This window comes from Ahaetulla prasina, chromosome 6, assembly GCF_028640845.1.
Source record: "Ahaetulla prasina isolate Xishuangbanna chromosome 6, ASM2864084v1, whole genome shotgun sequence".
Lineage (NCBI taxonomy): Eukaryota > Metazoa > Chordata > Lepidosauria > Squamata > Colubridae > Ahaetulla > Ahaetulla prasina.
Genome location: NC_080544.1, coordinates 114,400,276 through 114,471,469, shown reverse-complemented (window position 1 = coordinate 114,471,469; position 71,194 = coordinate 114,400,276). Strand labels below are relative to the sequence as shown.

The 71,194-nt window shown below is 47.7% G+C and overlaps 1 protein-coding gene across 2 annotated transcripts; it reads left to right on the top strand.

The window, feature by feature from the left end:
* The first annotated feature begins 26,964 nt into the window (after nucleotides 1-26,964).
* On the top strand, nucleotides 26,965-50,688 carry MB21D2 (Mab-21 domain containing 2). Of its 2 annotated transcripts, none has more exons than XM_058189003.1 (2): nucleotides 26,965-27,423; nucleotides 48,758-50,688. In XM_058189003.1, exons 1-2 carry the CDS (start codon nucleotides 27,150-27,152, stop codon nucleotides 50,020-50,022), a joined length of 1,539 nt encoding a protein of 512 aa, XP_058044986.1. In that variant the 5' UTR covers nucleotides 26,965-27,149; the 3' UTR covers nucleotides 50,023-50,688. The 2 variants fall into 2 exon arrangements, with proteins under 2 accessions (XP_058044986.1, XP_058044987.1); XM_058189004.1 differs by lacking the exon at nucleotides 26,965-27,423 and adding an exon at nucleotides 34,288-34,387.
* The last annotated feature ends 20,506 nt before the right edge of the window (nucleotides 50,689-71,194 follow it).

Below are 71,194 nucleotides of genomic sequence, written 5' to 3'. Positions count from 1 at the left end.
CTTTGGTGAAGTCCAGTGTTTGCATCTCGCTTCTCTGCTTTGGTGCTCCGGGAGACATCAGTGGCCCTCTGAAAATATCTGCCCTTATTTAGTCTTTGTGATTTGTTACCTGAAAGGGCTGATGTGCTATTTGTGGTCACCACCAAATGTTGAAATGCTTCAGTTGAACTTGCCATAAGCGGCGTTTGAAGGTTTGGGCATTTGGCAAAGTCTCTTCCCCTTAAACTTTGCAATTTTACATGGTGAACTTTCCTTTTCCAGCTCTGATTTACCTTAAACCAAGATACGGTGACATGAAAGTCTAACGGAGTGGAGGTTTTATTTACTTTGTTTTAAAAAGGTGTGTTTTGTTATTCAAGGCAGATGTTTATAAATGATTGATGCGATTCACAGAAAAGGGCTAGTATTTCCTTATAACTTTACTCTGTAAACTGCAGATGCTGGTTTCCAGTGTGCAATCTTGCTTCATTCTTTTTATTATTAATTTTTATTAAGGAATTTTATACAATAGTAAAAATGATACAAATTTAAGGGAAAAAAGAATAAAGACAAATGGTGAATTCAAAAAAGAAGAAAGAGGAATAGGAAAAAGAAAAAGAAAAAAAGAGAAAAAAAATCACTTCTCAACAATCTGGGTCCTTTATGAACGAAGAGGGCATCTATGGGCACACTGTACATCCAGATTATTCTAATATATCTTTTTATAGCATGAAGAGTAAAGTTCAGTTACAGCATAAAATGTTTTAGTCTATAATTGAGCCTATAAAACCAGCAGGTATTATAAAACTGAAAAGCATAGTTATTTGGGTTTTTTAATATATATATAAAAACGCCAAGGGGTTACCTCCCCCCCCCCCAAAAGACCTATTGCAGCCTTTATAAACAAGAGGCTGCCATAGGGCTTTTTTTGGGAAGAGGGAAGAGGTAACCCCTTGGCCATCCAGCAAATATAAAAAATAAGATTAAAATGTTAAAGCTGTATTGGATAAGTACAGGTAGTCCTTGACCAAAACTCACATTTGAGCCAAGCATGGGCTTGGCTTGTCAGACAGTCACAAAAGGGGATCATGTGACCCCCAGGACACTGCAAACGTCATAAATAGGAGTCAGTTGCCAATTGCCTGAACTTTGATCATGTGACATGAGGATACTGCAACGGTTGTAAGTGTGAAAATGGTCATAAATCACTTTTTCCGGTACCATTGTAACTTTGGTCACTAAATGAATTGTTGTAAGTCAAGGACTACTTATGCTCATTTTACCAAAGGAAAATTTAGTGAATCATCAAGAATTTGTAATCTCGTAAAACTATCATCCTTTCTGCCAGCATTTCCATTGGACTTCAGTCCCCATCAGCCCCAGCCATCATGGCTGTTGGAGGAAAATTAAATTAAGCTATTTGCCTATATCCAGAGTTGAATATTGTTGCATTTCCCTCTTAAACAAAAAGCCAAGCCATTAAAAAAAATGAGAGAATGAGAAAAATCCAGAAATTAACTCCACTCTACTTAGCAGAAACATGGGTTATCAACAGTTTTATTACAGGTAATCCTCAGCTTACCACTGTTTGCTCAGAGTTATGACGACACTGAAAAAAGCTACTGTGGGAAATTTCATATCAAAATCTATTTTCATCCTTCTACTGTCTTCCCTTAAGACCTTAACAGAATCCACCATGGACTGATGAGAACCAGCTAGATCATTGACAGTCCAGCTGAAACTAAGTTAAATAAAAACAGCAAACGAGGGGAAAAAATCTCAAACTTCCTTGAACGCCCAAATAAATTACCAAGACTTAATCCGCACATCAAAGGAGAAGGTCTGAAAACACAGATAGAGTGAATTAAAACTGTCTCCCAGCGGAACTGCGTGTTCCCGAGAATAAACATCATAGATGACACATATGGTGCTCTCGCCCTTCAAGGGACTCACACCCTAAAATCAGCACACCCCTCAAGCCCACTCCAAGGACCACTCCCTTTATAAAACCACCTCTCTGTACCCCGTTTCCTCTGTAGCTGCCCCCACAGGCAAAGCTCTTTGCTTTGGGGAATAAAGAAAGCTCTTTTCCTTACAGCTTCTCTGGATTTCATTCTGATTTGTCCTCCAGCAACCCTGGGTTGAGTTAGACCTTCTGGCATGATTTACAACCTATACTTGCACATCTCCTCCATGCTCTCATGCTCAACATTCAGGGGCTTGCAAGTAGCCCACGTTGACAACTGCAGGAACATCCCAGGATCCCCCCTGATCACCCTTTGTGACCATCTGCATTTCCTGCGTCGGATGAGGAGAGCCCAGCTTTCTCCTGCTGTCTCCTGGCCACTTTCTACAAAGGCACGGTGGAGACCCCTTTCACAAACTGCCTGCATCGCTCTTTGGTTTGGTGGCAGAAACACCTCAGATAAAAAGCCCCTGCACACAGAGAGTGTATTATATAACTGCATAACAGAAAGAATGTTCTTTCTGCGCCAACTCAGTAAGCTCAAACTGCCCAAGGAGCTGCTGATCCAATTCTACAGAAGAATTTTTAAGTATGTCATTTGCACCTCTATAACTGTCTGGTTCGGTTCTGCAACCCAACAAGAAAAACACAGACTTCAGAGGATAATTAGAACTGCAGAAAAAATAATTGCTACCAACCTGCCTTCCATTGAGGACCTGTATACTGCACGAATCAAGAAGAGGGCCGTGAAAATATTTACAGATCCCTCGCATCCTGGACATAAACTGTTTCAACTCCTACCCTCAAAACAACGCTATAGAGCACTGCACAACAGAACAACTAGACACAAGAACAGTTTTTTCCCGAAGGCCATCACTCTGCTAAACAAATAATTCCCTCAACACTGTCAGACTATTTACTGAATCTGCACTACTATTAATCGTTTCATAGTTCCCATCACCAATCCCTTTCCACTTATGACTGTATGACTATAACTTGTTGCTGGCAATCCTTATGATTTATATTGATATATTGATCATCAATTGTGTTGTAAATGTTGTACCTTGATGAAGGTATCTTTTCTTTTATGTACACTGAGAGCATATGCACCAAGACAAATTCCTTGTGTGTCCAATCACACTTGGTCAATAAAAATTCTAAAATTCTAAATATTTGTTTTCTGAGGTTTTCGCTGGTGTTTGTATGTAGGTCTTTGGGTATTCGGGTTTTCTCCCACATAAAAACCCCCACTAGCAGTTAAAAAGGAAGAAACAGCTTCAATCACACATTGCTCCCAGAAGCATGAAGCTGAAGCCTGAAGATGACGAATGAGACTTCGTTGAAACGTCGCCAAGACACTTCCAATTTTACGCGGGAGAAAACCCGAATAACCAAAGACCTACATATATATATATATATATATATATATATATATATATATATATATTTGTTTTCTGAGGTTTTCACGGGTGTTTGTATATAGGTCTTTGGTTGTTCGGGTTTTCTCCCGTGTAAAATTGGAAGTGTCTTGGCGGCGTTTCGAAGTCTCTTTCGTCATCTTCAGGCTTCAGCTTCGTCCTTCTGGAAGCAATGTGTGATCGCAGCTGTTTCTTCCTTTTAACTGCTAGTGGGGGTTTGAACTGATTGGGTGGGAGCTTGGCTGTGCTCTGATTGGATGGGGGTTTTTCTGTGCTCTGATTGGCTGGGGGTGTGTCCTGTGTTGGTGGGGGCTTGGTTGTGCTCAGTCTAGTCTGTGCTGCAGGGGGATTTGAGCTGGTGAGCTGCATAGCTGTTGTTTGGCTTTGTGGTCGTGCTACATCTTCATAGTGGGTGTCAGTCTGCTGCATGAATGGATTGGAGGGGTTTGAAATGGCTAATGTTGCAGCTGCGGTCTGGCTTCTGGTCCTTGGTCGTGCTTCATGATCAGTGTGGGTTTGGGTCTGCTTTCTGGGTGGATGTGGTGGTGACATCCTGTGTGGACCTTGTGAGTGTGGGTCTGGTGTCATTCCTCGTGTTAGGGACTCGTTTGTCAATAAGGGCGGGTTTCCAAATGGCTGGTAGGCGGGAGGTGTCATCTCGTTTGTTCATGCTGTGTGGGCGTTTTTCTATCTCAATGGCTTCTCTGATTATTCTGTTGTTAAAGTGTTCAGTTTTGGCGATAGTTCTGGTCTCTTTAAAGTCAATATCATGTCCTGTGGCTTTAAAGTGTTGGACCAGGGAAGAAGTTAGTTCCTCTTTTTGAATGAGTTCTTGTGTTCTTCAATCGTGCACTTATTCTTCTGTTGGTTTGTCCAATGTATGTGGTGGGGCAGGCGGTGCATGGGATTTCATATACTCCTTGATTTTCTAACTCAATTTTGTCTTTGGGGTTTCTTAGGATGGTGGATATTTTTCTGTTTGTGCAGAATGCTGTCTTGATGTTGTGTTTGTGGAGGATCTTGCTGATTCTGTCTGTGGTGCCTTTTATATATGGGAGGAGGGCTGTGCCGTTTTCTTGTTCTCTGTCTTGGATTTTAGTGGGGGGTTCTTTTTGGATTAGCTTTGTAATCTTATTTGTTTGGAATCCATTGGATGTTAGTACGTTAGTGAGAGTGTCCAGTTCGGGTTTTAGGTGTTGTTCATCAGCTAAGCATTTTGTTCTGGAGATGAGTGTCTTGGCTACGGAGTTGATCTGTGCTGGGTGGTGGTGTGAGTGCGTGCAGATAGCGGTTTGTGTGTGTTTTCTTCTGGTAGATGGTGTGTCCTAGGGAGCCATTGGGTTTCTGTAGACTAAGACATCCAGGAAGGAAGTTGGTTATTAACTTCTGTTTCCATGGTGAACTGTATTTTGGGGTGTAGGCTATTGAGGTGTGTGAGGAAGTTGTCAAGTTTTTCTTTCCGTGTGGCCAGATTATGAAGGTGTCATCTACATATCTGAGCCAGAGTTTGGGTTTGTGATCAGATTTTTCTAGAGCTTGGGTTTCAAAGTGTTCCATGTAGATTGGCAATGACAGGTGAGAGGGTGATCCCATGGGTGCTCCTTCTACTTGTTTGTATTTTTGTCCATTGTAGATGAAGTATGTGTTGGATAGGCAGTGGTTGGTCAGATCTAGGATGTGCTTGGGGGGGTTATATTTGTTTTGGATAGCTGTCAAGGCTTCTTTGATTGGCACTTGGGTGAAGAGGGATATGACATCAAAGCTCACGAGTAGGTCGCTGGGCTGTAAGTTTTGTTTCTTTATGATCTCTATGAACTGGAATGAGTTTTTTACGTGTGAGGTGATGGATTCTGCATAGGGCTGTAGTTGTTTGGCGAGAAATTTGGCTAGGTTTTGTAGAGGTGAGCCTATGGAGCTGACTATGGGTCTGAGTGGGGTTCCTTCTTTGTGTATCTTGGGGAGGCCATAGAGCTTAGGGCATCTGGATGATTTCTCTCTGGGAATGATTCTTTGTTGGATTTCTTCGCTGATGGGGGAGGCTTTTATTTTGGATCTAGTGGTTTTGTCTAGGTAGGTGGTGGGGTCTGTGTTTAGGGGCTTGTATGCAGGGTCTTGGAGTAGGTTGGTTAATTTGGTTTGGTAGTCAGATGTGTTCATAACCACCGTGGCGTTGCCCTTGTCTGCTGGTAGGATTATTATGCTGGTATCTTTTTTCAGGTTAAGTAGTGCTGTCTGTTCCTCTTTGGGTAAGTTGCTTTTGGGTGGCTTGCTGGTGCAGAGGATGTTGGAGATCTCGAGTCTGATTTTGTTAGCATCATCGGGGTTGATTTTGGTCAGGCTGGTTTCAACTCCGCATATAATGGTTTCGGTGGGGATGTATTTGGGCGTGACTGCAAAGTTGAATCCTTTGGAAAGGACATCGGTTTCAGCTTTGGTGAGGATCCTATCTGAGATGTTATGCACTGTTTGTTTCATGTGTTGCTGTGAGGGTGGAGGGGTTTGTTTCTGGCGTTCTTGTAGTCTTCGGAGTTTGTTGGTGTGCGAGTCTGTCTTGAGGGTGGTCTGTGTTTCGGCTCTCCAGACGGCAAGTTGTTTGGATTTGTCCCAAAGTGCAGGGTGCATCTTGTTGCTGAGTTTGAGGTGAAGTGTGAGGAGATCTTTGTTGATTTGATCTAGGAGGAATCGCCAAGACACTTCCAATTTTACACGGGAGAAAACCCGAACAACCAAAGACCTATATATATATATATATATATATATATATATATATATATATATATATATATATATATATATATATATATATATATATATATATATATATATATATATATATATATATATATATATATATATAATGTTTACATGGTGTATATTGGAGGTGGAGACCCTCTGACAGCTGTATGCAATGAAATTTCATTTTAATGTAAACATTCAATGCCAATAAACAGAATAGAATAGAATTTTTTATCGGCCAAGTGTGATTGGACACATAAGGAATTTGTCTTAGTACATATGATCTCAGTGTACATAAAAGAAAATATACCTTCTAGAATACAATGTTGGGAATATGGGAATGAACTGGAGTTAAACATTAGATTTAAACAAACTAAAAGGATGATGGTTATCTGATGGACATACAAATATAGACTATAAGGTATATTTCCTAATTGATTTTTGATCGCTAAAAGCAGCCAGACTATTGGTAGCGCAGTACCGGAAAAAGGAACATTTGCCTACGATTGATGAATGGATATTAAAAGTTGCTAACCTGGCGGAAATGGCAAAAATCTCAGTATATTTGAAAGACTTTCGCAAATACATAGTGGAATGGAGAAGATGGATTGACTATATTTAAAATAAATATCAGACTAAGAAATATCAAATAGCTTTTGAATGAAGAAAGTGTAATGGAAATTAAGGCTCTATGGAGGGATGAGAGTTTATGGACAGTTAGCTTTAGCTTCGTTTATGATTGTTAGAAGTTTACTATACCCTGTACTTTGCTCTGGGTAGTCTGGGGTGGGGGGTTGAGAGGGGGGTTGAGAGGGGCGGGGGGGGTAGGGGGAGGGGGGGAAGGAGAGCGGATATTTGTTAAAATCTTGTAAAACTTTTTCAATAAAAGAAAAAAGAAAAAAAAGAAAAGATATCTTCATCAAGGTACAACATTTACAACACAAATGCTGGTCATAGGGTACAAATTTAACACTTAATGATACAACACTTAATGATAATCATAGGGTACAAATAAACAATCAGAAACAATCAATATCAATATAAATCATAAGGATTACCAGCAACAAAGTTACAGTCATACAGTCATAAGTGGAAAGAGATTGGTGATGGGAACGATGAGAAGATTAATAGTAGTGCAGATTCAGTAAATAGTCTGACAGTGTTGAGGGAATTATTTGTTTAGCAGAGTGATGGCCTTCGGGGAAAAAACTGTTCTTGTGTCTAGTTGTTCTGGTGTGCAGTGCTCTATAGCGTCGTTTTGAGGGTAGGAGTTGAAACAGTTTATGTCCAGGATGTGAGGGATCTGTAAGTATTTTCACGGCCCTCTTCTTGATTCGTGCACTATATAAAGTTATTATTCCATTCCATTCCATTCTTCTATTCTAGAATTACAGAATAACAGAGTTGGAAGGGACCTTGGAGGCCTTCTAGTCCAACCCCCTGCCCAGGCAGGAAACCCTACACCATCTCAGTCAGATGGTTATCCAACATTTTCTTAAAAGTTTCCAGTGTTGGAGCATTCACAACTTCTGCAGGCAAGTCGTTCCACTTATTAATTGTTCTAACTGTCAGGAAATTCCTCCTTAGTTCTAAGTTGCTTCCCTCCTTGATTAGTTTCCACCCATTGCTTCTTGTCCTGCCTTCAGCTGCTTGGAGATAGGTTGACTCCCTCCTCTTTGGGGCAGCCCCTGAGAGAAGAGGGGCCATTCCATTCCATTCCCAGCCAGCTTCCAACAAGCAAAATCAATGGGAGAAGCAGGATTCACTTAACCCTTAACCACATGGCTCATGTAACAACTGCAATGATTTGCCTAACAACCGTGGCAAAAAGGTGGTAAAATCAGGTATGACTCAGATAGCAACCGCCTTGCAAAGCAATGGAAATTCTTACAATGCAATTGTGGGAATAGAGACCACCTGTATTCCTTCATGGGCAAAATGAGGCCAAGAAAGAAATAGACTGTGCTGAAATGTGTTGTAACTCTAGCATACTTCTCTTGTGCTCACCTGGGTGGGAGGTACAGAGGTGGGGGAGGCTGGGGGAGAGATTCAACCTAGAAATCAGGGGAAATTTCCTGTTGTTAGAACAATCAACCCATGGAACAGAAGTTTCCTTCGGAAGTTGTGGGAGCTTCATCCCTGGAAGCTTTCAAGAAGAGACTGGACAGCCATCGGTCAGAAATGGTGCAGGGTCTCCTGCTTGGGCGGGGGGTTGGACTAGATGACCTACGAGGTCCCTTCCAGCTCTGTTATTCTAGTCTAACGAAGAGAAAGTGGGCAGAGGAACACAATAGCTTTGGGCGAGGGGAGGTCCTGGCAGATCCTTCTGAGCTGGGAAGGTGGAAGGCTTGGAGTGGACAGAGATCAGGGGAAAGAGACTCTTATAAGGGGCCAAGGATTTGGCCCATCCCAATTACTCTTCTCTTTTTTAGATCAACCTAGAATTAACGAGGAATTTCCAGACATGAGAACAATTGGTCAGCAGAACAACTTGCCTCCAGAAATTGTGGGTGCTTCATCATGGAGGTTTTTAAAAAGGGACTGTGGACAATCCTAAACCCCGACCCAAACTAGGTAACCTCACTAGGTAGTTATTAGCACTGATGATGTTGCCTAGTTGGGTTGTGAAACACTTGCAAGAAAGCAGCCAAGCCCAGAGCACACCCGATTGGACAACCGTTTGTCTGAAGTGGTGTATGAAGTGATTTCCTGCCTAAGCAGGGGGTTGGACTAGAAGACTTCCAAGGTCCCTTCCAACTCTGCTATTCTAATTCTAATTATGTAAAAACAAGACCCCACAGTCCTCCTCCTCTCCACAAAGCCCACTCCCTTCTAGCACTGATGATGTTACCTAGCTGGGTAATGAAATGTCTGCAAGAAAACAACCGAGCTCAGGGAGCACCAAGGACCCCTCAAGTCCAACCAATTGCCCTCTTCTTTCTCAGCCATTGTGTGTGTGTGTGTGTGTGTGTGTGTGTGAGAGAGAGAGAGAGAGAGAAACTAGAATTGTTCATCCATTCCTCCCTTGTGACTGACAGGCAAAACTACCCATTACGCTCCACTGACACGCATGTCAGGTTCACAGCTCTTGAAGGAACTTCCTGTATGTCTCTGGATGGTTTCCAAGTCCTCTGAGTGAGAGCAGAGTTGAGGCTCAACCCGTTTCAATAGGTGCTGGAGAAAAAAATGCATCCACAGGTTCTGACATCATCAAGTCCAAGATGAATTGGGCTGGTGAGTCACTTCCAAGTCACGCAAGGCTCCTGCTAGGACAAGAGGGACACAGGAAGGGTTCAAGGGGCCGCCCAGTTTTATTGCCTTTTATGGATTCCAGAACAAACAGCTCCCTGTGGGGCACCAGCCCCAAACGCCCCGAAATCACAAACTCTCTCTGAGGCTTCGGAAATGGGCAAATCCTCAGCAAGGAAGGTGGCTTTGAGAGCACAGCCGTGATTTCCCAGCAAGGAGTCCTGTGTGGTTTGTCAACGTTTTGTTTACTTTGTGCGTCTGCCCCTAAAGTGCTTTTCCAAAAGGCAACATTTCGCTCCTCACTCAAGAAGCTTCTTCAGTTCTGCATCCAGCTGCTTGGATGAGAAGTGAAACATCTTCAAGGAAAACCAAGGAAGTCCAGTTGCCTTTTGAAAAAGCACCTTTGGGACAACCAGGACCGGCGGGACTGAGAAACTCCACAGACATTTGTGTGACTCTAAATATGCGCCCTTCCCCGCTCCAAAGCATGTCTACCTGTCCTCTGTCCAGTGATGTCCAATGGTCATGCCAGCAAGGGTGTGTGTGTGTGGGGGGGTGTTTCCACAAGGTATGGTCAAAAAAGTCAACACTGCAGCCAGGATGGTACAGTCGGAGCTCCCCCAGGGTTTATTTATTTATTTGCACAATTTATTGGCTGCCCATCTTACCACAGGGTAATTCTGCGTGGCTTGTAATCTTAAAAAGATAAAAACTACACAAAAGCTAAAAGGCACAGGAGATTCCTCATTGCACTGCACATGAAAACATCAAAAACTAGAAAGGGAGGGGGGAGGATAGATGAGCAATAAAGCTGTGTGTGTATGTGATGGGAAATAGAGAGGAGGGAATGACAGGTGATAAAGACCAGAGAAGCTCAGAACTAGTGTGCACTGGAAACCAAGGACAGGCACCCAGAGAAAGAATGTGGATTACCCCCAAACATCTCAGCATTCTCAAAACACTTTAGCTAGTTCTGATTGGCTGAAGATGAACTGGCCACAAGGGATGTGTGTGTGTGTGAGGAAGGGCTGGGTTGAGGGTAAAGCTTTCTGTATCTTTTGAGCACGGGAAACACAGATCTAGCCTGACTTTACTGCAGCCAACATCTTTTTAATGAAAGAGCCCTTGGCTTCAACCCAATGGAGTCGAGAGTCTTTCTTTCCAAAGGGATAAGATTGTGGCAGGCCTGACACTGGGCAATGAAAGCTATTGGTAGATTCCATGAGAGAAAAAGAAGAACTAAAAATAAGGGTACCGATACTGATACAGATAATCCTTGATTTATGACCATGCTTTTTGTGACCAAAGTTACAGCAGCACTGAAAAAAATGTCAGGCAACCTATCCTCACATTTACGACCATTGCAGCATCCCTACTGTCATGTGATCAAAATTCAGGTGCTTGGCAACCAGCGTGTATTTACAACAGTTGCAGCATCCTGGATGATTGCTCTTTGTGACCTTTCACAAGCCAAGTCCATGGGGGAAGCTGGATTTGCTTAATGTCTGAGTGATTCATTTAACGACCATTGGGAAAAAGGTCAAAAAATTGGGTGCCATTCAATATCTGCTTTGCTTGGCTATGGAAACTCTGGCCACAATTGTGGTGGTAAGTCAAGGACTACCTCTGTGGCCATTTTTTGTGCTGTTTTCTTTGAAATATCTGTCTAATTCAGATCCCAGCACTTTGGGAAAAGACTGTGGAGCTGGAAGTGAAGGGAAAGGGGGGGAGGGGCTAAACGGTTCAAAGGCTGTGGAAGCCCCTGTGCGGAATGACATTTCCCACTTAGCACAGGAACGACGAGGGGTGATTTTGTAAGGTTTGAGGAATTCAAGAAATTATTTATCAGCTATAGTTTACATTTTAAAATACGTAGCTTCATAACAATAGGTGTTCTGTATCTTAATACACAGATGTCATAGCCATCATAGTTATAGAACTTGGCTAGTCTGAATATGCTTCCCTCTTTGCCTTGCTGAGAACTGGGCAGGGTCAGGCCTGAGATGCTTCCCCTCTCCTGGCATCACCACCCCCTCTGACCTGCTCCCTGGCCATGGGAGTAGCCGCCTGGCCCTTCTCTCCTTCAAGGCCCTTCCGGCTGCCCCTCCGCCTGCGGGAGCCGAAGGAGGTGAGCATCAGGCCCGAGGGAAGTATAGAGGAGCTGGAGGACAGGCAAAAGCCTTGGATCATTAAGGCCAAGAGAGCAATACAAACATGCAAAGCATACCGGTAACAAAGGGGAAATGCCAAAGATCTCCATTTCCCTTTCAATAGAAGGTGGGAAAGTTTTTTCTTCCAACAGTAGATGGAGCTCTAACCTATGTGGTGAATTGGTCAAAAATACACACTCTCTCTCTTCCCCCACCCTCTTTCCTTCTTCTCCCCCTCCTCCATCCCTTTTTCTTTCTTTCTTTCTTTCTTTCTTTCTTTCTTTCTTTCTTTCTTTCTTTCTTTCTTTCTTTCTTTCTTTCTTTTCCTCTCCTCTCCTCTCCCCTCTTCTCCTCCATCAGGGATAAAGGCTGGCTCTCTAGAGTGAGCAGGGATGATGTGCTCCTCACTTAGACTTGTAACTTGGCATCTACAGGTTCAAGTCTGGGTGTCTGGTAGCTGTGCTGTAATGGTCAGGGTGGCATCTCCAAGAGGCCTCTAAGGGTCATTTTATTTATTTATTTCGACCCCACCTTCATTATTTTTATAAATAACTCAAGGTGGCGAACCTATCTAATACTTCTTCCTCCTCCTATTTTCCCCACAATAGCCACCCAGCCAGGTGAGCTGCTGAGAAACACCCAGGACTAGAACCCGCTGCCTTCTGGTTATTCTCCCAAAGTCACCCAGCTGGTTTTTCATGCCTAAGACTGGACTACAACCTACTAGCCCGATACCTGAACCGCTGGACCAAAGGCCAGAAGAGAGGGGTTTGGGTGAAGTTCTGGATCTTCTCCCAGGCCTTCCTTGCCTCCAAGAGACTTCTGTAAACAAGAGACACAGCCGGTGCAGAAAGCAAAGAATAGAAGCATAATCTGTTGAAATTACTAGTTGTCCAGTAGCTCATTTGGCCAGGATAAAAATCTCCGAACATTCACTTCAATCAGATCCCTAAACAATTGTAATCTTAGCAATTATTCCCTAAGCCACGTCTGAGGATCTTTTAAAGGTTATCATGAATTTGCATTTCTCTTGTCTAAATAAACCTAAACAGAGCTTGAAACACGGGGTTTATCGTCAGCAAGATTGTTTACTAAAATAGCAGCCTGGGGTGTCATATTTAGAAGCAAGTCTAACAAAAATAACATTTATTGTTCAGCTTAAAACAGTCAGCTGAGGTCTGACTTTCTCAAGGCTGAATTAAATTTAGGACAATGCAAATTTCGACTGACCTTTGAAAGTGGAATAATAAATGTTATTTTTACTTTTTCCATCTAAATATGACTCCTTAGATTGTGCCTCCATGCGGCACGTTCTCTCTGTATCACCAAGATAGGCCATTACACTAAATGTAGACATTCAAAGGAAGCAAAGATGTTGGTGTTGCTGGAGGGATATTGTCAAATTCTCCAGAGGAAGATATTCCCAATTATTTCCTCAGGCAATATAAGCCTTCTGAGATCCCAAGGACTGCAAACAAGCCTCTGAAAATTGCTCAGAAGTGTAATGGCACCAAGTGCCTACTCTCTGAACAATGCAAATTATATTCACCATGACAGCATCATTCTTAAGTCAGGATGTCCAAACTTGGCCATTTTAAGGCTTGTGGACTTCAACTCCCAGAATTCCCCTGACAGCATGGACTAAAACCGATTCTAAATGATAACAGAACAAGAGAATAACAGAGTTGGAAAGGACCTTGGAGGCCTTCTAGTCCAACCCCCTGCTCAAGCAGAGGACTCACTCTGCTTGCTGGACAAATGGTTGTCCAATCTCTTCTCAAAAACCTCCAGTGTTGGAAGTCTGTAGAGATTCTCAGTCATCCAGGTCATATTTGTCCCAAAGGTGCTTTTTCAAAAGGCAACTGGACTTTGTTTTTTCTTTTGAAGACGTTTCGCTTCTCATCCAAGAAGCTTCTTCAGCTCTGACAGGATAGCGGGGAATGGAAGGATTCTATGTCAGAGCTGAAAAAGCTTCTTGGATGAGAAGCGAAACGTCTTCAAAAGAAAGACAAGAAAGTCCAGTTACCTCCATGACCTGGATGACTGAGAATCTCTACAGGCTTTTATCTATACAATTTGGGATGGACACCCTTTGAATGGGGTGGGAGGAGGAAGGGATTTCCAGAGGGAAAATTGCAGACTACAGGAACCCTTCGCACCACACAGGTGACGCTGAGGACACAGAGAAACCTCCAAGTGGCCTCAACGACCCTCTAAAAAGGATGCAAATGACCAGCTGCCTGCAAGGAGTCTCAATCCTTCCATTCAGTCCCACCATCCGGCCAGAGCTGAAGAAGCTTCTGGGATGAGAAGCGAAACGTCTTCAAAGAAAAAACAAGAGAAAAAGCACCTTTGGGTCTCCAGTGATTGAGCAGCTACACTTTCTGGAGGCAAGTCATTCCACTGATTAATTGTTCTCAGGAAATGCCTCTTTAGTTCCAGGTTGCTTTTCTCTTGGATTAGCTTCTATCTGTTGCTTCTTGTTCTGTCTTCAGAAGCAACCTTGGAGAAGAGGTTGAATCAGAGGAAGAATTCAATCAACTTGTTTCCGAAGGAGAAGGAGCAAATTAAATACAGATAAAGTCATAATCAGCAATCAGAGTTATAGAACAGGGGCCTCCAACCTTGGTCCCTTTAAGACTTGTGGACTTCAACTCCCAGAGTCCCTCAGCCAGCAAAGCGAAGCTGGCTGAGGAACTCTGGGAGTTGAAGTCCACAAGTCTTAAAGGAACCAAGGTTGGAGGACCCTGTTATAGAACATAGGATAATAGGGTTGGAAGGGAGCTGGGAGGTCATCCAACCAACCCCCTGCACATGGCAGAAAAACCGATACCCTTCTGGACTTTCCTTGGGCTTGAATAACATAACATAACATAACATAACATAACATAACATAACATAACATAACATAACATAACATAACATAACATAACATAACATAACATAACATAACATAACATAACATAACATCAGAGTTGGAAGGGACCTTGGAGGCCTTCTAGTCCAACCCCCTGCCCAGGCAGGAAACCCTACACCATCTCAGTCAGATGGTTATCCAACATTTTCTTAAAAATTTCCAGTGTTGGAGCATTCACAACTTCTGAAGGCAAGTCGTTCCACTTATTAATTGTTCTAACTGTCAGGAAATTTCTCCTTAAACAGAATCTTTATGCCCCATCTGGGGCAGGAGCAGCAAGTGTTCTGGAAGGATTCAGAGTTTGGAGAAGGCTGGGACAAAAGGGCCTTCGCAGGAAGGAAATTATCCTAAAGCAAAGCAGGGGTGACCCTGGGAGGACCTTGACTGCTACATTTATTTATTTATTTATTTATTTATTTATTTATTTATTTATTTATTTAGTCACAACAGTATACGCAAACATTGACATAAAACGACGACACATCATATAAACATATATATATGTTTATATATATATATATATGTGCTTTTTGATTTATTAATTTGATATAATGAAAGGGAACAATAGGACAGGAACAGTAGGCTCTTTTGTGCTCTTATGCAGAAAATAGTCCTCTTAGGAATAGTCCTAATAGTTCTCTTAGGAATGGGGTGAGGTCAATAATAGACAGTTTTTGGTTGAAGTTTATTTATTTATTTATTTTGTCACAACAGTATATATAAGCATAAGCATGAAATAATTATACAATATATAAGCATATATATAAGTATGAATATGTAATAACTATATTAATTGGATATAACGAAAGGAAACAATAGGACAGGAACGGTAGGCATGTTTGTGCTCTTATGCACGCCCCTTACAGTCCTCTTAGGAATGGGGTGAGGTCAATAGTAGACAGTTTTTGGTTGAAGTTTATTTATTTATTTATTTTGTCACAACAGTATATATAAGCATAAGCATGAAAGTAACTATATAATATATAAGCATATATATAAGCATAAGTATGTAATAACTATATTAATTGGATATAATGAAAGGAAACAATAGGACAGGAACGGTAGGCATGTTTGTGCTCTTATGCACGCCCCTTATAGACCTCTTAGGAATGGGGTGAGGTCAATAGTAGATAGTCTTTGGTTAAAGCTTTGGGGATTTTGAGAAGAGACCACAGAGTCAGGTAGTGGGTTCCAGGTATTAATAACTCTGTTACAGAAGTCATATTTTCTGCAATCAAGATTGGAGCGGTTAACATTAGGTTTAAATCTATTGTGTGCGATTGAAGCTGAAGTAGTCTTCAACAGGAAGGACATTGCAATAGATGATTCTATGAGTTAAACACAGGTCCTGTCGAAGGCGGCGGAGTTCTAAATTTTTTCCAGTCTATCCAGCAACCAGGAAATATGGGAGAATCTGAACACAAGACATTACAGGAAGGGTGGGACTTTCAAGCTGTAAAACTTGGTCCAATCAAGGAACCTCCAAGACCACTCCCATCAAAACTGACAGGGCAAGGCACTAGTATATAAAAATAAGAGCAAAGCTCACTCCTTGCCAGCACTGATGATGTTACTTAGTTGGGTCATGGAATGTCTGCAAGAGAGCAACTAAGCTCAGAGAACACCAAGGACCCAAAGTTTTTTCCTCTCCTCCCCCCCCAGCCCCCTTTTCCTCCCCTCTGTAAACCCCCCTCCCTTGTAGCCCTCATGATGTTACTTACTTGGGTCATGAAACGTCTGCAAGAAAACAACTGAGCTCAGAGGGCACCAAAGTCTCTCTTTTAGCAGTAACTCCCAACAGGACTGAATGGAAAGGCAGGGGGTGAGGGTGGGGGCAGGGGAACAGAATCTCTCTCTCTCTCTCTCTCTCTCTCTCTCTCTCTCTCACACACACACACACACACACACACACACACACAGAGGCCAGGCTGGGATAAGCAAGTGTGACAAGGCTTGTTGGTTTCAGGATCCCATGTGGGACCAGAGGTCTAGTCTTCTGAGCTTTCGGACTCATGCTGGAGCCCATCCTCAGGGAACTTCTCTCTCTCTCTCATCTCTCATCCTCTTTCCCTCTCTTCTCTCCCTCTCTCTCTTTTCTCTCTCTACCTCTCTCTCTCCTTCTTTCTCTCTCTCTCTCTCTCTCTCTCTCCAGAACGTGAGTTGTTTTCATCCATCCAATATTCCTGCCTGCTCTGAAACTTTCCTAGAGGCCTGGGGTCACTACAGGGGGAAGGCCTAAATTTTTCCACCCTAGTTACAACATTCAAAGCAGCTGTGAACAAGGCAAACAGCAAACAAGAAACTCTTGTAGCTTTGTTTATTTTCATTTACTGATTTAAAATATTTACACAGCCAGCCTTCTTTCAGTCAACTCCGGGTTTGGCTGCCAAACAAAATCATATAATTTAGCTACTTCATGGAAATAGTAAATGCAGCTTTTCCAAAATATGGAAGAAATTGGTTTTTTTTTCCTTCCAAACCTTAATTTTCTTTTTTCTTGTAAGCAGACAGCAACTTCTCAGTCCTCCCTAGGCAGCCAAAAGCTACCCAATTAATTTGCTGAGAGGTTTCCACCATCCTGTTTGGAAATTTGGAAATACAGTTAGTCCTCGACTTACAACAGTTCATTTAGTGACCGTTTGAAGTAACAACGTCACTGAAAAAAGTGACTTATGACAGCTTTTCATACTTACAAACAGGTTGCAGCCTCCCTAGGACCATGTGATCAAAATTCAAATGCTGGCAACTGGTTCTTATTAATGACGGTCGCAGCGTACAGAGGTCATGACACGTGATCCATTTTTGGAGCTGTAGAAAGTCAGCACCCGCCCACCCACCCAACCTCCTAGAGAATGAAATATTTGGGGGGGGATATTACAAAGGCAGGATAGAATATTTCCCCTCAAGGAGAAATGGAGGGGGGGGAGATCTTAAGGGAGGCAGAAACCAGCCCCGGGGGTCTCCCTGCCCCAAGCAGAAGCTGAGGAGGCCAGTTTTTAGAACTGCAGGTCTGGTGATCCCTTCAGAAAGGCTGGGTCAGACAGAGACTCCAGATAAGCCACACAATTAGGCAAGCCAAAGGCTGACAAGATTAGCTCAGGCAACCACCTAGGATCTGCATGTCCCCTTCTGCCTATAGAGCCAGTCACGGCCCCGTAGGAATCCAGAAGGTATAAATCCCACCCACACTCAACTCCAATAGATCAGCTGCCCCAGAACCACAACCTCAGTCATTCTTTCCAATCAGCCCCCATTTTACTCCGGCTTGGACCTGGGCCTGGATTTTTCTTCCAACAAAAATCTTCTGAGGAGCAAAGTCCATGGAGACGCCAGATGCACTGAACAGCCCTACTAACTTAACTGCTGTGAATCATTCAACACCTGTGGCAAGGAAGGTCATAAAATGAAGCAAAATTCACTTAACAACTGTCTCACTTAAATTTGTCACTCCGTTTTGGTCACCTGTACACACAGATGCACATACACACACTCACAGACACACACACATGCAAACGTGTCTCTTGCACTTTTCCCATCTCATCCCCCGGCCACGGGCTTAATCCCCTTACTGGATTAAAACAGGGCCCGACTCTCCAAGGGGGCCACATCACACAATGCGCTAAGACCTGAACACTTAAGCATCGTGAATGATAAGCTGAACCGCCCAGCCTTTACGTGGCCTGGTTTAGCCATGGCGCAGCAGTCTGCCCCGAGAGGCATCTTCCAAGCCAGCGGAGCAGGTCCACAAGGGAGCCATGTTGGTGAGAGAAGTCCAGTTTCCTCTTTCCCAAGGAGAACCTGGACACGTTGGGTTAACCCCAAGTTGCAAGAAGAAGCCATGCTCCTTCTCTTCCCCATCCACCTATCAGCCTATTCTCCAAAGCACCAGAAGGCAGGAGAATGGATTGGTTGGTTGGTTGGTTGGCTGGCTGAAGAAGCAATGGGTGGAAATTAATCAAGGAGACAACCAGCCTAGAATCAAGGAGAAATTTCCTGACACTGAGGACAATTGATCAGTGGAACAGCTTCCCTCCAAAAGTTGTGGGTGCTCCAGTATTGGAGGCTTTTAAGAAGAGACTGGACAGCCATTCATCCAGAATAGAATAGGGTCTCTTAATCCTAAATTGCATTAACAAGGGATTCAATCAAGATTAAGTGAGGTAACAATACCGCTCTAGAAAGCCTTAGTAAGACCATACCTAGAACACTGCATCGTTTTGGTCACCACACTATAAAAAAAGATGTTGAGACTCTAGAAAGAGTGCAGAGAAGAGCAACAAAGAGGATTAGGGGACTGGAGGCTAAAACATACGATGAACGGTTGCAGGAACTGGGCATGGCTGATCTAGTGAAGAGAAGGACCAGGGGAGACAGGAGAGCATCTTCCAATCTTTGAGGGGCTGCCACAGAGAGAAGGGGGTCAAGCTGTTCTCCAAAGCCCCTGAAGGCCAGACAAGGAACAATAGATGGAAACTGAACAAGGAGATTCAACCTGGAAATAAGGAGGAACTTTCTGACAACGAGAACTATCAGCCCATGGAACAGAAGTTGCCTTCAGAAGTTGTGGTAGCTTCATCCCTGGACTGCCATCTGTCAGAAATAGTGTAGTGTCTCCTGCTTGGGTGGCAGGTTAGATGACCTACAAGGTCCCTTCCAACTCTGTTAAATCTGTTTAAATCTTTTGCTTTTGCAGGGGGTTGGACTAGAAGACCTCCAAGGTCGCTTCCCGCTCTGTGATTCTGTCTTCTGACTTGCCCTGTTCTCCAGGAAGTCACAGGAAACCAGCGGACTTTCTCATGCCCCCCCCCCGCCTTCCTAAGTGTCAAATGTCCTGTTTACATTCTGGGCATTCTTGCCTTGGGAAGGCCGTCTCTGAATGGAATTCCAGCTGGGTCACGTTTAGGCTTGAGAGAGGCAGCTAAGGGAGGCGGGAGGGGGTCCTGCTTCAAGCATTTGAAAGGGTGTCCCCTCCCCCTTTTTAGTCCAGAAGATGGCATAATGGGTGGGCTAGTGGAAGACAGGCTCCCAATGCAGGGGAAGAAAAATCTTTCACACTAAAGTAATCCTCAACTTATCATATGATAATATATGAACTATTCATTTATTGGCCCTTTGAAGATCCAAGGGCCCTGGAAAAAAGGGGACATGACCTGTTTTCACACTTACAACTATTGCGACATCCTGATGGTCACGTGATCAAAGCTCAGAGGCTTGGCGACTGACTCGTATTTGTGACGGTCGCAATGTTCCAGGGTCACGTGATCTGCTTCTGCGACCTTCTGTCAAGCAAAGTCAATGGGGAAGACAGAGTCACTTAATAACCATGCTGCTAACTTAATAATGGCAGTGATTCACTTAACAACTGCGGCAAGAAAGGTTGTAGTATGGGACAAAGCTCACTTAACAACTCCGTGACTGTTGCGATACCCCTCGGGAAGAGGAAAAGAGGCTTCCTTCCTTGGGGCAGGACTTATGATGTTATATTCCACCTTTTTATTATTCGTATAAACATCTCAGGGCATATTTATTTATTTATTTATTTATTTATTTATTTATTTATTTATTTATTTAATCGTATTTATATACCGCCCTATCTCCTGAAGGACTCAACACATCTTCCCTACCACAACAACCCTGGGAGGACAGTGGTTGACCCCAGGTAACCCAGCTGGCTTGCATGCTTCAGATGGGACTAGAACTCACCGTCTCCTGGTGATTGGCCCAAAGCCACCCAACTGGCTTTAGTGCCTAAGGCAGGACCAGAACTCACCATCTCCTGGTTTTTAGCCAGGTGCCTTCACCGGTAGACCAAATTTCCATAGCTGCACCCAACTAGACACCGGTCAGAAGTGCTTCTGGATGGCTGGGAATTCTGCCTGCGCCTATTTTGCAGGGGGTTGTGTGATTCCCTGAGATTCAAGGTGTGGCAGGAACCATTACAAAGAGCCTCCATCTGAGAAAGGGAGGGGTCTTTCATGGCTGTTCAGCTGAGGACAGGCTTTTGGGGCTGGGGTCCTCTACAAAGGAGGATGGCTATCTGAGGACCATCTGCTGAGTAAGTCAATTGCAACCAGAGTGTAAAAGTATCACCTCTGGGTGCTTTGTGGTATTTTCTCTCTGGAGAAAATGTCATTCCGTTTCCTTGCTCTGGAGTCTAGCAGTTCAGATAACAATTGCATCACACACACACAGCACAACTGACTTAAACCTTATGCAAAATACCAAACTACATCTAAAAAATTAATTATGCAAATAGTTCTGGAGCATGAATAAAATGTTTCATGAACACTACACAGAAACATTTAAAATAATTGGATATTTTAAGATGTAATTTTTTCGTCTAAAACGATGCCTATGCTTGCCAGACAAGAGTTTTTGTTAATTAAAGTAAAAATCAATTAATTTGATAGAATATTTATTATCCTCTTTCTTTCTTCCACAAAAGTCTACAAAGCCCCTTTTGTGGGATCCTGCAAGACTGAAGCTGCCATCGATAAAGAAGAAGCAGGCAGAGAGGACAAGAAGCCAGTAATCCTGTCTATGGGGCCCTTCAGAGAAGAAGGTAAGAAAAGCAGCTTTGCAGATTGAGATGGGCTGTATATAAATTTAATTAAAGAAAGGAAGGAAGGAAGGAAGGAAGGAAGGAAGGAAAAGAAAGAAAGGAACAAAGGGAGGGAGGGAGGGTTAAGGAAACAAGTCACCTAAACCAGGTAAAGGAAGGCGGGTCCAAGTGGCACACGAAGCAGCCCCTTCCCCAAATCCCATCAACAGCCACCAGATTTGTAAATTAACAAAGCAGGAGTCTGGTGAACCAAGTTTGGGGGATGATGTACACCCACTCCGAGTTGACTTTGGATTCAGACATTACAGTCTGACAGGCTAGTTCAGAAAGATGTGGGTAAGGTTTAGGGTTAGTGTGGATGAGTGTGTGTCTGTGAGAGAGAGAGAGAGACAGACAGACAGAGCACACAAATGAACATTGAAGTTTTGCTGAAGTTGTGTATGCTCCATCACTTTAGGCTTTGGACAGCCATTTGTCTGAAATGGCGTTTCCTGCTCCAGCAGAGGGTTGGACTAGAAGACCTCCAGGATCCCTTCCAATCCTATTATTCTGCATTCTATGTTCTAAATTCACTGGGTCTTTGTGTATTGGGAAGAACCTGTTCTGAAAATGATCTGTGCGTGTGTCCCGTGGCTGGCTGGGGAATTCTGGGAATTGAAGTCCACAAGTTGTCAAGGTTGGAACACCCCTCCCCCCTCCCCGGTGTAGACCCAGAAATCTGGAGCACTGGTGGAGATTGGGAGGAGGAGGAGGAGGAGGACGGATGGACCAAAAAAACACCCAAAGGTGTTTTTAGCCGTTGGCTTATAGAAGAGAAGAGGAAAAAGGAACCTTTATTTTGTAGCATGTCAGGAGAAGGAGAGGGAGGAGAAGGAGAAGGAGGAGAAGGAGAAGGAGGAGAAGAAGTGGGAGGAGAAGGAGAGGGAGGAGAAAGAGGAAAGGAGAGGGAAGAGAAGAAGGAGAGGGAGGAAAGGAGGAAAGGAAAAGGAGAGGGAGAAGGAGAGAGGAGAAGAAGAAGGAGAAGGACAAGAAGGAGAGAGGAGAAGGAGAGGGAGAAGAAGGAGAGGGAGGAGAAGAGGGAGAGGGAGAAGGAGGAGGAGGAGGAGAGGGAGAAGGAGGAGAAGGAGAGAGAGAAAGAGGGAGGGAGGCCTCCTCCTTGGCCAAAGGAGTCACGTCTCCCAGGGGCAGAAAACTCGGCTTTATTATTTATAGGTCCATAGCCGCTTTAAAAGGCCGGCTGGCAGGAGGAGCCAGGGGTGCTGGGAAGGGTTGGCAGCGGATCAAGGCAGCCTCCCAACCAGATGGGCCCTCCCAGTTAAGGAGGAACAAGCGAAGTGTGACTGCGGCCAGGGCCAGGGTGTGTCCATGCACGGCTGTTGTGCAAGTGGCTCAAAGCCTGTGTGGCTTTTGCCTTTGTCTCCAAAGTAGTTAGATGGTGGCAGAATCCCTGCTTGGCTTCTCAGATATCCCCAGGAGGGGGCCCCTCCTCCAAAGCATCTTGTGCCCCCACCTGCGTCCCCCCAACACACAGACCTCCACCTCAGTCCAGGAAGGAAAGGAGGGAGGGAGGGAGGAAGAGGAAGGAAAGATAAGGGATGGACGGAGGGAAGGATAGAAAGGAGGGAGAGGGAGAAGGGAAGGAAGGAAGGAAGTAAAAAGATGAGGGAGGAAAGAGGAAGGAGAGAGGAAGAAAGGAAGGGAAGATGAGGGAGGGAGGGAGGAAGAGAAAGGAAAGATAAGGGATGGACGGAGGGAAGGATAGAAAGGAGGGAGAAAGAGAAGGAAAGGAGGTAGAGAGGTAGTTGGAAGGAAGGAAGAAACAATGAGGGAGAATGGGAGGAAGAAAGAGGGAGGGAGGGAGGGAGGGAGGAAGGAAGGAAACAGGAGGGAGGGAGGGAGAGGCAAGGGAAGGGAATCAAGAGGATCCCTGAGAAAGCCAGGGTCTAAGGAGGGGATCCTTTGCGTCTCAGGCTGGGCCACCCAGGGCCCTTTGTTCTGCTGGACCAGGCAAGGGGGCTGGCACTGGGCATCCAGCCAGCACAGTTTAACTATAGCAGAAGTAAACAAGCCAGGATTAAAAGAGAAAACAGTTCAGCATTCTCTGGAGCTTGGAACGAAACTGGAGACCCCAATGGAGCATGAAAGAAAAGATCGGAAGCTTCCAGAAGCCTTTGATGTCATCCTTATTACCTGCATTTCCATGCCCCTCCAGGCCCCCCTCCCCTGCTCTTTTAATTCTTTGCCACTCCCAAAAACTTGACACTTCTTGTCTCTTTTCTTTGGCCATAAAAATTAGTGTCTGACTGAGAGCTGCTTTTTCTGAGCCTTATTTTTTAAAATTAACGAAGAACAAAATGCAAAGAAAACAAATACACAAAATTATTTTTAAATACACACACACACACACACACACACACACTCATAGATCTACATACATGAATAAATGTAAGCCATAATTGATTCTATCCATCCATAGCTAATTTTGACTCACTTCTTCAGAGCGTGAAATACCTGAAGCTGCAGGTTGGTCTTTCCAGGGCCGAGGAGAGCCTGCCTTCAGGATATGAGCAAGACACAGAAAATCCATCTTCTTTGCACAGAGGCCCCGTCTGAAAACCTCAAAGGAACAGAAGCATCTGAAAATATGAAATCTCAAAATTGAACTAATGAAAGTAATTGCTTCTTACCCGAGTGGAATCCTGAACTATTGGTTTCACTGCTTCTTTGTGCACCAGGCTCCAGGTTTGGTATCGCCCCAGGTGACCCTGGCAATTAAGGCGGATGGCCTGCAGGTAATTCGCCTTACAAACCTTATCCAGCAAACATGTGGAAAACTCTTAAAAATATCACCGGCTATGGCAAACCTCCTTCCCAGGCTGAAGGTAATCAACAACTGGCAGATGACCTGAATGAGTTTTACTGCAGGTTTGAAAGGAAACTATAGCCACCTATCTCCACAACCCCCATCTCAGACACACCAACAACAGCCAACTGACCCCATTTCATTGGGTTCACAACCCCTAGTGATCACAGAAAAGGAAGTGCAGGACCTATTTCACAGACAAAAGCCAGGAAAAGCTCCAGGCCCAGACAAGATAACTCCTTCTTGCTTAAAAGTCTGTGCTGGCCAATTGGCCCCCATCTTCACCCATATTTTCAATAAATCACTAGAGATGTGTTATGTTCCTTCTTGCTTCAAACGCTCTACCATCATCCCAGTGCCGAAGAAGCCCACCATCAAGGAACTGAATGACTACAGACCAGTTGCTCTAACATCTGTAGTCATGAAAACCTTTGAAAGGCTAGTGCTTTCCTACCTGAAAACCATCACGGATCCGCTGTTAGACCCCTTGCAATTTGCATACCGAGCAAATAGATCAACAGATGATGCTGTTAATATGGCTCTGCACTACATCCTACAACATCTTGAGTCTCCAAAGACCTATGCAAGGGTCCTTTTTGTAGATTTTAGTTCAGCATTCAATACCATCATTCCAGACATTCTTCTAACTAAGCTAAACCAGCTACAGGTACCGGAACAGGCTTGTAAGTGGATCACAAGCTTCCTAACAAACAGGAAGCAGCAGGTGAAGCTAAGTAAGATCACATCAAATACCTGTACAATTAGCACAGGGGCCCCAATGACGAATCCGCATATAGACGAGAGGTCGAACGACTAGCCTCGTGGTGCAACCAAAACAATCTGGAACTGAACACACTCAAAACCGTAGAAATGGTGGTAGACTTTAAGAGAAACCCTTCCATACTTCCACCTCTCACAATACTTGACAACACAGTATCAACAGTAGAAACCTTCAAATTTTTAGGTTCTATCATATCGCAAGATCTAAAATGGACAGCTAACATCAAAAACATCATTAAAAAAGGACAGCAAAGAATGTTCTTTCTGCGCCAACTCAGTAAGCTCAAACTGCCCAAGGATCTGCTGATCCAGTTCTACAGAGGAATTATTGAGTCTGTCATTTGCACCTCTATAACTGTCTGGTTCGGTTCTGCAACCCAACAAGAAAGACACAGACTTCAGAGGATAATTAGAACTGCAGAAAAAATAATTGCTACCAACCTGCCTTCCATTGAGGACCTGTATACTGCACGAATCAAGAAGAGGGCCGTGAAAATATTTACAGACCCCTCGCATCCTGGACATAAACTGTTTCAACTCCTACCCTCAAAACGACGCTATAGAGCACTGCACACCAGAACAACTAGACACAAGAACAGTTTTTTCCCGAAGGCCATCACTCTGCTAAACAAATAATTCCCTCAACACTGTCAGACTATTTACTGAATCTGCACTACTATTAATCGTTTCATAGTTCCCATCGCCAATCTCTTTCCACTTATGACTGTATGACTATAACTTGTTGCTGGCAATCCTTATGATTTATATTGATATATTGACCATCAATTGTGTTGTAAATGTTGTACCTTGATGAACGTATCTTTTCTTTTATGTACACTGAGAGCATATGCACCAAGACAAATTCCTTGTGTGTCCAATCACACTTGGCCAATAAAAATTCTATTCTATTCTATTCTATTATCAGTCAAGAGGAGGGCTGGTTTACCCCCAAGTCCTTAGGAGGTGGGGAAACAACAGGCAAGGACTTCATAGCCGAACATCAACACCCCAATCAACAACTAAAAAGCCACACACAACCAGGCACCACATAAATACAGAGTCCTCGATTTACGACCACAATTGAGCCCAACATTTTTATTGTTAAGTGAGACATTTGTTAAGTGAGTTTTGCCCCGTTTTATGACCTTTCTGCCACAGTTGTTAAGCGTATCTCTGCACTTAAGTAGGTAAAGTGGTCGTTAAGTGAATCCAACATTCCCGTTGACTTTGCTTGTCAGAAGGTTGCAAAAGGGGATCATGTGACCCCAGGACACTGCAAAGGTCATTAAGTAGGAACCAGTTGCCAAGCGTCTGAATTTTCTGACTGTGGGAATGGTGCAACGGTTGTAAGGGTGAAAAGCAGTCATAAGTCACTTTTTTCAGTGCCGTTGTAACTTCTAATGGTCACTAAACAAACTGCTGTAGGTCAACGAGAACCTCTATTGCATTTATTTTGTTACAAATTGCAGTTTTACTTTTTAATATTGCAACTGTCCAGAGTTACTATGTGGCAAGATGGGCAGCTAACAAATCTTAACAATAAACATGAAAAAAAAACAATAAACAAATAAATAAAACTAACTAAGGACAGCCAGTTCCATGCAGTTTCCCTGAATCCAGAGGTTCCTTCCCAGGGATGCTGTTTTTGACCCCCCAGGCCAACCGGCTGTTCCCCAGGTGGACTTCCCTGTGGTCTTCCCTCTGACACCAAGCAGGACTTGCCCACTTTGCAGCTTGTAGCGACCAACACAGAAAGCACCTGCATTTATGACATGATGGTGGGAGTCATCCCAGGGGGCCCTTTGGAAGGATGCTGAAGACCAGGGGATGGGACAGAGCGCTGAAGGCCCCCTCAGGTGGGCAGAGCCGTCTCCAGGGTGGGCCAGCCCTGCCTGGCTCTCCTGTGGTCAAGGTGATGCTTTGCACTCCGGAACCACCGCCAGGTCTGAGACCACCCAGGTAGAAGGACTGCTCTGGGCCGGCCACGCGCCCGCCAGGTGCTGCCTCAGGGCTCCGAGGGGAGGGGGCTTCTGCCAGGCACAAAACAAGGGGCCAGGGCCAGAAACTCCCTCGGGGGACCAGGGGAGGTTGGCTCAAAAGAGGGGGGTCTCAAAGGGCCTCCCCTTCCCACGGCCCCGCTGGGCAGCGAAGGCGCCCCCTCCCTCCCCCCTTTGCACGGAACGTGGAGGCTGAGCCGGGCAGGTGGGCGGGGGAGGGGCGGGCGAGGCGGAGACCCCGGAGCGGCCCCGCCCGACCGAACACCCAGCCCAGCGCTTCCCGAGAGGCTCCGGCCGCGGGAGTCGCCGCTGCCCGAGCCGCTTCCTGGCTGCCGGACGAGAGCGCGCCGAGAGGGGCTGAGCCGGCTGCTCCCACCCTCCCGCCCGCCCGCTTCCCTGCCCGTCGGCGCCGCCCTTTCGCCAGCGGAGGCAGCAGGGAGGCAGGCGGGGCGGGGGCCGGGCGGGGCGGCGCTGGAGGCGGCCCCGGGGCGGCGGCGGCGGCGGCGGCGGCGGCGGCTGGCTTCGCGCGAAGATGGCCGCTCCGCCTCTCGCCTCCAAGGCCGGCTGCTCGGCCGCCAACACCGCCGCCCCCGGGCCCGGCTCCGGCTCCGGCTCCGGTTCCGGTTCCGCGCTGGGCCAGTCCCGGCCGGCCGCCGCCTTCCCGGAGCTGGACTTCCGCTCGGGCGCCCGCATGGAGGAGCTGAACCGGCTGATCCAGGACTTCGCCCGGCAGGACCAGCGCGAGTACGACGACCAGCGCGCCCTGGAGATCCACACCGCCAAGGACTTCGTCTTCTCCATGCTGGGTGAGCCCCGCTCCGCTCCCCCCGGCCAGCCCGGCCCCGGAGCGGCTCCCGCCGGCCTGTTGCGCCGGCCCTCCGCCGGGGCTGGGCCGGGGGCCACGCGGGAGGGACCCGCGGAGGGCACGGGAGGCGGCCGCGCCGGCCGGGCTTCCTTCCTCGCGGGGCTCGCGCGCCGGGACTGCAAGGGGCGCCTCCAGTCCCTGCCGGCCCCCCAACCGCCCCCCACCCCCCCCCCCACGGGCTGCGGTGGTCGGGGGCCGCCTCCGCCCCGCCCGGTCGCCCGATGCACCGCAGACAAAGGCAGAGCCGCGGCGGGAGGCAGGCAGGGAGGCAGGGAGGGGCCGGCAGGACATTCCTGCACTTCAAACAGGTCCCCTCCTGATCTGGGGGGCGGAGGGGAGCTGGAGACCCCCGGCTACACACGGGGGGGGGGGAAAGAAAACTCCGGCCCCACCCTCGCTTTCATTGCGCGGCGGCCTCCTGGGTGGCGGGGCGGAGGCGCTTGGGGAGCCAGCGGCAGGTTGAGCCGCGCCGCCCGCTTCCTCCTCATCTCCCCCCAGCCCTCCCCCGGGGAGCTCCCCCAGGCCTCTGTCCCCTCCCTCCCTCCAGGCCTGGATGCGGCCAAAACTGGCGAGTCGCCCGGGATTTTGGAGCTCTGTGCAACTGGCTGCGTTGGGCTGGGCATCAAAGCGGCGGCATCGGATGGGGGAAGCGCACAACCGGTGTCTGTGTCACGCGGGCTGCAAAGTGGAGGGGCTTCTCCCGGTTTTGGAGAACCAGAATTTGGAGTCCTCTAGTTGGCTGTCCTGGGTCCTGTTTTCCAAAACGAGAGAGGGATGGCTTTAATCTGCGATAGTTGAAGAAGGTGGGTGGGCTCTGTCCGCGGATTAACTGTGGCTTACATTTAGGAAAAACTCCCAGTTGGAACAGGAAGGAAGCCTGGCAGACTTTGCAGGGACAACCTGTGGGCCTGATGTTTGCCCACTGGAAACCACAGATGCCCCTCCTGAGTGGGTGGGTCTGGGATGCATCACTCTCAGGAAGGTGACGAAGGGCTTGGCATGATTCTGTCCATACTGTACGGGGTCGGAGAGTGTGGAAATGCTGGCCGTGTCTGGGTCCAGGGGTGGGTCATTTGTGGCCTAGCTTTTATGGAGCAGGTTGTGTGAATTGGACGGCCAGGTTCAGTCATTCTTGGATCTCTTTATCTGGCCGCCTTGGTGCTCTCTGAGCGCTGATGATGTTACCTAGTTGGGTCATGAAATGTCTGCAAGAAAACCACCAAGCTCAGAGAGCACCAAGGACCCCACAGTCCTCCTCCTCCTCCTCTCTTCTAGCATTGATGATTGAACCGTGGGAAGTTTTAAGATCTGTGGATGTCAACTCCCAGAATTCCCCAGCCAGCAGAAGGGGAGAGCTGCTACTGGCCACTTCGGGTGTTTCCCATTACCTTTTCCTGCTGGCATGGTGGGCCCTCCTGCAGGAAAATTTCAGGCCTTCAGGACCCCAGAATATTCTCAGGTGTTGGAGGTGATGCTTGGCTTTGCAATCTGCCAGTTGTTCTTTCCAGGGCAGCTGCTGATTAAAAGAATCCTGGCTCAGCCCAGCTGGCAACCATGTCTTCTAGTCCTTTCAAACTCTCTCTGTGTGCATGTCCAGAGTTTCCTAAAGATTGATGTAGAGGATCAAGAAATATCAGGGACGTAGTTTCTAATCGACCAATTACAGGTAGTCAGAAAAACAGAACAACCGAGTTAGAAGGAACCTTGGAGATCTTCTAGTCCAAACTCCTGCTCAAGTAGGAGACCCTTTACCATTACTGACAAATGGGTTGTCCAATCTCTTCTTAAAAACTTCCGGTGTTGGAACAGACACAACTTCCGAAGGCAACTTCTGTTCCATGGGTTGATTGTTCTCACTGACAGGAAATTTCTCCTTAGTTTTAGGTTGCTTCTCTCCTTGATTATTTTTCTTCTGTTGCTTCTTCTCCAGGGGCTTTGAAGGATGGCTTGAGTCCCTTTTTTTGTGGCAGCCCTGCAGATATTGAAAGATGCTCTCCTGTCTCCCCTGGTCCTTCTCTTCCCTAGACTAACCAGGCCCAGTTCCTGCAACCGTTCATCGTATGTTTTAGCCTCCGGTCCCCATATCATCCTGGTTGCTCTTCTCTGCACTCTTTCTAGAGTCTCAACAACTTTTTTTATAATGTGGTGACCAAAACTGGATGCAGTACTCTAGGTGTGGTCTTACTAAGACTTCCATTGATCTTGATTGAATCCGTCTGTTAATGCAATTTAGGATTGCATTGGCTTTTTTGGGAGTTGCCACTTTGGCCGCAGTCCTTCATTTATGACCAAAATCAAGCTCAAAGTTTCCATTGCTAAGTGAAACATTTGTTGTATTTGATGACCTCTCTTGCCACAGTTGTTAAGCGAATTATTGCGATTGTTAAATTAGTCACACGGTTATTAAGTGAATCCGGCTTCCCCATTGACTTTGAATAGAATTTTATAGAATAGAATTTTATTGGCCAAGTGTGATTGGACACACAAGGAATTTGTCTTGGTGCATATGCTCTCAGTGTACATAAAAGAAAAGATACATTTGTTAAGAATCATAAAGTAGAATAGAATAGAATAGAATTTTTTATTGGCCAAGTGTGATTGGACACACAAGGAATTTGTCTTGGTGCATGTGCTCTCAGTGTACATAAAAGAAAAGATACGTTCATCAAGGTACAACATTTACAATACAATTGATGGTCAATATATCAATATAAATCATAAGGATTGCCAGCAACAAGTTACAGTCATACAGTCATAAGTGGAAAGAGATTGGTGATGGGAACGATGAGAAGATTAATAGTGCAGATTTAGTAAATAGTTTGACAGTGTTGAGGGAATTATTTGTTTAGCAGAGTGATGGCCTTCGGGAAAAAACTGTTCTTGTGTCTAGTTGTTCTGGTGTGCAGTGCTCTATAGCGTCGTTTTGAGGGTAGGAGTTGAAACAGTTTATGTCCTGGATGTGAGGGATCTGTAAATATTTTCACGGCCCTCTTCTTGATTTGTGCAGTATACAGGTCCTCAATGGAAGGCAGGTTGGTAGCAATTATTTTTTCTGCAGTTCTAATTATCCTCTGAAGTCTGTGTTTTTCTTGTTTTCTTGCTCATCAGAAGGTCACATAACGGGATTATGTGACCCAGGGACACTGTGACCGTCATAAATACGAGTCAATTGCTAAACGTCTGGTGTGAAAAAGAGGTCATGTCATTTTTTTCAGTGCCGTTGTAACTTTGAACGGTCACTAAATGAAGCTGCACTGGGTTCCTGTTTGCTTCCAATTCCAAGTTTTGATCATCCCCTGTGAAGCCCTACAGGGCAGAGGCCAGAATTATCTGTATATTCAGAAATAGCCACTTTTACACAGTTGGAATAGCTGTTCCAGACTTTTTACCTGCCTGGACTAACGTGGCCCCTTCCTGCTCTGTTGGGAATCCCTTCGGATCCTCACCGGTTCCGCCTATTTCAGGGAAAGTTGCCTTTTTTGACCAAAAGGGAGAAAATAATATTTTTTAATCAATCAATCTTAGATAGCTCCCACTGGAATCCACAGCTGCTTTCCTGGGGTTGGGAGCTTGCCAGAGGCCTGGGCTATGGCCAGAAAGCTACATTGCTATGGAATTCCTTGGAGGGGGGGGGCTTGAGGTGGTTCCTTCCCCTCCACCCGCCACCCAGAGGGGAAGCTGGAAGGATCCATTACCCAACCTGGAGGCTAGAGAGGGTTTCTTCTGGCTGAGGGAGTTGAAGTCCACAAGTCTTAAAGTTGCCAAGTTTGGAGACCCCTCCCTTAATGGATCCACTGGATTAGAGGCCTCCGGGTTTGTTTGAAAAGGAGGGGTTCTGGCAGACCACTCCATCTCCCGAGAGGTAGCACAGTGTGGCTAATGGGGGGGGGGACTCCTTTTTTATTCACTTTATTTTTACTGCCTTTGTTATTTTTATAAATATCTGAAAGCTCTGAACATATCCAAACATCTTCCTCCTCCTGTTTCCCCCACAACAACAATCCTGTGAGGTGTGCTGAGAGAGAGGGAGTAGCCCAAAGTCACTCGGCCATCTTTCATGCCTAAGGCGGGACTAGAACTCACCATCTCCTGCTGATTGGCCAAAAGTCACCCAGCTACTTTCATGCCTAAGGCGGGACTAGAACTCACTGTCTCCTGCGGATTCCACCAAAGTCACCCAGACATCTTTCATGCCTAAGGTGGGACTAGAACTCAACATCTCCTGCTGATTGGCCAAAAGTCACTCAGCGGCCTTTCAAGGTGGGGCTAGAATCTCATGGTGATTGGCTCATTTACTCAGCTGGTTTTCATGGCTAAGGTGGAACTAGAACTCCCTGGCTCCTGGTATTGACCCAAAGTCACCCAGCTGGTCTTCATGGCTGAGGTTGGACTAGAACTCACACTTTCCTGCTTTCTAGCCCGCTACCTTAACCACTAGGCCAAACTGGCTGCTGACCGAGTCCTTCTTTTGGGTGCGGTGATTGTGTACACGCACAAGGTTGATCTCTCCCTGTTGATCTTACTACAGCAGTTTCTTCTTGGACTCTAGCTGCACAACATCTGCGTAGCCCGTGTGTGTGTGTGTGTGTGTGTGTGTGTGCATGTGCGTTCTCTCTGTCACTTCATCTGGGAGAGCCAGTTCATGGAAGGGAGAACTGAGTTGGCTACACCACCAAGATACCCAGGACACGTTAGAGGCCCTCCTTGCAAAAGCTCCAGTGAAAATGAAATTTGGGGAGTGGGCAAGGCGGGTAGGAGGTAAGCAGTATCCATAACTGGATTGAGTGGCTGTTTGCAAAGCACAGGGAGTTGCACTCGGGAGAGCTGGTCAGCCCATAAAATGTGGTATGTGTGAAATGCAGTCTATGAACCCGTTAAGATTAAATAAACCTTGTTAAAGTTTTAAAGAGCCACAACTGTAGAACAGTCATCACAAGACACAATTGTTTGCCAAAGGAGCTCTGCCCTGAATGAGAGATTCCAATGCTAAAAAAGAAGTTGAGACTCGAGAAAGAGTGCAGAGAAGAGCAATCAGGATGATGAGGGGACTGGAGGCTGAAACATACGATGAACAGTTGAAGGAACTGGGCATGGCTGGTCTAGTGAAGAGAAGGACCAGGGGAGACATGATAGCAGTGTTCCAATATCTCAGGGGCTGCCCCAAAGAAGAGGGGGTCAAGCTATTCTCCTCAAGACAGGACAAGAGGCAATGGGTGGAAACTCAACTCTGCAGGGATTTACTTAACGGCTGGGGCAAGAAAGGTCGTAAAACAGGGCAAAGATCATTTAACAACTGTCTCGCTTAGCAACAGAAATTTTGAGCTGAATTGTGGTTGTACGTCGAGGACTAAATACACTGTTTTTATATTTTGATATGTTATTGTACCATTGTGAATTGTGAAGATGGGTGGTTGAAACTCTGAAAAATTAAATAAATAGATAAAATGCAGAGGGCTTTCTGCCTTAAAATATTTTTCCAGATGTTTGTTTCCATCAAAGGACTAAAAATCTCCAAATCCAACCAAGGGGTGAGGAAGGCTGCGGCTGCTCTCCCGCCCTCCCTTCAGGGCTAATCCTGATCAGGGCTGTGCTGTGCTTGGATTACGGCCCCTTGCTTCCCCCTCCCCCCTCCCCAGGGCAATCCAGTTGCTTCCAGCCAAAGAAAGCCTCCCTCCCTCCCAATTTGGCACCCTGCCTTTTCCCTCCCCTGAGCCAGAGAGGAAGCCCTTGCCAGCCGCACATCTGCAACCTCTGTGCGGACAGGCAGGTCAATGATTGCCAGGCTGGTTGGAGCAACAACATGCAAAGAGGGCGTGGAGGGAGTTAAAAAGGCAGCTTCCTCTCTCTCTTTCCTTCCCTTTCTCTCTCTTTCGCTCTCTCTGTTTCTCTCTCTTTCTCTGTCTCACTCTCTCTCTCTCTCTCTCTTGGTCTCTTGTTTTCTTTCTGTTTCTCATTCACTCTCTAATTCTCTGTCGCTCTGTTTCTTTCTCCCTCTTTCTCTCTCTCTCTCTTTCTGTGTGTCTCTCTCTCTCACACACAAACTCACTCATGCTCATCCAGAGGCATCTGGGCTACAGACACAGAAGGGGAATTGGCAAGACTGTCCTTACTTGAAAACCCAGCTGTGGCAGGGACTTTTGGCCCTGTGTTTTGATTATCTGAATCCAAACAAATGTTCAAACAAATCAGGGTTAATGAATTAGCCAAGCTCAGCAGGCGGCTGCAGCTCCCTCTGACTTGGTTCAGTGTGCTGAAACAGAAGACCTGATCCCACCCTGGGAAAATACCTTGCTTGGGATGTGCAGAGGGAGAGGTTGGCAGAATTCCTCAACATCCCCCCCCCCCGTACCCCGCCTTCCAGGAACTGTATTGCTAGTTCCTAACTTTTGTCTTGTGGGTCCCTGTTTTTCCTGCCTCCCTCAAGAGGAAGGAAGGACCCCGAAGGGCTCCACTGCAGCCGGGGGGGCCTAGAACCCCACTCCGGAGGAAGGCCTGCTCCCTGGGCCTCTCCTGAGAAACTGGTCCTTTTGGTTGTGAGTGTGGGGAGGGGTCCTTGAAGCCCACCTTCCTCCCGGGAGGGACTCAAGTTTTCCAATGAGCTTCAACACCTGTTGGGTTGGGGGGTTTCCAGGTATTAAGAGGCACTGACTGGTTTTGTCTTTTCCCCAAGGGAGGGTTGCCAGGTGGGGGCAATCTTGTAGGAAGCTGTGGGGGGGGAGGGGAATGGGCTTGCAGCCTGGCCTTCTCTGTGTTGCTGGTGGGATTGCCCATTACATCTGTGGACTAATCCTCCCCTCCCCCCCAGATTCCAGATGTTCTGCTCTGCTGCCAGGGGAGCCCTGCTCAAGTCATCCATGGGCAGCTGCAGCCGTCACCTTGCTTGGAGCAGCTTGGTGCCCGTGGAGGTATTTTCTCCTGTCGCCAGCCTTGTGCCCTTGTGACTTGCCCACCCTTCCGGCATTGTCCGTGCTGGAGCCCAGGAATGATTTTGGACTGGCCCTGCTCGTCTCCCAGCTGAGAAGCCTGCTGGAGCATGGAAATCTCTTGGGAGAACGGCTGGATGGCAGGTGCCAATTTAACACCTCGATCCAGTGCCTGCCCCTCTCTTTGGAGAGGAGGACAGCTGCCCGAAGAGCTGTGCCGTGGTGGGGGGCTGGGAAAGACCCCTGCAGCAGATTACAGTAGAACATAGAATAGTAGGGTTGGAAGGGAACCTGAAGGTCTTCTAGTCCAATCCCTGTGCTTGGCAGGAGATCCTACACCACTCTGGACTTTATTTGGGCTTCATGAGACAGATACATGTGATCTTAGAAAGAAGGACAGAATAATATAGTTGGAAGGGACCTTGGAGGTCTTCTAGTCCAACCTCCTCCTCAAGCAGAAAACCCTCTACCATTTCAGACGAGTGGCTGTCCGGTCTCTTCTTAAAAGCCTCCAGTGTTGGAGCATCCACAACTTCTAGAGTGAAGCTCTTCCACTGGTTAATTGTCAGGAAATTCCTCCTTAGTTCCAGGTTGCTTCTCTCCTGGATGAGTTTCCATCCGTTGCTTCTTGTCCTGCCTTCTGGTGCTTTGGAGAATAGGTGGCCCTCCCTCTTCTTTGGGACACGGCTATCGTGTTACCCCTGGTCCTTCTCTTCATTAAACTGGATATCCTCAATTCCTGCAACTGTTCTTTGTATGTTTTAGGTCCCCCTGATCGCCTTCGTTGCTCTTCTCCCTCCTCAGAGTCTCAGCCATGTTCCTCCACACAGACACACACTTAAAGGAGGACTGCCTTCTCCACAGCCTCTTAAAGTGGATGCGTTGCCCCTCTTGGGCAGATTCTGCCAATCTGGAAGGAGAAGACCCCCCCCACACACACACACACTTTCTTCTGCTCTTGCTGTTGGAGGGCAGCTTGGAGGGCAGAGATAAAAGGCTGGGGGGGGGAGTGGGGGGAGGGAAAGAGAGCAGTTTTCTCCTTGTTACGTGTTGGAAGATTTCTCTGCTTTGTGGAGCAGAAAATGTCCTCTTTGAAAAGCTGCTTCTCCTCCCCCCCCTTTAGAGTCTTTGTCTGGGGTTGCTCCTGGGACTCCAGGAGGCTTCCCCACCCCCACCGTTGTTACTCCACTCAGCCCCTCCGGGTGAGGGCTTGGCCATCCTCCTCGCCTTCTCTGGCCCCTTAGCTGACCCCTGGGCCCACCTTCCAGGCTCCAGAAAGGTCACAGGAGATGTGCCCGCCACTCACCTACGCAGACGTAAGTCCATCTGGCTCAGTGGGACTTCTTCAAAGGTGAGTGTAGAATGGCGCTCTTCCTCTTCTCATAGCAAATCATTGGAAAAAGACATTGACTTTAGCCCGGGGTTCGAGCAACCTAGTCTTGGAAAGTGGCACTGCCTAACCAGCTTTGCCTGATCTCCTCCACGGGCTGAAGAATATTGTGGCCCCTCAAAATTACACGGATGTATCCATTCAGACCCCTTTAGGTTTTATATTCTTGAGCCCCAGGAAATAACTGATACTTATAGGGAAAAATTGGGTTACCTTCAAAGCAGACTGTGGTTTGGAAGTATAATCTGTAAAGTTTGGAAAACGTGGGAAACCCTGGTAAACCTATAATTGGTTCTGGGTCATTGGGCACATGCTCAGCACTGCTCCGAAAGAAGAGAGGAGGAGGAGGAGGAGGAGGAAGAAATGGACTGAGGGGTCCTTGGTGGTCTCTCAGCTTGGTTGTTTTCTTGCTGACGTTTTATGACCCTGGTAGGGAACCTCATCAGTGCTAGAAGGGAGTGGGGGGGGCTTGTGTGGAGGGAGGAGGAGAATTTTGGATTCCTTGATGCTCTCTGAGCTGGATGGGTTTTTTGCAGAGATTTCACTGGAAATTATTCTTCAGTGGATGCAGTGGATGAATGGTGCATTTTTAGCAGTTCCACCTTGTTTCAGGCTATGGGTCAGTTTATGAACAGCTTATTTTTTTTTTTTATTTTTTTTTTTTGGTTTACATTTATACCCCGCCCTTCTCCGAAGACTCAGGGCGGCTTACAATGTATAAGGCAATTATTGATCATTTTCAAATGCTGCCATCAATCCGTTCTGTGTCTCTTGCCTTGAATTCTGTGTTTGACAAAGTTTGTACTTTTTCGTTATTAAAGAGACGCTCCGTCTTGCTCCCCATCAGGACTGTAGGAAGCATCGTTTAAGACAAGGCTGCCAGACTGGGGAAGATCCCTGCATTAGAGACAGAACATAATAGAGCAATTGGTTTATGTTTCACATTTCTCTACCAGCCTCCTCCATCAAGACAAACCCCTGAGGATGCACAATAAAACGTTAAGCTATAAAAATAGTATACAGGTATTCCTCTGCTTACGGCCGCAATTGACCCCAAAATTTCTGTTGCTAAATGAGACAGTGGTTCAATTAATTTTTCCCCATTTTACAACCTTTTCCCCCACAGTTGTTAAGTGAACCACTGCAGTTGTTAAACTAGTAAGACAGTTCTTAAGTGAATCTGGCTTCCCCGTGGACTTTGCTTGTCGGAAGGTCACAAAAGGGGATCATGTGATCCTGGGACACTGCGACGGTCATAAATGTGAGTCAGTTCCCAAGCGTCTGAATTTTGATCATGTGACCACAGGGGATGTGGCAACGGTTGTGTGAAAATCGGTCATAACTCACTTTTTTCAGTGCTGTTGTAACTTTGAACGGTCACTAAACAAACAGTTGTAAGTTGAGGACTACCTGTACAATAAAATGTTAAAATATAAAAAAGTGCATATAAAAGTTAAAAATTATAAGAGAAGGCAAGAGATTAAAATTAGTTCAAAGGTGGGGGGTGGGCTTTTAGGAGCCTCCTTTTAACTTCATTTCAGAAGGCCTGGAGAGAGGGGGGGGGCTTGCGGCCTTCTCCCTCCCCCCCCTCTCTGTGTGTGTGTGTGTGTGTGTGTGTGATAGGGTGGGGGCAGTGGCAGAAAAGGCTCTTTTTTGGAACCCTCACCCCCCCAGTTGGAATTCTTTAACAGGCTCTGCAACATAATTTCCCTGTCTGACCGGGTGGTACAGGCTGATGCAAAATTCAACTCGAACTTGGCACCCGTGGGGTTTTTGCATCTGGACACCCAGATGTGGCCCTCCCTAGCATTTGCCCCATTAACGAACACTGAGGTGATTGTGCTTGAAGTCTGCAGGGAGATTCTCCCTCATCTAGATCAGGGTGGCCCCAAAAGTGCTTTTTTTCCCCAAAAGGCAACTGGACTTTCTTGGGGTTTTTTCCCCCTTTGAAGACATTTTGCTTTTCGTCCAAGAAGCCTCTTCAGTTCTGACGGAACGATGGGGAATGGGAGGAGTCGTAGCTCATGAATCGAGGCGAAGCTACGTGTCCCGGGATAATGGTGCAGGATCCAACCTGGCCAGTCACCAGGACCAGAGATTTAATCTTCTGAGCTTTCGGACTCTTGCTGGAGCCCCTCCTGGGGGAATTTCTCACTAGCAGAGAGAGGGGTGGGATTTATATCTATTTTCTTCGCAAATCCTTCCATTCTGCACTATTCAGTTAGAACTTGAGGAAGCTTCTTGGATGAGAAGCGAAACGTTTTCAGAGAAGGAACCCTGGAGAAAGCCTGTTGGAGAGGCACAGTGGTGGGATTCAGCCAGTTCGCACCACTTCGGGAGAACCGGTTGTAAACTTTCTGAGCAGTTTGGTGAACTGGTTGTTGGAAGAAATCATGAGGGCAGAGAACCGGTTGTTCAATTACTGGAATCCCATCCCTTTGGGACATGGCGCTTGGAGGTTGTTTTTCTCGGTGGCCTGGCATCGCCTCTCGCTTGGCGTTTATGCAGCCTGCAGGGCAATGCCATCTGCTGCCTGAGCCCTGGAGGCGGATTAGAGGAGAAAGCCTCTCGCTGGGACGGGGGAGCCGGCCACGTGCTGCTGCTCTGGGCTGCACGCAAAGGGCTTGGCAAATGGAAAAACCGTCCACGGCTGAGCTGTTCGGGGAGGGGGGAGGGGGAGATCTGGAAGAAGCGGAAGCGAAACGTTTCTGCCCTTTGGGCATCTTCCGATTGGCCGGCTGAGCTCACCTATTGTGCTCAGCCTTTTCAAAGGAAGCGCTCATTTGTGTGATGATGGGGTTGTCACGCATGCGGCACCGTTATGGGTTCCCTCCGGTTCCCTCCGGTGCAGCCTGGTTTACAAGCTGACTTCCTGCTGAAGCGCCTTGTGGCTCGATAGGAATCCACCTAATGGACCCCGGGACCCGTGGTCCCGTGAGAAGGGAAAGCCCCGGTGGCTTTTTCACAGCGTTGCAGAGCCGGCTGGCCCTTTCCTCTGTCTGGGCTGGAGAGAGCCTGCGGGAGGAGTCAAGTGGGGCACTGCTTTAGAGTCTCTCTATGGAGTCACAAGACGGTGAAGTCTGAGCTCCTTTGAAGGCTCTTGAACCTTTTCAATTTCACCCAACTGCAGAGCATCTCTTGGAAAAGATTCCTGGGAACGGGCTTCAGCAATAAGTCAGCTAATTCAATTCTTCATGTGTGGACCTGGTTGTTCACACCTGACACTCCGTTGCCTGCCTGCCTGCTTGCCTATCTGCCTGCCTAGATCTCTTTCTCTCATCATCATCATTCTAGATATCTATCATCTACCTCCTCCCTCCTGCCTTCAACACTCTCTCTCTCTCTCTCTCTCTCAAATTTGTATTTCTGCTTGTGACGCCCAGCTGAAGAACTACATAGCCCAAACCAACCAAAGTCCAGCTCTTTATTTGCTCCCGCCCAATAGACAGGATCTTGCCAGACTAGACTAGACCTTTATGGCTGTCACCCTGGGAGCTTCTAGGGAGGGGCTGTCCTAAGTCTCTTCCTCTTCATCGTCTCACCCCTCCTCCCCTTTCTGGAATGTGCTCCCTTCTTCCTGGGGAATTTGCCACTTCATTGTAGTCCATCATATCACCTTCCCCTTTGTAGACACCATCCTTCACACTCCCCATGTCACAAAAAGCAAGATATACAACATTCAGTAAAACAATAGCTCTGAAAATATAAAAATCCACATTAAAAATAATTATATAAAAGTTATAAAAAGATACAAACTGCAGGCACAGGCAGGGTAAAATTGGCCAGCTGAGCAGTGGAGACTTCTAAGCCTGCCTCCATTGTGAACCCCAGATCTTGAGGGACTTCTGGGGTGTCAAAAGAGGCGGAGCTAATCTAATTTCAGGGACAATTAGGATGTACTTCAGCCAGGACTAAACAAATCTGGTCCTGCTTATCTGTAGAGACCCACCAGACTTCTCCAGCCGGGGCTGAAAATTGGAGGCACCTCCGAATTTCCGAGTGCAGAATTTGCAGTCTGGATAGAATTCCCCGTTTCCCCTTGCAGAATTGGCAGCCTGCATATTTAACAGAGTAGTTTAGGGGTGGCTCCAGAGTTGCTGACCTCTGCCCAGGGCCTGCATTCCTCTTTCTACCCCTCCCCTGTTGTGGGGCAGAGTTGTAGGTTTGCATCAGGTTGTGAATAACAGAGTTGAAAGGGACCTTGGAGGTTTTCTAGTCCAACCCCCTGCTTTAAGCAGGAGACCCTATACCATTTCAGACAAATAGCTGTCCCACCTCTTCTTGAAAACCTGCAGTGATGGAGCTCCCACAACTTCTGAAGCCAACTTCTCTTCCACTGGTTAATTGTTCTCACTGTCAGGAAGTGTCTCCTTAGTTCTACGTTGCTTCTCTCCTTGATTAGTTTCCATCCATTGTTTCTTGTCCTGCCTTCAGGTGCTTGGGGGAATAGATGGGCCCCTTCTTTTTTGTGGGAGCCCCTCAAATACTGGATCATTGCTATCCTGTCGCCCCTAGTCCTCCTTTTCGCTAGACTGCAGGGGGTCTGCAGTGGGAAGGGAGAAAAGAGGTGGGGAGATAGCCAAGAATAATAATAAGTGAGGGAGAAGCGTGCCAAGGCAGGGTGGGAAGTGGGCATGTGATCATATTTCCACGTGATCTGTGGAAACTCAGCTTTGCCAAAATCAGAAGGGATCCCAGGCGTGGCATTCTCAGGGCATGCCTGTTTTGCCTGCCGCCGTTTGTGCCTGGGCCCTATGGAAGTACTTTCTGATTCCTGCTCCCTGCAGGCTGTCCAAGGAAACCGGCTGGCAGGGGAAAGTGCAGCCTTGGGAGCAGATAGTTGTTCTGTGTACTCAGAAGCTCCTCCGACGCCCCGTTTGCTGCATTCAGGAATCGTGCTGAGTGTGTGTGTGTGTTTGTGTGGAACTCAGCTGCTGGAATGGCCTTTGTGTAATGGGTGGGGCTTTGCACGTGCTCTGGGCTGCCTGCTTGGGGTCCAGCTTTGCTGCTTTCCGTGGGTGAGCCCTTGAGGTGGGGGTTGTCCCCATGCAGACCCTTCTCTGCTGCTAAGAAGGAGGGACTGCAGGCACAGGAAATCAGGAGCCAGGATAGAGTTCAAAACACTACAAGTTTATGTCGTAGCAAATGGCACTTAGACGTATCTACTGCTCCATAGTCATCTGCTTTAGCATCTGCTCTAGCTTAGCCCTCTCTGAGCACTTGACACAGTCAGCATATTGCACGGTCCTCATTTTACTGACCCAGGAAGGAAGGAAGGAAGGCTGAGTCAATCTTGGACTGGTCAGGATTGAACTTCTGGCAGTGAGCTGAATTGGCCTGCGATGCTGCATTCTAACCTCTGTGCCACCAGATAGAGGAGGGCGGGAGGGAGACAGACAGACGATAGATAGATAGATAGATAGATAGATAGATAGATAGATAGATAGATAGATAGATAGATAGATAGATATAAATAGATGATCGATAGATAGATAGATGATACTGTAGATATAGATAGATAGATAGATGTAGATATAAGATAGATAAGAGATAGATAAGAGATAGATAGATATGGATAGATGATAGATGACAGACAGACAGATAGATAGATAGATAGAAAGAAAGAAAGAAATAGATGATAGATATGGATAGATAGAAAGAAAGAAAGAGAAAGAAAGAAAGAAAGAAAGAAAGAAAGAAAGAAAGAAAGAAAAAAAAAACAATTTGATCTACTAACAGTCAAGGCCAATTGTCGCCAGAAAAAACTTCAAGGTCTCTTTTGGGGGAGATTCCAAACTGATGATGCCTTTGACCCCTCCCCGCTCAGGTTCAGCCTGGTTGTCTCCTTCGGAGTCTCTTTGTTTGGGTGCCTCCCCTTTGGTCAGGCCTTCTTGGAGGTTCCCGGTGGCTTGGAAAAGCTGCTTGGGTGAAAATGGTCTGGTTGCACTTGCTTCTCTTTGCACGAAGCGGCCCCTCTACCTGGGAAGCAGATTCTGCTTGGCAGCCATTTCCCTTTATTTTGGGGGACTGAAATCCTGCAAGCCTGGCTTTATGGGGGCTGTGGACCATGGGCCTTGAAGTGAGCCCTGTGGGGGGCATCCTTCCTGGTACCTTCAGCCTTGTCCCCATCCTCTGGCTGCTTCTTCCAGGCTCTTCTTCTCTGAACTGGGGTGTGGGGGAGGACAGCCCTCCTGCCTTTGGTGCAAGCCTGCCTTTGCATAAGGGAGGGGGCCCAGGGGACGCCCCCATATGCCAAAGCAGAGCATTCCATCTTCAATCAATACAGAATAGAGCTGGAAGGGGACCTTAGAGGTCTTCTAATCCAACCCTCTGCTCTAGCAGGCAGGAGGATTTTGCCCTTAGTCTCTTAGTGTAAGTTTTCTCTCCTTCTTTGCAGTCAGCAGGGTGAGGTGCCAACTTGGATTTCCTCCAAGTGATGACTGCTCCCGAGCCGTGCCCTTCTGCCCCAGGGCCCACATAATTCGGTCCCCGCCCTCTTTGCCCCAGAGGCCTGGAATTTGCTAGGTCTCTTCCGCTTGCTGGCTTTGGCACTCTTGAGAATTGGCCTGTGGACACAACGGCCGTCCTGCCTTTCTCCTCCTTCGTTGCTTTGAATCCTGAGCTCTGCCTTTGTTCCCTGCAGTGAATCTGGGTTCATTTCTGGAGTCTGTGCAATTGAAGCACGTTGATCAAAGGAGCCGGGCACAGGAGAGGATTTCCGGCTGGGCCTGTTGTGCAGATGTAATCTTTGGGAACCCGTGCAGGGCCTTGGCTTCTGGCAACATCTCTTTCGAGCACCTCCAATAGCTGAGGGGCTGCCACAAAGAAGAGGGGGTCAACCTCTTCTCCCAGTCAGGAAATTCCTCCTTAGTTCCAGGTTGCTTCTCTCCCAGATTAATTTCCATCCCTTGCTTCTTCTCCTACCCTCAAGCGTTTTGGAGACTAGAACATACACTTAGTCTGCTTTAATCTGATTTAGTTGGAATAGCAGAGCTGGAAGGAGGCCTTCTAGTCTGACTCCCTGCTCCATAAAGAGACCTCGTATCATTTGGGAAAAATGCTTGCCTAACCTCTTCCTAAAAACTTCCAGTGATGGAGCACCCACAACTTCTGGTGGCAAGCTGTTCCACTGATTAATTCCTCCTTAATTCCAGGCTGCTTCTGTCCTTGATGAGTTTCCATCCGTTGCTTCTTCTCCTGCCTTGAGCTGCTGTGGACCTGAAGTGGGTAGAAATCCAGAGTATTTGGCTTGTAAATGGACGGAGAGGTCTGGCAGTGCCAGGCCAGGACCTGCCGCTGCCTTTGGGTCCCAGGCCTCTTCTGGGGCTGAATGCAAGGGGACCCTGGTATCCTCCTTCCCTTCTTCCCCTGGGAAGGCCCAGGGACCACCTCGGAAGGGGCAGCTGCCAGCCAAAGGGGGGAGGGCCAGGCGAGGGGTGCTCCAAAGGTTTGTTTCCATGCAGCTGTGGGAAACCCTGCTGATCCTCTGCAGATGTGTGTCTTTGTGGAGGGGGAGGGAAGCCATGTGCTGGACATTGCCCACCAACAAAGACGAGGCCTGTCTTGTTGCAGCTGGGCATCCGCAGATCCTTTCTCTGCCCGCTGAGCCAACTTGGCCTCGTGGTCAGTGATGTGGTGACACTGGCCGGCTTGTTCTCTTCCTAGACAAGGACTCGGCTGTGGCCTCCAGGAGAAACAGCCGCCTTTGAGGAATTCAGGAACGGTCCCCGACTGTCCTGTTGTGATCTTTGCAGGTGCAAAACGAGGCTTCGGAAGAGGCAGACAAGGCCTGGCTGGAGGGGGGAAGGGGGATGTATTACTGGAGCAGGATCTGAAGGGGAGGGGGGAGAGGAGGGGGCTTGTAGCTGCTCTCCCACCCCTGGGCAGCCCAGAGGAAGGAATTCCCCAGCATGAAGCTCAAGAAGGGTCACAGGTTTTCCCTGTCCTCCCAGACTGGCCCTTTCTGGCCCTGGGTGACAGGCGTGTGTGTGCAGGGAGGCATCTTCACAATAGTCCCAGAGTGAAAGCAGAAAGTGTACAGGTAGTCCTCAACTTACGGCCACAATTGACCCCAACATTTATGTTACTGAGTGAGAGATTTATTGAGTTTTCCCCAGGGGTGAAATGCTCCAGGTTCGGACCGGATCACCTGATCCAGTAGCGATGGCGGCGGGTGATTCGGAGAACCAGTAGCAAAAAATCCCTGCCCCCCCCCCCATTTCTTCAGTCGAAAAAATGCTTTTAAAAGTAAAAAAAAAAAGCCTCTGACGATCGCACGGCTCAGCTGGGATCGCCAGAGGCTTTTAAAAGCATTTTTTCTACAACCTCCTCAACCAAAGAGGTTGTAGAAAAAATGCTTTTAAAAGTTAAAAAAAGAGTTGGCCACGCCCACCCAGTCACATTACCCCCAAGCCACGCCCACAGAACCGGTAATAACAAAGTTTACATTTCATCACCGGTTTTACCCCATTTGGTCAGGGAATCACTGCAGTTCTTAAGTGAGTCACACGGTTCTTAAGTGAATCTGTTTTCCCCCCTTGACTTTGCTTGGCAGAAGGTCACAAAAGGGGATCATGTGATTCCCGGACATGATGTGAGTCAGTTGCCAAGCGCCTGAATTTTGATCACGTGACCACGGGGATGCTACAGTGGTCATCAGTGTGAAAAATGGTCATAAGACACTTTTTCCAGCGCTATTCAAACAGTCACTGAATGAACTGTTGTATGTCAAGGTCTACCTGTATTGAAACACAGTTGAGCAAAAGAGGTGTGGAACTGTCTCCCTCTGGTGGTGGATCCAGGAAGCTTCACTCTCCTGGCAGGCTGAAATTGAGTGGAAAGGAGGGCTGGTATATTTTTTATTTGATTTTTATAGCCACCCATGTTAGCAAATGACTCTACGTACCTTACAGTTCAAAACATATATTACCACTGAAATCTCAAAACACATTTAAAAACAGTTGAAAGGGATTAAAGCAATAAAAGCTGGCTGGGGAATTCTGGGAGTTGAAGTCCAACCATCTTCAAGCTGCTATGGTTGAGAAACACGGCTCCTGTGGCCAAGGCCTCCTCACCACTGTGGCGCTTCGTGGGGAGCCTGATGGACTTCTGGCCTCAGAGGGCTTTGAAGAAGTGGAAGCTCCTTGTGGGGGAGTGGGGTGGGGCTGTGCTGCCCTGAGGACATCTCACCTGCCTTTGTGGTGTCCTTTTCCTCTTGATGTAGCAATATGGCGATCCGGAGGGCACCCAGGCTGGCAAGGCTGCTGTGGATCAGGGCACTCCAACCTGGGCAATTTTAAGACTTGTGGACTTCAGCTCCTAGAATTCTAGGAATTGAAGTCCGCATGTCTTGAAGTTGCCCAGGTTGGAGAGCCCTGCCGTAGATGACACAAAGGCTTGGTAGACTTTGCTCCCTGAACCAATGAAATGCTTTTTTTTTCCAAAAGGGGAGGGCTTCAACCTGACCGCTCCCCCCTTCCCAGCCCCAGTCTTGATTCCCTGCCCTGATTGAGGGGTGCTGAATGCATTTTGGGGTAACAATGGAGGCTTATCAGATGCTACCAGCCCTTCAAGTCTGAGAAATATGAGCTCAGCGGTGCATAATTTGCAGAAAACGCTCCATTTTACGAAGGTTTATTATTTATTTATTTAGCATATGGCATCTACAGAGGACATGCAACCACTGATATATGCAAGTTTGGTTTAAATAAAATCATCACCAAGTATACCCTGTAATATGCGTAAAAGATACGTGGACAGTGCAATGTAGGAGATAAAAGGCTAAATTAAGATAAAACCATAATAAGATCACCATAAATATGGAGCCATAGAATTGCAGTGGGATGGATGTTATAATTTACGAAGGTGAATTAAGGTATTTCCTGGGCTGCTCTTGAGCAACGCTTGCTATTCCTACAGAATTCTGGATACCTTTCAGGGGTAATTTTAGCAGAGATTGAACTGGGTGGGGTGGGGGGAGGGGAGAAACCAGGGATATTTTTTCCCCTCCTCTCCTCCAAGAAGTTCTGGTTCCTTCTGAGCCCCTGAAAGAGAGAGAGCACATCAGCACCCTCAGCCGTTTTAAAAATAGTTCCCCCAAAATAACTTCTGACATCCCCAGGGACGCTTCCCTCCCTCCCTCTCTCAAGGCAGGTTGATGTAATATGGTGCTTAGAAAAAGTCAGCACAGGAAATGCTCAAGTTGCGACTCATGGAGCCTGCCCACCACGGTCATGCTCTTAAAGCGGGTCAGTCACACAACCAACCCGATCTGAGGGCTTTTTTTTTGCGGCTGTCATTAAGTGAACGCTGCGGTTGCAATGGGCAAGCTTTTTGCCAAACAAACAGAAGTCAAATGTTTCTACAAACTGTGCTGCCCAAGGCCCATATGTGGTCATGTGACCGGAAGCAGTGTGTGTGGGGGCTGTTGGGACTTCAACTCTGAATTGTAAGTAACACCCCCCCCCCCCCCAGAGCCATTGTAACTTTGAATGGCCACTAAGTAGCTCATTGTAAGTTCAGGCCTACCTGTTTGTACATCGCATTCAGAAAGTATACATGTATAGCCTTCATTTTCTCAACAGGCAAGTTGTGCCTCTCCCTGGCTTTTACACAGCGAACAATATCTGGGTGAGCTCTGAATTTGGGGAACGTGCAGAAGGGCCCCTCTTTTGAAGGCTAGAAGACCACCCCCTATGCGATGCCTTTATTCTAGAATAACCACGTTGTCTATGAAGATTGGGGTTTTCTAGGTCTCTACTGTTGAGGGCAACACAACACCCACCCACACACACACACTCCTCCTCGTATCTGCTGTTGGGCACAGCCTTCTCCCTGTTGTTGGCAGGAGGAAGAATTGGGGGTTGGATTGGCCCCTTCTCTTGACTTATGTGCCCTTTGCAACTGGGGGAGATGGTTTCATCTCTTGAAACGAGGTTCCGGATTCTCCCGGGGTGAATAAGATCCAGTGAGCTGATCAGGTGGGAGGATCCTTTGTGTGGGGTGAAGCTAAAATGTCCATCCATGGTTCTGTAGAGAGGTTCGTCCTCTCCTTCCCTGTTCTTACAATCATCGATTCCTAATATAAGCAGGTTCCAGAGCTTGTCCATGGCTGACCTTGGTGGTTAAATTTGGGAGCCTGCTTGTATGTAGAATATATTGTACACAGTCCACCTTTCCTGCGAAATTCAAGGCAGGATCCGCCTGTTTTATCCTCTCAACAATAGCCCTGAGGGGAAGGCGGAGGGAGAGAGATGGCAATGGGTCACGGACGATTCCCGGAGGGTTCTAGAGTAGGGCACCTTTCTCCCGCTTTCCTTTCTCGGCTCAGAAGCTGCCAGCATTCATGCCAACCTGACCTAAACCCAAAATTTGTGGCCTTCCCTTGAGGCTTGCGGGCACTTGCACTGGGCATCTAGCTTGACCTCCGCTTGAAAGTGGAGCTTTCAGAGAAGACAATATGAGCTTCCCAGATCTTCGTTTGCACAAAGCGAGGAAGAAGCCAATACGCACAGGCAAAATGCACAGCACACTGTCTCTTTCACACAAATAGGTTTTGTTCTCTCTCTCTCTTTTTGCAAGAAGGCTGTTTCTCTGGGAACAAAGGCCACCATGCTCTTATTAATTAAATGTATTAATTACATTTATGTAGCCCACTGTCACAGATTCTTTTATCGATGCCCAAAGTCAGTGCTCTCCCCCCAAAAAACCCCCAGAGAAGCCAACACAATTATCTGTGGCCTTGAGGCAACCCACCCACAAGCACACAGTGAACTCGCATTTCCTTCTCACACACTACTACTACTACTACTGCTGCTTGTACTCCTGGAACTCGAGCTCCCAAATTGCAGTAGTCTACTGCCAAAGAAAGAGTTACTTCTGCCTATTGGGTCTCAGCTGCCCCCAGTGGTTTTATTTCCACAAAGTTCACGGAAACCCACCTCCCCCCTCTCATTCCCAAAATGACTCCACCACAGCCACAACTCCTCTACCACAACACCTACCACACTCGACTGCTTTTCTGCTTGGCTTTGAGGGCTACTCGTAGCTGGGCTCCTCCTCCTCCTCCTCCCCCCTTTGTAACTACAAAGGGTCGGTCCTTTGTAACTACTCGTTATTGTTTGTTGCTGCCAAGCTGAAGTCCGTATGGTTTTAGATTCATTTTATATTTTATACCTGTGGAGAATCTGGCTCAGGCTGGGTTGCGCCTACAGGCAACGTGTGACCACAATTCAGCCCAACATTTCTGTTACAGATCGGGACAGTTGTTAAGTGAGTTTTGCCCTGTTTTACATCCTTTCTTGTCAGAGTTGTTAAATGAATCACTGCAGTTGTGAATCTGGCTTCCCCATTGATTAGGCTTGTGGGAAGGTCGCAAAAGGGGATCACGTGACCCCAAGACACTGCAACCGTCATTAAATATGAACTCAGTCGGTTAAGCATCTGAATGTAAATCACAGGACCACAGGAAATGCTGCAGTGGTCGTAAATGTGAAAAAGGGTCATAAATCGCTTTTTTCAATGCCATTGCAACTTTGAAGGGTCACTAAATGAACTGTTGTAAGTTGAGGACTGCTTGTACATGTGATGGAATACAGTATAGTGGGGAGGTGGATCCCCTGGAGGGAGGGGTGCTTTCCAGAGGACAAAGAGGCTACTCAGCCTGGATATATTGTGTGAGAGAAAGAGGGTGAGGACAGTGCCTCCCTAATCATTCCCAGAGTAGAGAGTAGAAGATAGTAGAAAGGGCAGTCTGGCAAGATGCTGTCTGCAGGAGTTAAACAATCAAGGGTTTCACTTGGAAGACTCGCCACGTGTCCCTCTTGGTTTTGGTCCCAACATTACTTCCAAAACCCACTGGCCACCTGGAGGGGAAAGCCCACCTGCTCCCTTGTTTGGGGGCAGGCTCTGAAGCACCCTCTGTCCCAGGCTCTTGGCTCAACCTCTTTCTCTCTTCCTTCCAGGCATGGTACAAAAACTTGACCAAAAACTTCCAGTCGCCAATGAGTACTTGCTGCTTTCCGGAGGGGTCCGAGAAGGCGTGGTGGACCTTGATCTGGACGATCTGAACTTCTACGCTCGTGGCACTGACTACGACATGGACTTCACCCTGCTTGTGCCAGCCCTGAAGCTGCACGACCGAAACCAGCCGGTCACCCTGGACATGCGCCACTCCGCCTTGTGTCATTCCTGGCTGAGCTTGCGGCTCTTTGACGAAGGGACCATCAGCAAGTGGAAGGACTGCTGCACCATCGTGGACCATCTCAATGGGGCCACCAACTACTTCTTCTCCCCTACCCGGGTGGCCGACTGGTTCTACGAGTCCATCAGCGTGGTCCTCTCCGAGATCCAAAAGAAGCCCCAGCGGGGGATGCCCAAAGTGGAGAAGGTGGAGAAGAACGGCACCCTCATCTCCATCATTTTGGGGGTGGGCAGCAGCCGCATGTTGTACGACATCGTGCCTGTGGTGTCCTTCAAGGGCTGGCCGGCCGTGGCCCAGAGCTGGCTGATGGAGAACCACTTCTGGGACGGGAAGATCACGGAGGAGGAGGTCATCAGCGGCTTCTACCTGGTCCCTGCATGCTCGTACAAGGGCCGGAAGGAGAACGAGTGGCGCCTGTCCTTCGCCCGCAGCGAGGTGCAGTTGAAGAAGTGCATCTCTGGCAGTCTCATGCAAGCCTATCAGGCCTGCAAAGCCATCATCATCAAGCTGCTCTCGCGCCCCAAGGCCGTCAGCCCCTACCACCTGCGCAGCGTCATGCTCTGGGCCTGCGACCGGCTGCCCGCCAGTTACCTGCTGCAGGAGGATTACGCCGCCCACTTCCTGCTGGGCCTGATCGACGACCTGCAGCACTGCCTGGTGAACAAGACCTGCCCCAATTACTTCATCCCCCAGTGCAACATGCTGGAGCACCTCTCTGAGGAGACGGTCATGCTCCACGCCCGGAAGCTCTCCTCGGTGCGCTCCGACCCCGCCGAGCACCTCCAGATGGCCATCGAACACGTCAAGGCCGCCAACCGGCTGACGCTGGAGCTCCAACGGAGGGGAAGCGCCACCAGCATCCCCTCCCCACAGTCGGACGGAGGGGACCCCAACCAGCCCGACGACCGGCTGGCCAAAAAGCTGCAGCAGCTGGTGACTGAGAACCCGGGAAAGTCCATTTCGGTCTTCATCAACCCTGACGATGTCACGCGGCCGCACTTCAGAATTGACGACAAATTCTTCTGAGGCTCCCTCTGTCCCCTCCAAGGCCTCCTGCCCCAGCTCAGACTGTGGGATCCCTTCGCTCAACGGGGTTCACCCGGGTCTGTTTCCTTGGTCAACATATCAGGCCTGAGCCGGGGGAGGTCTGCAGGAGAGGGGACGGGGTCCCGGGCTTGGATTTGCTGCTACTTTGGTGTGGAGGCCGGCCTGTCCAGCGTTCTCCCAGGCCACCTTGACAGTATGCGCACCTGGCTGCCTCCTTCAGCAAAAATGCCCCTTTCCCTTTAGCACATCCCCTTCTTCGGTGGGCTGGGCTGGCTCCTCTTTTTATATAATTGGCTTCCTACCCCCCACCGCCCTTCTCCCTGCTTTTGGAGGGTAACCTGAGAAAGACCCGGCAGAAGGGATAGCCGGTTCCTGCTGCTGGGCCAGTTCGTCCGTCTGTCCCCAGGCTCCCTCAGAAAGACCACAGCGGCCCGAAGATCCCATCAAGGCCTCCAAGTCGAGGGCATTTTCCTCCCCTGATCTCCTGTTCTTGAATGTAATTGTTCCGCGTCGGGGCTGGGTGGGCCCAGAAGGCTCTGGGTGAGACCCTGGGACAGTCGGTCTTAGCGTGTGTCCTTAGTCCAAGCCTTACTTCCAAGCGATTAAAGGACAGGCCGTGGGAACGGTCCCTGCGCACTCACCACCGACCTGGCCTGCTCTGGCTTTTTATCTCTCTCTCTCTTTATTTATATTCTGCCTTTATTATTTTTATTAGTCACTCAACTGCTGAGCGTACATAATAGTCCTTACCCTTTTCACATTTTCCCCACAACAACAATCCTGCGAGGTGGGTTGGGTTGGAGAGAGAATGACTGGCCCAAAGTCCCCCAGCTGGTTTTCATACCGAAGGTGAGACTAGAACTCACCATCTCCTGGTGATCGGCCCAAAGTCACCCAGCCGACTTTCATACCTAAAGTGGGACTAGAAGTCATTGTTTGGGTGATTGGCCCAAAGTCACCCGGCTGGATTTCATGCCTAAGGCAGGACTAGAACTCCCCGCCTCCAGCTTTCTAGCCTTCTGCCAACCAAACTGGCTGTTATTAAAGGGGATTTTTGGTGTTGGAGCCACATATGGCAGGCCCCCAATGTGCCCAAGCAGCCCTGCGCTCTCTGGCCCTGTGTGGGTGAGGGTGGCAGAGCCAGCCCAGGTACTGCCTTCCTTCCAGGCAGGGTGGTGGAGCTGGCAAGTGTCCATCAGGGCAACTCGGAAGTTGCCAAGGAGATGAAAGGGCCAGGGGAGCGCAGGGGAAGGGGGGGCTTCCATCTGAGCTGGTTTCCTGGGCACAGAGGGTGGGGGTTTTCCTTCCTGATGGGTCCCTCCAGACCTTCTCTTGAAAGCCCCCTCGCCCTCCTTTCCAGTCAGGCCACCCTCTGACCACCTCTGACCTGCTGGGCCTCCAGGCACCTGTGGGGTGTGTGTGTGTGTGTGTGTGTGTGTGTTGTGTTGGCTTCCCCTGTTTCTGGCTTTGCAAGGCTGGCCCTGCCCCCTTTGAGGCCCCGGTGATTCTGCCCGTTCACCTTCTCAGTGGGCTGGTCTGACCGGAAGGGGGCCTGGGCAATTGGCTAGCCAGGGGCCATGGGAGCAGGTCAGGTGAACCAGCCACTCTCTTCAACCAGGTGTTCTGTCTCCTTCCCCACTTCGGAGCCACGAGCTGGCCTTCAGCCAGTGGATTCACGGCTCTTATCAGTCCTGGCAGAGAAATCGTAGCTGCCTGCCAAAGTTCAAACAAATGACTCACAGAGTAAGACTTTCAGCTCTCTTTGAAACGGTTCAGCTAATTTTTGCTTCCCGTGGAATTAGAGCAGTCCCAAAGCTCCTTATATATCCTGTGGGGTGGGGCTCCTGCCCCACCCTTCCCTTTGATGACGCCGCCTCTCTAATCTTCTGAAGCGCGGGTCAATCCAAGCTTGATTATTATTATTATCAGCTGGGTCTGAAGGCGTAGCCTTGGGAAAGGAGGAATCGGGATGACGGCCTCATTATGGCCTCTGACTGGTCTGGTTCTGGCTCCTGGAGCCGGGTCAAAGGAATCGGTGCTCCCGAGGTAAGCCTTACCGGCCCTTCCCCCTCACTCCCGGAGTCACTTTCGGGCATGGGGCCAGGTTTGAGGGCTGGAGTCACAACACCAGGTTTACGCTAGGGGGATTCTAGAAGGGCTAGTCCAGGGGTCTTGGCAACTTGAAGATTGGTGGACTTCAAGTCCCAGAATTCCTCATGGCTGGCTGAGGAATTCTGGGAGCTGAAGTCCACCAAACTTCCAAGTTGCCAAGTTCGGAACCCCCCCTGGACTAGACGGTCTCAAAGCTCCTTCCCTTCTGTGAGAGCCATGATACAGGTAGTCCTCAACTTACGACCACAATTGAGTCCAAAATTTCGTTTGTTGAGCAAGGCAATTGTTAACTCACTTTTGCTCCTTTTCATGTCATTTTTGCCACCGTTGCTAAGTGAATTACTGTAGTTCCTAAGTGAATCATGCGGTCCTTACGGAAACCTGGTTTTCCCCTTTGACGTTGCTTGTTGAAAGCCAGCGGAGAAGGTCGTGAAAGGACCACGTGACCCCAGGATACTGCAGCCGTCATAAGTACGTGGCAGTTGCCAAGCCTCTGAATTTTGGTCACGTGATCACGGGGATCGGGGGATGCTGCAACAGTAAATGTGAAAAACCGGTGCCACCGTTGTAACTTGGAACGGTCACTAAACGAATGTTTGTAAGTGAGTTACCCGTACAGCGTTTTTTCTGGCCAGGCGACCCGAAGGTGGCAGCCACTTTGCTTCCCCACCTGGCCCCCTGCATCCTCCCCTCTTCCTGCAGCTGCCACTCTTGTGCCAGGGGGCTCCCTGGTCCGGCCAGGTGGGCAACGCACAAGGAAACCACACCCTCACCTGGTGGAGACAAGCAAAGGCTTCATTTTGCCTGGGAAGAAAGGACACGGGATGTGTGCGTGTGTCACCCCCATTAGGCCTCTGCAAGGGCCGTGCCTTCAGGAAGTCCTCGACTTATGACCACAAGACGTTTGTTATGTGCATTTTGCTCCAACTGTCATGAATGGGAGTCCGTTGTCAAGCATCTGAATTTTGATCACTTAACCATGGAGATGCTGCAACGGTCGCAAGTGTGAAAACCCATCGTAAGTCATTTTTCCAGCACTGTTGTAACGTCGAACGGTCACTAAACGAACCGTTGTAAGTCGAGGACTACCTTTACAGTTTTTTTTACACACTTCTCCATAAGCCCACCCTTCTTAGGTCACCCTGTGACCTCATCAATGCTTATTAATATTGCTCAGCTTACAACTGCATTATCTGGCAGCCGTTGGCCCCTAATTTCCAGGAACACATTATACAATAACTAGTACATTGCCCCCCCCCCCCCCGTTCCTGTTTTTCCAAGCTGTTGTCTGTCTGTCTGTCTGTCTGTCTTTCAACACTACTGTCTATTCCCTGCACTTGTGATTCCCCCCCCCCCAGGTTCCCTGTTCATGCAACTGCCTTGTTCCTCCCGTGGCTACTTTTGGGGTTCATCAGAACAAGCGTTTCCTGAGGGTTTTACCAGTTAAGCTGTTCTCGTGACTCCTTGTGTCCTACAACCAGCTGACTGCAGTGCAGAGACCAGGTTTTTGGGGAGAGGGTCTTCCGCCTGTCCCACACAGTCTCACCTTCACGCAGCCCATGGATGCTCCAAAAGTCCTTCACAGCAAGAAGGTGGTGGGCCTGCTTGGGGTGCAAGGAGCCCAGAGTAGGTGGTTGGGAGTATGGAGAACCCATAGGAGCCTCCGGAGTTCAGTTGCCCCCCTCTGGCCTTTTGGCAGCTCAGAGGCTGAATTCCCAGCTCAAATGGAGTCTGACCGCCTTGGAGGAAGAACCCCCGCACACACCGGCTGCGTAAACACAACATGCTATGCTTCAATCAATCATTCAATCAGAATAGAGCTGGAAGGGACCTTGGGGGTCTTCTAGTCCAACCCCCTGCTCAAGCAGGAGACGCTATATGGGTGATGGCGAACCAATGGCACATGTGCCACAGGTGGCATGCAAAGTCCTCTCTGTGGCCACGCATGCCGTCACCAGCTGGTCTTCTTGGCGTTTTCTGGCGCTCTGGCGCCTGCTTTCTGGTTTGGGCCCTCGGTGCCAAAAAGGTTAGCCATCCCTGCCCTCTTATCATTTCAGACATGTGGCTGTCCAGTCTCTTCTTAAAACCCTCCAGCACCCACAACCTCTGGAGGCAACGTCTGTTCCTCTGCTTAATTGTTCTCACAGTCAGGAAGTTTCTCCTCAAATCCAGGTTTGAGTCGTATGAACCTGGGTTAGACAATTCTTTGGCTAGTGCAGTGAACTAGGTCAGTTTATGGTTGAGTGTTTTCCAGAAAAACCAGTTGTCAGTTTAGATGCATTCCGCAACACAGACCAAGCATCTGGGTTAACTCGTCCTGGTAACACCATCGTTCGTTTATGGTGGAGTCTGGAGGATGGCAGCACCAGGGTGTTCGATGCCACTAGATGGCAGCCAGAGACCGCCAGAAATAGATAAAGCCTCTTAAGGCAGCCAGGATGGCAAAAGCTGGTCAAATATCACAATCTGGAGATTATGGCGTTTCGACTAAGAGCTCTTGGTATTTAATGGCGGTGTTATTTAATAAACTGGGAAAGGCGCCCAATGGAATTTTGTCTTGTCCAAAGGAGTGAAAACGCACAAGGAATTAAGCGTGCGAAAGGAAATTGGATGTACAGGTGATATTTGAAGCACCAAAGAAGCCAAAGGTGAGTATATTGGAACTAGGAAATTAATTCACTTTAAGGTACAGGTAATCCTTGACTTACAACGGCTCATTTAGGGACCGATCTTATAATGGCACTGAAAAAAATACGACTTTTTCACACTTAATGACCATTGCAGCATCCCCATGATGACGTGATCAGTATTTGGATGCTTGGCAACTGACTCATATTTATGACGGTCGCAGTGTCCTAGGGTCACGTGAGCCCCCTTTTGTGACCTGACCAGTAAAGTTAACGGATTCACTTAATGATCTCTTGGTAACTTAACAACTGTAGTGATTCACTTAACTGCTGTGTCAAGGAAGGTCGCAAAACGGCGCAAAACTCACCTAACAATTGTCTTGCTCAGCAGCAGAAATTCTGTGCTCCATTGTGGGTGTAAGTCGAGGTCTATCTGTACTCTCTGTTCGGTACACCTGCTCCAGTCTCTGCCCCTCTTTCCAGTTTCCTTCGTGAGTTTTGTAATCCTGCTCGGAGTGACCGTCTGATTGTCCCTGGTCACTCTGGCCCCGGCTCAGCCTGACCTGGAAATGACCCTGTTCACATCCTTACTTGAAATGCTCCGTGTAATTTAATTTAATTTAACTTTAATTGGGTGGCTCACCCTGTAACGAGAGATTAAATGCACTGGCGGTTGAAAACAACACCAACAAAACAAATAAAAAACAGATTAAAACCAAGAGGAAGAACCTGACCAACAACAACACCCCCCTCCAAGCACCTCCAGCTCCCCCTCCAACACAATGTGAGAGACGGTGTGATTCCCCCCCCCCCCCGTTGTATGTCACGTGTGAACCCAGCAGCCCCCTGTTTTGCAATGAAAGTAAGTCTGGAGATTAAAGAGTAAAGATTTCTCCAGGACTCCTCAGGTCATTAAAACTGGGGTTAATGAGGCTAAAACTCCCTCATACAATCAGCTGCTTCCCACAGCATTTCAAATCTCATCTGAGTGTCTCTTGAGCTTCTAAGTCCTCCAGGTCCTGGTGGTTCTAAAGGTGCTTCTTCAAGAGGCAAGTGGACTTTCTGGTGCTTCTTCGAAGAAGTTTCGCTTCTCATCCCAGAAGCTTCTTCAACTCTGACTGGATGGTGGGGAATGGAAGGATTGATACTCCTTGCAGACACAGCTGGTCATCTGCATCCAGTTAGAGCTGAAGGAGCTTCTGGGGTGAGGAGTGAAAGGTCTTTTGGGACATCTCATTTGAATGTCGCTGCTGTGTTGTGTGAACCCATCAAGGAACAGAGACAAGCCTGAAAGGGCCGCCGAGAGCTCTCTTTGGGTGTTTATTTGCAACTGCCGTCCCCGTTGTTAAGTGAGTTTTGCCACATTCACAGCCTTGCCACAGTTGTGAATCATGACAGTTGCGAAGTTAGTGACACGGTTGTTAAGCAATTCGGGCTTCCCTCATTGACTTAGTTTGTCAGAAGGTCGCAAAAGGGAATCACATGACCCCGGGAGGCTCTGACCGTCATAAACGTGAGTCAGTTGCCAAGCATCTGGAATTTGATCGGATGATCCTGGGGAGGCTGCAGCAGTCGTAAGTGTGAAAAACAGGCAAAGGTCACTTTTTCGCTGCTGCTGTTCCTTTGAACGGTCACTAAACGAACAGTTGTAAATCAAGGACTACTTGCAGCTTGTTTCCGTGTGCAATTCATGATGGTAGGGTTGATCTTGAAAGTCCTACGTGGCAAAGGACCGGGTGATCTGAGGCACCAGCTCTCCCTCAGTGCATCCGCCTGTCCCACCGGATCCAGCAGAGAGGGCAGGCTGGGGGTCCCATTTGGGGGAGGTGGGCCTTTTCTGCTGGGGTGGCCACATGAGTTGAAGCCGGCTCCATCCCCTCTGACCTTGGAAAGGTCCTGCAAAACCTCTTGATGCCATCCTCAGGCCATGGACTAGTGAGATGGCTCCGTTATTAACATCCCTTCACCTGCTGTGTTTTGTCTTAGCCTTTTCTTTATAGTTTATAATCTTTTTAAAAAAATAATAATGATAATTGCTTTAGTGGTTTTAGCTATGATGATGCTGGCTGAGGGAATTCTGGGCATTGAAGTCTCTTAAAAGTCCCCAAGATCGGACAGAAGAAGCTACTGCTGCATTTCCTTGAAAAATAAGATCCAACTGGAAAATAAGCCCTAGCATGATTTTTCAGGATGCTCGTAATATGAGCCCTATCCCAAAAATAAGCCCCAGTTAAGATCGTCAGCCAGTTGGGCGCATTTAGTACGTCCGTTGCAACAACAAGAACAAAAAAAGACATCACCTGAAAATAAGCCCTACTGCATCTTTTGGAGCAAAAATTAATACAAGACCTGGTCTTGTTTTGGGGGAAATATGGTAGAGTGAGGTGCCATCTTTAAATGCCTCTCCTCTTTTCTCTCCTTGCAGAGCGAAGCGTCCTGCGGGAATAGTTGCAACTTATTTATTTGTTATATTCCTTATCCCAAGAAGTTAGGATATACATAGCTGAGTACAGGTAGTCCTCGACTTGCAACAGTTCATTTAGTGACCATTCAAAGTTACAGCAGCACTGGCAAAATGGACCTATGACCATTTTTCACACGTGGCCATTGCAGCATCTCCATGGTCACGTTTTACATTTGGATGCTTGGCAACTGACTCACATTTATGACGGCTGCAGTGTCCCAGAGTCGTATATTCCCTTTTGCGACATTCTGATGAGCAAAGTCAGAAACCAGATTCACTTAACAATTGTGTTACTAATTTAAGAACTGCAGTGATTCAACTTAACAAATGTGGAAAGAAAAGTCATAAAACAGAGCAAAGTCCACTTAACAAATTTCTCACTTAGCCACATACATTTTGGGCTCAGCTGTGGTCACAATTTGAGGACTGCCTTTCTGAACTTACCTGGCTTTTCTCGCCCTGTTGCTGTGTTGCGTTCCACTTTATATGCAGGGCAGATCCTGCCTTCACTGATCGATCGGCCACGCTTTGGTTTTCCTGCTTGAAACGGGATGATTTCCTGCCTGATTAAGAAACAGCTTTTTGTAAACTGCCAGCCAGCAAAGGGGAAAATCTCTAAAGGCTTCCAGATAGGCTGGGTTCCAACTCCCATCGTCCCCAGCCTAGATATCCATCTGTGGCTTGGGGGTTGCCTTCCAGACTACCTGGAGGGATCCTGATGCATCTTTTGATGCTTTGAGCAAAGATCATGAAATTAACTTCCAGCAGAGACAGTGGGTCAATTATCGGTAATTGAATATTACACTGACTACACGTGAAGTATTAGGACCGCTTTGTAAAGCCTTAGTAAGGCCGCACCTTGGACACTGCATTCACTTTTGGTCCCCACATTACAAAAAAGATGTGGAGGCTTTGGAAAAAGTGCAGAGAAGAGCAACTAAGACGATTAAAGGCTGGGAGACTAAAACATACGAAGAACGGCTGCAGGATTTGGGTTTGGCTAGTCTGAAGAACAGAAAAATTAGGGGGGACGTGATAGCAGCATTCCAGTATTTGAGGGGCTGCCCCAAAGAAAAAGGGGTCAACCTATTCTCCAAAGCCCCAGAAGGCAGGGCAAGAAACAATGGATGGAAACAAATCAAGGAGAGAAGCAACTTCGAATTAAGGAGAAACGTCTTGATAGGACAATCAACCAGTGGAATGAAGTTATGGATGCTCCATCATTGGAGGTTTTCAAGAAGAAACTGGACAGCCGTTTATCTGGAATGATATAGGGTCTCCTGCTAGAGCACAGGGCTGGACTAGAAGACCTCCAGGGTCCCTTACAGCTCTATTCTGATTGATTGAATTTAAACATACTTTGGATAAACACATCTATAAATAAAACTTAAAAATAAATAAATAGAAAAACAAGAATAATCCAAAACTCAAAGGATTCAAACTTGACAGGCCCCTGGGTCTTTTCCTGCCATTGCTCTTCTATCTCCTCCAGCGAGAGCTTGATGGTTGTTGGCCTCTCTTTTCAAAAGCCGCCTCCCTGTTTGGATAGAGCTCAGAGAGGCGAAATTCAGTTCTGGGTGGCGGAAAAAAAAATCAGAGAGACAAGGGAAATTTTGGTGTGGATCAGCGAAGCCTTCAGCATCGGTGGCCCCTCGTCAAGAAGGTGTCAAGAAGCGCCCGGCATTGTGCTGACTCAGCGGAGCTCTTCTCCTCCAGAGCAGTGACTCATGCAAAATCCTCCTCACTTGGTGTCCAGATGCAGGGAAAGTCTTGGTTGGCTTCCTTCGTCCTCCACAGCGGCTGTTTCCTCCCTTCTTTCTTAGGGGTCAGTTCCATTCCCCAGAGAGGGGCGGGGCTCCGGGAGGTGGCTGCCCGGCCCATTTCAGCACCAAGGAGAGCGCCCTTCCCAAGGCACCCCAGCACGGTGGGTTCTTTGGTTTCTGCTAATAAGTTTTTTTTTTTAAAGTTTTGTTACAAAATCAAAAATACAGAGGAAGCAAAAGTTAGGAAGCCAAGTGGAAGGGGAAAAAAGTGCAGAGAGAGAGAGAGAAGGGATGACTTCCAATTTTCTTCAGTGCAGTAAAATACAATAAATAATTTAGCCTCGATTTTTACCTCTCAAATTCACAACCTTTCAAGCTGTTTCTATAGTAACAAAGTCATTCTAATCATCAATACCTAAAAAAGTTTCCTGCAAGTCCAAGATCAGCGCAGGGGAATTTGCTGCCTGCACCGCTGCCTCTTTTGCAGAGTCTGAATGGACTATAAAGTCAGAGAACCAGAGTGTTGGGATGACATCAGAGGTCCTCCTCCTCCTCCTCCTCTTCATTCTCCCTCCTCTCTGCAAACCCCCCTCCCTTCTAGCACCGATGATGTTACCTGGTTTGGGTCATGAAACATCTGCAAGGAAACCACAAAGCTGAGCAAGTACCAAGGACCCACAGTCCTTTGTTTTCCTCCCCCCCTCCTCCCCCCCCCCACCCACGCAAACACAACTCCCTTCTAGCACTGATGATGTTACCTAATTTTGCCATGGAATGGTTGCATGAAAACCACCAAGCTCAAAGAGCAACAAGGACCCCTCATTTCAACCCTGAGCTACAAATATTCTCCTTTATTGATAGAGAGTCTTATGGTATCCCTTAAAAAGCAGCGGGAACCATTTCTATCCAAGGGTTGATTGACTGGATCTCCAGAGGCTAGGAAGCCATGGGCAAGAAGGAAAAGGGGGTTGGGGGTTTTTGGTCCGTCTTTGAAAAGAGAGAAGAGGACTCTAGAATGGGCAACTGGCTGGTTAGAGGCTGCTATGGAGAAAGCTTCGGCTTCCTTCACCATAGAATAGGCTGCATTGTCTATATAAAGCTTTCCTGGCAAGAGATGGGCCATCTCTCACGGAGCCTGGTGAGGATGGATTCAGTGGGCATCTTGCCAATCTCATCAAGAAGGCATTAAACCAGAGCAAAAAGGAGAAGGATGGCAAAAGCCCAGAACCAAATATGCAGCCATGGAGGGAGGCCAACCTCACAGGAGACAAAGGGACAAGCAAGAAGGCGGAGGCTGGCAGGGAAGGAAAACGGTGATGCCAGGAAGGAGTGCCACCCCCCACCTTTGATGTTTCTACAGCAACACCCAGGAGGCAGGCAACGAGCAGGGAGAACTTGCAATCCTAACACGGGAGGGTCAGGTGGAGGAACTGGGCATCCTTGGCACAATTAGAACGTGAGCCTGGAAGACTAACAAGAGACAAACCCACTTTGCGTGAGACAATAGAAGAAGGAAGAAGAAGAAGAAGGTCACACAGAGGCCAAAATTCCCATTGCTAACCTAGAGGGTTGTTAGGTGAGCTTTGGCCTGTTTTACAACCTTTATTTCTTGCCACCGTTAAGTGAATCAAGTTGTTAAGTTAGAAACAAGGTTGTTAGTGAATCTGGCTTTGGCACGGACTTTGCTGGTCAGAAGGTCATAAAAGGGGACCACATGACTGTCATATAAATGAACAAATTTGATCACATGGCCATGGGGATGATGCAATGATTGTAAGTGTGAGAAATGGTCACAAGCCATGTTTTCAGTGTTGCAACTTTGCACAGTCGCTATATGAACCATTGTAAGTCGAGAACTAACCTGTATAACCCCTTAGGTCTGTGGGCTGCACTGGGACCCAGTGTTGTGGCTCCAGCCCCCAAACCTGGCCCCATGTCCGAAAGTGACTCCAAGAGTGAGGGGGAAGGGCCGGTAAGGCTTACCTCAGAAGCACCGATTCCTTTGGCCCAGCTCCAGGAGCCAGAACCAGGCCAGTCGGAGGACGTAATGAGGCTGACATCCCCTGATTCCTCCCTTCCTCAGGCTATGCCCTCAGATGCAGCTGATAATCATACTAATCAAGCCTGGATCAACCCCTGCTTCAGAAGATTAGAGAGGCGGCGTCATCAAAGGGAAGGATATATAAGGAGCTTTGGGACTGCTCTCAGATCCACGGGAAACAAATTAGCTGAACCGTGTCAAAGTGAGCTGAAGTCTTAATCTGTTTGAACTTTTTGGCAGGCAGCTGCGTTTTCTCGGCCAGGACTGATAGGAGCCGTGAATCCACTGGCTGTAGGCCAGCTCGTTACTCCAGAGTGAGGACGGAGACAGAACACCCAGTTTGCTTCCGAACCCAATTCAAGGTGTTGCTCATCACCTGTGAAGCTCTATATGGCATAGGTCAGGTTACCCACAGAACCGGTTTCGCCCCATCTCATCAGCCCATCCCACTTGACAAAGCAGGGGAGGGGAGCTGCAGAGCCCCTCCCCCATCAAAGTATTTTGACTGGCGGGGCTTAGGAAGGGGGCCTTCTCTGTCACTGTCCCTGCTTTGAGGAATATCCTGGCCCCAGAGGTGGGGAAAGCCTCCAATCTTTGCATGTGGGCAGAGAGGGCCACACAACTCTGGGGCTGGCTAGTCCCCTGAGAGCCCCCCCCGCACCTATAATGATCCAGCATTAAATGGCCACCTTAGGATGTTTCCCCCTTTTGATGTTTAGTTGATATTATTCTATAATTTAAAAAATTTGAACCCTAATGTAATGTTTAATTATAATGTTAATTTTTATATGTTGCTTTATTTATCAGCTATATTATATTGTACATTGCCCAGAACACCTCTGGTCTGGGGGAGATGGATGATTTGGAAATATAAAATGAATGAATGAATGATAGAAAGAAAGAAAAAGAAAGAATGAAAGGATAGAAGAAGGAAGGAAGGATGGACAAAAAAGAGATGAGAAAAAAAATGGGAAAAAGGAAAAAGGAAAAAGAGAAAGAAGGAAGAGAAAAAAGAAGGAAGAGAAAAAGGAAGAAAGGAAGGAAGGAAGGAAGGAAGAGAGGATTCACTGTTCTGGACCCCAATACAGAGTAAATGCTCAAACTAAATAAGCAAAACAGCCTTGGGGAAAAAGCAATCATGTTACCCTTGAGTTCATTTTATCAGGGTGTGTGTGTGTGTTTGTGTGTGAGTGTGTGTAGGATTAGAGGAGTCCTATTTGTGTCCTGAACTTCAGAAGAGTTTTAATCAAGTCCAAGGGACGACTGGCTGGATCCAATGTCTTGAAATTCCAGTAGATTTAATGCGTGCAGGAAGAGTGGGAAACTCTATGAAACGAGATCCTGAAAGTGAAATTGAGAACAATTCCTGCAGAAGGAAAAAGGAGAGAGAGAATTCTAAAGAGGAAAGAGGGACTAGATACAGAGAAAAAGTCAAGGAAAGGAAAGGAAAGAAAGAAAACAAAATGTCAGGACAAAGGGTGGAATTGGCCAATTTAGAGACGTCAAAGCCAAGGCAAACATTTCAGGAATGAACTTAACAAAGGAGTTGAGAGAACTGTTAGAAAAGATAGGAAGAGAATCAAGCACAATCTTCCAACAGTTCTCCATATTGGGGTGGTTTGCATCTCCAGTTGAAACGCTAAAGCAGGTGTCTCCAAACTTGGCAACTTTAAGATGTGGCTGGCTGAGGAATTCTGGGAGTTGAAGTCCACAAGTCTTGAAGTTGCCAAGTTTGGAGACCTCTTCACTGAAGGATGCCAATAGGCAGAGAGTAACTGTTCCTTGCTGCTCTCTGAGCTTGGCTGTTTTCTTGCAGACATTTCATTACCCAAACTAGGTAACAGTATCAGTGCTAGAAGGGAGGGGGGTTGTGGAGAAGAGGAGGAGGAGGAGAACTGTGGGGTCCTTGGTGCTCTCTGAGCTTGGCTGTTTTCTCGCAGACGTTTCATTACTAAACTAGGTACCATCATCAGTGCTGGCCCTGATGATGCCCACTAGCACTGATGATGTTACCTAGTTTGGATAATGAACCGTCTGCAGGAAAACAGCCAAGCTCAGAGATCACCAAGGACAGCGGTGAAATGTTCCCGGTTTGGACCGGATTGGCCGATCCAGTAGCGATGGCGGCAGGTGGTTCAGAGAACCAGTAGCAAAACTCCCTGGCCCCCTGCCCATGCCCACCCAATCGCCCTCTTGCTGCTTCTTTCTGACTTGAATGGTAGGAATAGGTTGTAAAAAATGCTTTTAAAAGGTTAAAAAAAAGGCTCTGACAATCACAGCTGAGTCCCGCGATTGTCAGAACCTTTTTTTTTACTTTTAAAAGCATTTTTAATAACCTATTCAGCTGAATAGGTTGCAAAAATGCTTTTAAAAGTAAAAAAAAAAGATTGTGCGCCACAGCTGATCACCCCCCACCCCACCCCCCCGCATGCTCCTCTACTTACTCCATGCCTCCTTTTGGTGTGCACTACGTGTGCACCCACTTCACATTTGGTGTGTGGTGTGCACTGTGCAAGCGCATGTGCAGCACGCATTTGGCACACAGCGCGCATGCGCAGCCAGCGAACCGGTAGTAAACCGGTTCATATTTCACCACTGACCAAGGATCCTTTAGAAGATCATCCCTATTTAAAGGAACCTCTGAAAGGAGACATTGATTGCCAATCTGGACAGTACTAAATCAGAAATGACAGGAATTCAAGAAATGTCTCTGGAAAGATGGCTCACCACAGAAGAAGGAGTCGTAAAGGCTCTCTGGAGAATGACAAGTGGCCAACAGATTATTGCATATGCCAAATAAAGGAGATGTAATAGGGTGTGTTAACTATTGTACAATCCCCTTAATTTCATCTGCTACCGAAATAAATATTTAGGGTTGGCCAACGTAGAGTCCTGCATGGAGAAGGAGATGCCAGATGTCCAGGCTGTCTTTAGAAAAGGCCAAGGAACAAGAAATATTATTGCTGACGCACTCTGGATAATTGAGGCAGCCAAAAAGATTACCCCAAAGAAGTCAATCTGTGCTTCATTAACTATAAAAAGGCCTTTGACTGTGTTGACCATCTCAACTTGTGGAATGCCCTTTGGAAAATGGGAATGCCAAAATACAACGGTTCATTTAGCGACTGTTCAAACAACACTGAGAAATGGACTTATGACCGTTTTTGACACTTATGACCATTGCAGCATCCCCAGGGTCACATGATGAAAATTCAGGAGCTTGGCAACTGATCCTTATTTAGGACGACTGCAGTGTCCCGGGGTCACATGATCACCTTTTGGGAACTTCTTACAAGCAAAATCAATGGGGAAACCAGATTCGCTTAACTGTGTTTGTCAGCTGCTGACCTTCATTTTCTTTGAAACTCGCTAGCAACAGCCACAACCGGGGGGGTGGGGGCATCTGTGAGGGGAAGCATGCTGGAGGTGTGAAAGGATGCAGTGGGAAATTGGGGACCCTGACAGGAATTAGAGGTGCCAAATAGAGCCATCTTCCTGCCTTCAAGGACGCCGGGTCTGGGAAAGGAATTTACCACGGCATTGGAGGCACCAAGTTCCCAAAACATTGGAACAGGACCTGATTGGACTATTCTCCCAGGGGGGAGGGGTTTGGACATTGGGGATTGCTTTCAATATATGATTTTCATGCTGTTTCCCTTCAGAGTTTGCTTCGCTCACGCTGCACTCAGCACCTCTGGGGAAAGTACCTTTTCTCTTACACCTATGGAGTCAAGGGTCTTTCTTTCCTAGGGAACTAGCTGTGGCCAGTCTGACAGTGTTACTACTGCAGTGATTCACTTAAGAACTGTAGCAAGAAAGATAATAAAATGAGTGTGAAAAGCCTTATTTGTTCAACCTGTACACCAAACGTGTCTGGATTGTGACTTTTGACCTCAGATTGACCAAGGGACATGGTCAAGCTTCTGTCCCAGTGTCTGGAGGCTGCACAGAACTAGAGGAAGAGGAAGTAACTCAGATTTAATCCTTTCAAGATTGAGTTGCTGCGGATATCGAAATCCCCTGGTTCTGGGAATATTCTACCCTTAACCCTGAATGGGGTTGCACTATGGATTCACTATTTGATTTCAGCAGTGGCCAAGAGAGCCTTTGCATGGCTCCACCTGCTGCACCAGGTCCATTCCTCACACCTTGTCATCTCATGGCTCAACTATCACAATATACTTTACTTGGAGCTGCCCTTGAAGACCACTCAGAAGCATCAAATGAACCAGAGTGCAGCAAAGATGGACATGTCTCGTTGTGCCCACCTGGCTCTCCTACTTTGCAAGCTGCAACTGTTATTGGTTTGCTTCTGAGTGCCGTTCAAGGTGCTGGCTGTGACCCATAAAAGCCTACAAGGCATGGGGTGGGGCTACCTGAGCTCTGCTCATCTGCTATGGCGTCTGTCTGGCCAATGTAATCCACCTGAGTTGATGTTCTCCAGCTTCATTCAACCACATGGTGCCATCTTGGGAGCACAGCTGTTCTGTCCTGGCACTGAGCCTCCCCCATAGAGCCCACAGGCTCTCCCTCCGATGGACTCCTGCTGAGCCCTAAAGACCTGGCTGTTTTCCCAGGCCTCAGGGCAGGAGGGAACGGATTCCCCAGTCAAGCGCCTATTACTTGTTTTATGGTTATTGGCCAGATTTGCCACCCTCATTCGTGTTTAGAATTTTTTGATTCCAATTACATTATTTGTAGCTTGTTTTTTTTTTTTTAATGTCTTGAACTGCTTAGAGCTGATTCAGAGTTCAACGTTGCTGGAATGGAAGTGAGTATGTTAGATGGACTTGCCATTTTAGTTGAAGGATCAACATAGAACATTGACCATAGAATCCTAGGGCTGGAAGGGACCTTGGAGGTCTTCTAATCCAACCCCTTTTCCAAGATAGGAGACCTTTCACCATCCTGGTCAAATGGTTGTTCAGTCTATTTTTTTAAAAAAAACCCTAGTGATGAAGCAGTCACAACTCCTGGAAGCACCATATTCCATTGGTTAGGAAATTTCTCCTTATTTCTATAGAAAAAAAGATCTTATAGATTCATAGGGCTGGATAGGACCTTAGCCTGGTTCAAGGCAAAAGATCTTCTACCATCCAGGTCAAATGGTTGTCCAGTCTCTTCTTGAAAATCTCCAGTGATGGAGCACCTACAACTCCAGGAGGGAAACTATTTCATTGACTAATTGTTCTCATTGTCAGAAAATTCCTCCTTAATGCTAGCCTGGATCTCTCTTTAACCAGTGAAGATCTGAGGGTGGAGGCTTCTTCTCCTGAGCTTGTGGGTTGGTTTCAAATCAACCACACCACCAACCAGCGAGGGCTCTCAACTGACCCATGCAACCCCCACCAGCACTTCACCTCCCAATGATCCTCACCTGACATGACCTCCCCATCACAACCATCGACCATCGCCTGATGTGACCCACCCAGACTCCTCAGAATACCCTCACCTGATGGGACCCCCCTGTCACAAGATCTACCCATCACACAAAGCAGAAGAAGAGACACAGACATCTCCTAAACTCCGAGGAAGTTGTTACCTAGCCTGGTAACGAAATGTCCGGAAATTAACCCACAAGAAGAAATCTCCACCCCCATCCTGCACCCGAGTTACAGATATTCATCACTGTCGCAAGCAAAGCTCTCTCTCTATCACACCTAAAGATGACCTTCAATGGCTCCAACGCCAGTTTGGAGGGGAGCCTTTTTACCCCTGACCGAGAGGGAGACCCCCACGATCCCCTCTCACTCGGAAGGCTCTCAGCAAAGACGGCTGTGCCTCCAGCGTAGAGAGAAGCCGAGCGGGTGTCTTTGAGGAGAGCCAGCCTCTGCTGGTCCCTCCTGGGGGTGTGTGTGTGAGGGGGGAAGGGGACCTGGGATCAGGTTGCCCTGGGCACTCAGCCACCTGCCTGCCTGCCTGGGCAGATGGATCCAAGCTGCAAAACCTGACCTGCTGCTTTGAGCCCGGCTGGTTTTGTCCTTCAGAGAGAAATCAGCAGAGCCAGGTTGGGTTTCAGACAATGGAGCTGAGCCGTTATCAGCCGAGCAGAAGGCTCAGCCGGACAAAGGAGACCAACCGCCAAAGGGCAGGGCCGCTACTCCACCATTACTCATGGTCTGCAACCAGATGGGAGAAGCAGCCGTCTTAAATACAGGGAGTCCTTGACTTACGACCACAATGGAGCCCCAAATTTCCACGGCTAAGTGAAACATTTGTTGAAGGAGTTTTGCCCCGTTTTACAAACTTTCATGCCACCGTTGTTAAGTGAATCATTGCATGTGTTAAGTTAGTGACACGGTCGTTAAGTGAATCCGGCTTCCCCAATGCAGTTTGCTTGTCAGAAGGTCGCAAAAGGTGATCATGTGACCCCCGGAACGCTGCAACCGTCATAAACAGGAGTCAGTTGCCAAGTGGCTGGATTCTGATCTCGTGACCAGGGAAGGCAGCAACGGTCCTAAGTGTGAAAACGTCGTAAGTCACTTTTTTCAGCCCCACTGTAACTTTGAATGGTCACTAAATGAACTGTTGTAAGTAGAGGACTCCCTGTACTTATTTGCTGGTAGCTTCCACCTTCAAGGGTTTCTAGGCAATCCCACCTAGGGAAAAAACAGTTTCATCCCCCCCACCCACCCCACCTCTCCCAGATGAATGGATTTCCTCCCCTAATCCCCTTCCCCCCCTCCTCCTGTCCCTTCATGCCCCTCCGGGTTGTTCCTCCCTCCCCTCCCCCCCATTCCAGATGTGCAAAGGATTTTGGACTACCGATGTTTGTCTGCAGCCAGAGGCATCTTTTTCTCCTCTTTTGCAGATGGTTTCCTCCTACGGTGTCTGTGGGAGCATATGCGCTGCTGGGCACTGGAGGCTACTCGGCTTCAAAACATTTCAGGCTCAGCACTTGTCGCCCACCCAAGATTTCTTTCTTGCTTTTTCTTTCTTCCTCCTCCCTCCCCCCCTCTCTTCCTTCTTGTCTGCCTGCCATTGTTTCTTTCCCATCTCCCTCCCTCTCCTCTCTTCCTTGCCTGCCACTTTTCCATTCCCCTTCCCTCCTTCCTTCCCTCCTCCTCCTCCTTTCTCATTCCCATCTTCCTTCCTTCCTGCCTTGCCTGCCACTTTTCCATTCCCCTTCCCCTTCCTCCTTTTCCTTCCTTCCTGCCTGCCTGACACTTTTTCATTCCCATCTTCTTCCTTCCTTCCTTCCCTCCCTCCCTCCCTCCCTCCTTCCCCTGTCTAAATCCTTCCTACTTGCTCTCCTCTTGGGATCCTTTCTAAGAAGAGGGTCCTCAGGGGAACCTCTGGAGCCAGCCTGCCCACAGGGGGGCCGTACCCCCAGCCCCCTCCCCCTCCAAGCCCTCCGGCCTCTGTCTCCAAGCTGATCAGCAGCGAAGCACAAGCCTCTCCTGCGCTTTCCAGCAGCCTCTTAAATATTTCAGCACTGCTGTTCTCCGCTGTTTATCAATTCCTTCAGCGGCTTTCAGAAAGAGACGTTTCCTTTATTCCTCAGGCCCTTCATGGCTGTGGCTCATCCGCACTTCTTTCTTAGCCTTCTGCTAATTATTCCTATTGGTGGCAATTCACACAACACGATTAACCTGATTGTTGAATTAACCCCATCCCTGCAAAAGTACATCAATCCAACAGCCTCTATTGGTCTTGTACGATAAGCCAAAGACGGAATCAAGGTTAACATTTTGATATTGTATGCCAACCAGAGTCCCCTTGCAGTGAAATGGGTGGCAGAGAAATTGAATAAACAAAGATTAACTAAGCCTAACATGCTTAGAAGCAGAGGTGGGCTGCTGGGGGTTCGCAGGGGGTTAGGGAGAACCTCTAGCTAAGATTCTGTGCAGTTCGGAGAACCACCAAATCCCACTCCCGGCTGGCCCTGCCCCGCCCACCCCGCCCCTCCCAGGAGTCTCCATGCGGCCCATTTTGGATGCAGGTAAGTGCAGGGTGTGCGCGGAGGCTTGGGGAGGGCGAAAAACGGGCCTACCAGAAGTTCGGGAAGGCCAGAAATGGGCCCATTTCTGGACTCCAGAGGGCCTCTGGAGCCCGGGGAGGGCAAAAGCGACTCCTCTGCCATGGTGCCCACGCCGACCCAGCAACCAGGCAGAGAACCCCTTGCTAAAATTTTTGAAGCCCACCCCTGCTTAGAAGACGATGAGGAGCCTTCAGGATAAATTGCAGGAGGAATGGTTAAGGGAACTAGGTATGTCTAGTCTTAACGAAGAGAAGAATTCGAGGTGGTATGATAGCCACCTTCCAGTACCTGAGGGGCTGCCAGAGAGAAGAGGGGGCCCACCTATTCCCCAAAACACCGGAAGGCAGGACAAGAAGCAACAGATGGAAGCTTAACAGAAGAGAGATCCAACCTAGAACTAAGGAGAAAGTTCTCCTTAAATTGTGACATTGTGAACAATTAACCAGTGGAACAGCTTCCCTCCAGAAATTGTGGACGCTCCAACACTGGAGGTTTTCAAGAACAGTCATTTGTCTGAAATGGTTTAGAGTGACTGAGCAGGGGGACAGACTAGAAGACCTCCAAGGCCCCTTCCAATTCTGTTATTTTGTTATCTCTGATCCTTGCTCAGTCACTGAATACATGTATCTAGGGTAGATTCCTGATCTCACGAGATATCCATAGGCTACTTAAAAAAAAAATCTTGCTTCTTTCAGTTATTTTAAAAACACTTGTTTTCAGTGGCTCAGTGAGCAGGAACAGTTGGATAAGCCGATTTCCCCATTCTTGCTGGATTCAGGAAAATGCTCTTTTTTTGTATGCTGGATGGCCTGGAAGAACCTTTGTGTCTATCAGTGTCTCTTTGGAAGTTTCTCCTCCCTTACCAAAGCAACCTAGGACAGGGAGCTCCAATCTTGGCCAGGTTAAGACTTCTGGACTTCAGCTCCCAGAATGCCACAGAATTGAAGCCCACAAGTCTTAAAGTCCACAAAGGTTGGAGACCCCTGACCTAGCTGATGTCTCCCAGGGACCTTCTGTGGTGTCCAAAGGTTGTAAGGACTATTCTCGGGCACATTCCTTCCTGACTGATTCACACAATACACTCCCCAGAGCAGGTGACTGGCAGCATTCATGCCCCTGAGTCAGCTTGGCTTAAACTTCCATTTCTTTGGGGGTCACTTTCTCTACACAAAGCCAGGCTGCTTCCTTAGCTGACAGTTCACTGTAAAATGTGCATCCCAGAAACCAGATTAATTCAGTAGCCAGAATAAGGTGGTAGTGGGAGGAGAGCCACAGGATCCGAGAGGGAACTTGGAGCATTTCCAGCACTTGATCTAAGCTAGAAAAATGTGGGATAGACAGCATCACCACCAGATGGATTTGTAACTGGCTGACAAACCGTATTCAACGAATAGTCTTTAATGGTACCATATCCACATGGTGTCAGGGTTTTTCTTCTTAACTGCCACATGGAGGGAAGTAAGCAGTGGGGTAATACAAGGTTATGTCTCAGGCCCAGGACTCCTCAATATCTTCATCAATGACTTAGATGAGGGAATAGAAGAGGAACTCATCAAATTAGCTGATGACACTAAACTGGCAGGAACAGCCAACAGCCCAGAAGACAAGCTCAGGATCCAAAAAGATCCTGACAGACTTGAAGAATGGGCCCTATCCAACAACATGAAATTTAATGTGGAGAAAAGCAAAGTTTTACACCTGGGTAGGAAAAACCAAAGAGACAAGAGCTGATGTAGTTCCCATCTTCAAAAAAGGGAAAAAAAAACAGATCCAGGAAACTACAGACCTATCAGCCTGACCTCAACACCGGGGAAGATTCTGGAAAAGATAATCAAGCAACGAATCACCAAACACCTAGAAGCAAACAAAGTAATAACCAAAAGCCAACATGGGTTTGTCAAAAACAGATCATGCCAGACTAATCTTATCGCATTCTTTGACAAAATGACAAAATGAGTAGACCAGAGGAATGCTGTCGATATAATTTACTTGGACTTCAGTAAAGCATTTGATAAAGTAGACCATAACCTACTACTAGATAAAGTAGAAAAATGTGGGTTAGACAGCACCACCACCAGATGGATTCGTAACTGGCTGACCAACCGCACTCAATGTGTAGTCCTCAATGGAACTACATCCACATGGAGGGAAGTATGCAAGGCT

Coding starts and splice junctions, on each gene's coding strand:
- MB21D2 (XM_058189003.1), top strand. CDS start 27,150: ATGGCCGCTCCGCCTCTCGCCTCCAAGGCCGGCTGCTCGGCCGCCAAC. Junction 27,424..48,757: donor CTTCGTCTTCTCCATGCTGG/GTGAGCCCCGCT, acceptor TCTTCCTTCCAG/GCATGGTACAAAAACTTGAC.